Source organism: Triticum aestivum, chromosome 1B (assembly GCF_018294505.1).
Source record: "Triticum aestivum cultivar Chinese Spring chromosome 1B, IWGSC CS RefSeq v2.1, whole genome shotgun sequence".
NCBI lineage: Eukaryota > Viridiplantae > Streptophyta > Magnoliopsida > Poales > Poaceae > Triticum > Triticum aestivum.
The window spans coordinates 4031668-4092615 of record NC_057795.1 but is presented as its reverse complement, the minus strand read 5'-3'; the positions used below and the strand labels follow the sequence as shown (position 1 = coordinate 4092615).

The 60948-nt window shown below is 43.9% G+C and overlaps 1 protein-coding gene, 1 long non-coding RNA gene and 1 pseudogene across 14 annotated transcripts; 2 read left to right on the top strand and 1 right to left on the bottom strand.

Moving 5' to 3' along the window:
- Positions 1-15647: 15647 nt before the first annotated feature.
- Positions 15648-18573, bottom strand: LOC123083409 (flavin-containing monooxygenase FMO GS-OX-like 8). 2 transcript variants are annotated; one of them, XM_044505460.1, is made up of 3 exons: positions 17332-18573; positions 17049-17228; positions 15648-16216 (listed from the first exon to the last, which is right to left on the bottom strand). In XM_044505460.1, the coding sequence occupies exon 1, from the start codon at positions 18517-18519 to the stop codon at positions 17560-17562; it is 960 nt and encodes a 319-aa protein (XP_044361395.1). In that variant the 5' UTR covers positions 18520-18573; the 3' UTR covers positions 15648-16216; positions 17049-17228; positions 17332-17559. The 2 variants fall into 2 exon arrangements, with proteins under 2 accessions (XP_044361395.1, XP_044361404.1); XM_044505469.1 differs by having other exon boundaries at positions 15651-17228; positions 17332-17621; positions 17710-18573.
- A 10148-nt stretch (positions 18574-28721) lies between these two features.
- Positions 28722-33881, top strand: LOC123102212 (uncharacterized; annotated as a pseudogene).
- Positions 33882-35950: 2069 nt separating this feature from the next.
- On the top strand, positions 35951-42616 carry LOC123102636 (uncharacterized). Of its 12 annotated transcripts, XR_006449117.1 has the most exons (7): positions 35951-36654; positions 36764-37672; positions 37792-37882; positions 38117-38528; positions 39039-40716; positions 40843-40927; positions 41006-42616. It is a non-coding gene; the product is annotated as an uncharacterized lncRNA (long non-coding RNA). The 12 variants fall into 12 exon arrangements; XR_006449113.1 differs by having other exon boundaries at positions 36764-36850; positions 37558-37672; positions 39039-42616; XR_006449096.1 differs by having other exon boundaries at positions 36764-36894; positions 37558-37672; positions 39039-42616.
- The last annotated feature ends 18332 nt before the right edge of the window (positions 42617-60948 follow it).

The following is a 60948-nucleotide window of genomic DNA, read 5'->3' as shown; positions in this document are numbered from 1 at the left end:
GTACGATTGAATCGGGGGCGTCACACCCCAGTGTTCGAACCTTTCTTGGGTCCCCGGAGCCCCGATTCCGACAGGACCTTGAAGCCAAGGTTTGACAGCTTGAAGCCGAGAAGGTTGTCGGCCATGAACTTGTGATTCCCAGTGAACTACTCAAAACCCCTCCCCAACACGATCTTTTCCTGAAAGTCCTAGACCTACACCCATCAGTTGTAGCTCTATTTGGCCGAGAGGTTGACAATACGTGGAAGCTCGATGTACATCCAACTCTTCATCACCGGATGGAAAGCCATGGGGAAGGCGAGCATGGCTATATATTCGGCATCCGGATCATCACGTAGAAGTGGTGTGGCACTGATTCTATTGGCTCATGCCCAAGCCAGGGCTTGCAGCCAATCCTTGGCATGCATAGGGTTCGCAATCTCCTCCCTCCTCCCGGCACACTGAGACTTGCGAGCCACTTGTTCTCCGGGATGATGTCCCCAGCGTCCTTCACGCCTTCGACAACATTGACCGTGTGACTGGCTCAATCCCACTCTGTAAGTTTTGCTAAAAAAACGTCCCCAGGTAGGGGTATTCCTAAACGGTGTTACGATGATAAATTGCAGGGCATGCCAATGTACAATTGTATATGAATAAATAAAAGAGACAAACATTGCTATATTAATTCTTATTGAATTACAAAGTGCAACTTCCCACTGATTATAAATATTGCGCCTTCATAGATATCTACCTTGAATCAACGACTGTGTAGTTGCAGGTTCATGGAGCCTCGTAAGACAATGCAGTTAATTACATCTGCTGGATAATCCAAGGAACACATCCGATTAAATCACACTTGATGGTCTTCATCTTATAACCTGAAATATTATCCAAAATATATGTGGCCGATGTGGCCATATGGTGACATGCCAAAGCCTTGTCGGCCTTTGGGTTAAGATATCTGGTCATTGGCACGGGTTTGTGGCAAATTCTCAAGGTGAATGTTCGGCCTCATCGTTCGCAGACAAGAAGGTCCCACCTTGTCAGTCAGGACTTGTGAATAATTCCGGCCTCATCGGTCACGGACAGTGACGGTCTCCCAGCCTCGTCTGTCAAGGAGAAAATACCTGGCCTCCTTGGCCTAGACTAATGAGTGCTCCCGGCCTCGTCGGTCGCGGAAAAAAGATCGTGTCATCCCTCACAAAAAAAGAAGATCGTGTCATGAGACTTGATTATCTGAATTAATTGAAGGGTTCTTGTATGTGCGCAGGTGCATGGCTTGTTGATGAGCATCTAGCTAGGAGCAGCTCTCTCCCTATGCGATGCCGCCGGGTTCACCGTGCTCCAGCCGCAGTCTTACCGCCGTGCAGCACACGTCCATAACCCCTCCGCGTGCCGCGCTGCTGCCTGGGACGCCATCCTTCTGATTCTCATCGCTCGTCTCCTCAAGGCCAGATTTGATTTGGTACTGTTCTATCCATCTTCTCCTCCGAGATTTGATGTTGCCAAGGTGAGATTGACCTCTTTTTTCCCTCTGTGTGCGCAGCAGCTGTTCAATGGCAGGTACCTCCACAAGGTCACCCCCAAGCTCAGGTCCATGGAACCCTCATTGCTCCAGCGTCAAGCACACAAAGGTGCTCCTTTGTTTCTGGATCCCTTCCCTTCCTTCCATATCTACCAGCACATGATCTCTTCTTTTCTTTTTCGATTTCAGCGAAACAACCATCTGTTATGTCTCATTTTGTCGTCCTTCTTGTGCAGCAGCAGCAGCAGCAGCAATGATAGAGGCAACCGGGATCATCCAGGAGGTGCGCGTTGCAAGGCTCTTCCGTTGGACCGACCTGCTGCATGCTCGGCATCGGCTACATAACAACTCCCATGGTGAGCTCCCCGCCTCCGGTTGCTTGTTGTGACCTCGTGGCCATAGATCCACGACTAAGTGCGCCGCTCTTCTAGGTTTCATAGCGCTCGAAAAATGGCCTCTACTTTTTTTTGGCCTCTGCTGGAACTGGCCATCTCCTACAAGTGTTTCACCGGGGAGAGTTATGCTGCTGGTCCGTAGAATCTTCAAGGCTTTTGTTCCATTTATTTAAATGCAGCCCGCTGTTTGCTTTGTGCTCGATGTCTAGAATGAACATGACCTGGAGAGTTGTTTTGGTTTGCTACTGTGTGTGTACATAGGGGATGCTTGCTCGTTTTCACATTTGCACAAGCATACTTTTATGCTTCATTGCATTCCCCTGATTATATATATGATATGATGATTTTATAGCTCATTGCAACTTTGAACTATATATGGGTGATTCCAATTCATCATATTTGGTCCTGTGTGGATGATTGAAGCTCATGTGCTAGCTAAGCTTGTACTCCCTCTGTAAACTAATATAAGAGTGTTTAGATCACTACTTTAGTGTCCCAAACACTCTTATATCAGCTTACGAGGGAGTATTTACTACCGCTGCATGATGTGTTTGTCGTTCCTGATGGTCACTTGTTATCTAACGAGGTTGTTCTGCCATGGTATTCCAGATTCTAGTCGAGGACAAGGGGTTCATCCAGGAGGTGCGCGGCGCTAGCCTCTTCCCTTGGACGCACCTGCTGCCTGCTTGGCATCCGCTACACAACGCCCATGGTGAGCTCCCTGCCTCTGGTTGCTACCTCTGAGATTGTGGCCATCGGGTCGATGGCCATGACGGCGAGGTTGCTCTTCACGGGCTCTGCTGGAACCCGCCCCTCTCCTACAAGTGTTTGACCGTAGAAAGTTATGCTGCCGGTCCGTGGAATGTTAACCTGCTTTTGTTTCTTTTATTTATGCAGCCCGCTGTTTCGCCTGTGCCATACAGCTAGAATGAACATGATCTGGACAGTTACTTTGGTTTGATACTGCGTGTGTACATAGGAGATGCTCCCTCGCTTGTGCGTTTGCTCAAGCATACTTTTATACCTCATAGCATTCCCTGATTGTATATATGATGATTATATAGCTCATTGCATATTTCAACTACATATTATGGTTCCTGTCCTTTCATATTTGCTCCTGTGTGATGCTTGTGTGGTTGATTGATGCTCACGTACTAGTTAAGCTTGTATTGCTCCTGCTGCATCGTGGGTGTGTAGTTCCTGATGGTCACTTGTTATCTAAGGAGGTTGTGTTGCCACGTGATGAATGGATGCTATTTCAGCTACCTTGTACATCAGCTAGCTGCTCACTTTATTGTCACCTAAAATAAAGTTGCTTGCTCTAAGTTAATCACAATCATTATCATTTGGCTCCTCAAATTTGCATCTTCGGTATGAAATCTGTACCCTAATACGAGATGCCACCATGATTTCTTTGATTTGCATCAATATAGCATCATTTTCATATCAAGAAATTGAGTGACAGACACAACTTGCAATTCTACCGGACATAACAGCATGATCTTGTTCCGTTTGGTCCTCTCCTACTATCAGTTTCCTCTAATCTGATTCCTGCGTTTTTTTTTTGTAGTTTCCTTTACTCCCATCTTCTGGTCTGGTGAAGGAGGATGAAGCCATAGAAGGTGCTGCTTCTGCAACACCCTCGCCCCAACAAGCAATCTCAATCCTATCCTGTGGCGATGGCGACCGAGAAGGCAGGCAGCAGTTGCGAATCCCTCCTCCCCTTCTCTGGTTTTCTTCATCTCCCTCCGCATCTCATTTGTGCGCTTGTGTGCAGGTTCCTTCCATTCCTTGTGGTGGAGAGGGTCAAAGAGAACGACGATGACCTCGAGGGAGACCCCCATGATTCTACACACAAGGTCTCCCTATCCCTCTCTTCATTTTTCAAAAATCAATGTCATTGTTTCTCTGCTCTCATATTTGTTTCTTACTCTAGTTATTTAGTGGCGGTCTCCCTCCCTCATGCACCTTTGATTTCTCTGCACCATCAAACAATGATTTCCCTCGTGCTTCACCTAGTTTTCTTCTTATTAAGCCAAACCAATCACAACCAATCAATCACCTTCAGCCACAAACAGCTTAAGGATCATCTGATTCAACCATGCTCAGTAAAGCTCAAAGTTCAATCACTAAAGTTCAACGAGATACATGAAACTTGCGTGCAATGAAATTCTTGAAAAAAAAGCTCCATTCAGTATTTATATATTCCATCGTCCTACTAGAGCAGATGGAATTTGGAAACTTATTACATATGTTGGTAAAAGATAGCAGCGCGCATGCCCGCGTGCACACAAAAGCTAGTTTCTTGGTTCGGATCGAAGTAAGATACAATCATAAGAGTATAGGATGATGAAATAATTGCTCGAAAAGGCTTAGACAACAACTGCACGGCGCATGTAGTAGGTGAAGGAGGTCAAGCACCAGGGGGTGGCATGAAAGGACCAAGCAAATACATGAGAACAAAAACATGAGTGACGAACTCGCCACCCTTGGTTAGATGCTCGGCGTGGAAAGCAGCCCCGCAACGTGGCGCGGTGTAGTAAAGCTTCTCCGCCCACACCGCAGCAATGAGTTCCCAGCGCTTAGCTTCATCCTTGATGCTAATCAGCTCCTGGGCCACCTCACGTGCACGGGGCAGCACTGGAGAACAATATATAGCTTCAGCACTCTGACGGAGTTTCTTCATGTGATCCTCGGCAGCTGCATTGTTGTTGTCATCGTTCGCTGATTCTTCATGCTCTATCTGGACAATTTCATGTCGATCTTCCTCCTTGTTGGATTCTCCTTCATGCTCGACCTTGCTTGTTTCAACTTGTTCCTTTGATTCTTCGCGCTCTATCTTGATCTCTTCAGAAAGAAGAAGCTTCATGATGACAGCATCCTTATGATCACCTGGATTAACATCCTGTCGTAGAGAGCCTGATAATTTTTTTGCAATTTCATCTAGGGTTTTGTTATGTACAACATGGGAGTAGGTAGTAAGCATCACACCGCACTTGAAGACAAGGTACATGATGTAGTTTGAGAGCTCTCTGCTCATCTGCTTATAGCAATGTTTCTTCAACAATCCATCAGTAGAATAAGTGGTGGTGGCATCCTTGTCGCCGGAGTAATGAAAGCAGATGTCTGTTGCAATGTGCCATATGAGCACGCTTCTTGGGAAATCAACACCGGTCCTGACGCTCTCCTGAAGTGCTCTTAGTGTGGTTGTGGTCGCCTTGCGGTGATGAAGCGCTAGCTGGCCACGGGTGCTGGCAATGTTCCATTCTTTTCTTGTTCCCGAGGCTAGCAAAGTGTCGAGGATGAACTTCTTGACGGGCATACTGAGGTCTGCATCACCTTTTAAGACACACTTTTCCCATATATATCTTGTAAGCCAATTTCTGGATACCTTTGCACTATTGATCATGTTGTATTGGTTGAGCTTTTGACACCACAGTTTCTTCTTGGAGCAGCATTTGGCACTGAAGCGGGAGAAAATGAAGCTGACAAAAGATGACACATCTAGCACTACTGCTCCCACAAGCAGCAGGTAGGACACCATGATATCAACTCTACCTCTTCTACTATGGAGTAGTGGGTCCCCCTTTTCGGCGGCCGTGAAGAGCACCAGGGCTATCGCGATTGCGACATACGTGAAGAGGGTGGGTCCCTTGTAAAGGTTGTAAACACAGATAAATTGAACAACACTAAATATTTTAGATACCCATCCTGAACTAACTGATGAACCCCACACGCCCGTACGCCAACTATCAGCCAAAATCTCTCGAAGATAACCTTTGGTGTAGAGTCGTGAGTAGCACTGTACAAGAAGTGTTCCCACGTGCTCGTAGGCATTCTGGCGGTCATCACGAGACAGGAAATCGTTGAGCATGTCTGGTAGCTTCCCAGTCTCAGCTAAGGTGATGCTCCGCACCGTGTTGAGGGGAGCATCCCCTGCCATGATGTCAGTTGTGAGACTCAAGGCCTGCATGAACTCTGGACGCTCTGTACTGCCTTTGGACAACCTATCAAGAATTTTCCGCGTGTCTTCTATGGCTCTTTCCCTCTTGTGCTCATAGGAAGTTCTTCCTTGCCCGAACATCCACCATGATGTGGGGCTCTTCAGAAACTTTGGCCTCGCAAGGTAGAGGTACAAAGTACGGAACGCGTACTTGCAGAACCCAGAGACGAACACGAGAACCAACGCCGCCTTGAGCGGGGGGTCCGACCAAGAGGACTTGCCCACAACGTAGCCAACTACTGTTGCCTGGATGACCAGGTTCAGTAGGCGCCGCTTCCACAGCTCGTTGTCCTGCATGGAGAAGGCCGACATGGTCTCCTGGCCACCCAGGTGGACGAGCACGAACGGCGCCTAGAAGGACATGAGCCCCTGGTCGCTCGGCTCGACCGCGCGGACCGCGAGGTGGCCCAGCACGAAGGTGGCCACTGAGTCGGCTGATAAGTAGGCAAGCCACAGGACCAGGCGCACCGGGCCCCAGTTACTAACCATCCGTTTTCCCGCAAAGAGAAAGAGGAAGACTTGCAGGAACAGGCTGAGGAGGATCATGCTGTGGATCTCCCAAGTGTTCCACAGCTCTTGGACAGCAGGCGCCAAGCTGAATGGATGCAGTTCACTATTAGTAATACCTAACTAGTCCATACACCTCGTGCTCCCGCACGGGCTAATGTTTTTAAAGGATACTATATTAAAAAATTATTTAGATATTAGACTCCTAGCTAATAATTAATCAATATTGTTTACCTGTTGTTCTCTCATTTTTTAATACTTCAACATACACAATACTCATATAAAAGTGTACTTATTATCTGTGTCCAGTTGTGAATGATTTTCAATTATTAATTACTCTATACACTTTTTCATCCACATTCGCACTTTTTTCATTTTGTATCGCACATCCATACATTGTATTTTGCATAAAATCAATATTTTTCATCACTTCCTCACATACATATATAAATGGTCTACATGGTGACAACAATCATGCGTATATACCTTAACTTAGTTTACTTTTGGATATTTATGCAGATGAACATGAGGACAAATAAATTAAGATTTAAATGTTTACTTTTGGTTATTTTAATCACAACATATGGGTAACTCAGATAAAAAATTGGAATGACATTTCAAGTTATAATTTATAATGATATGCATGGGAAATTGGATGAAGATATTTTTTTATAATGGTAGAGCTCTATAATTCAGACATAGGTTTAGGGTTTTACCTTAAAATATTTTCATAATGATAGTGGTGGTAACTTTTTAGAAAATAAAATAGACAAATGACTATGGTTATTAGAGTTTACAGATTGATGTTTCATGTTTCTGATTTTTGTGAAAATTTCTAGGATTTTTTTTTTCGTGCGTGTCTCATGTGCGGAGTGTCCAATGGGACAAAAATAATAAGGCCACATTGCTACAAAACTATTAGCTTGAGTTAGCTCTCATTTGTTCAATATTCAAACACAATACTTATATAGATATACACTTATTATCTTCACCTAGTTTTTATAGGTTTCAGTTAGTTTACTCTATAATGCCTTCATACACATTAAAAATCTTTGATATTTCACTTTGCATCGCATGTATGCACTTGAATTTGTTTAATGTTCCTAATTTTGAGCTATAATTTTAACATAGAAATCTATATTCTCATCACTTCCTCTGTATCTTTATAAATGGTGACACACATCATGCCTAAGTATTATATCATACAACAACAGTGTAAGAAATAGACAACTTATAAATTTTAATAAAGGTGATTTTGATACAAATTTAGGGTCACCGTATGTTATTTTTAATAATAGCAAAATGGGGATAATATAGATGCAAATTTAAGGGGTTACTTTAAGTTATTTTGTAAGTACTAGTGGTGGGCAATCTAGTTGCAAATTTAGGGGGCTATTTTAAATTATTTTTTATAATGGCATAAGTGGGGTAATTTATATGATGATTAGAAGATTACTTTAGTTTATTTTATATAATGGCAGAGGTGGGTAATGTAGATATAAATTTAGGGGGGTTAGTTTGGGCTATTTTCATAATAGGTGAGTAAGTTTTTTTAAACATGATAGGTCCAATGGCTATCATGATTTGAGTTTGCGGATTGATGCCAGATGTTTTCCCTTTTTTTAGAATTTCTAATATTTCTCTCATTTTACAGAGTGTCCACCTAGAATTCTATCTTACTTCACCCATGGCCTCACAAGCAGCCTCCAAATAGTAATAGTAAGACAAGATGTAAGTAAGTTCATCGTGCAACTCACATGACAAAAAATTGTGAATAACTATATAGCAAAGAGTGGGATCTTCACATGCTTCAGTCAATGTATAAATCATTAATTGATAATAACGTGCTTCACCATGTTTGTTTCATGTGGAGGGTGACTACAAATCATTGATTGTTTGTTTCCATTCGTATTTGGTATTAACTAGATAGCGTGATTAAAATAAGTTGGCGAAGAAGCGAGAAATGTTATTTCTCTAATCTGGATGAGATAATTCAAATTATTTTAATTAATTAAATTTTGATTACAATTGTGCCAAGTATCTTTGGAAAATCATTAACATTAAATTTTGTTTATGCCCCTCAATAATATCTAGCACACGTTTGATTTTTGGCTACATGGAATGGACCAAAAATCCAAGGTTCAGAGCTTGGTGTCAGTCATCACTCTATGTTATATATGTAATTGGTATTCAAGGTCATGCATTGGAGAAAGAAAGGGATCTTGTGCATAAGTGTGCTACGCATTGGAGACCTTCTTTTTTCAAGAACAGCAACTCCGAAGAAACCTTGGTACATTGTTCTTCACATGCACCTTCAGGAAGTGTTGCTGGCGTTTTCTACACATCAGATATTGGACTTGAGCCTCATGAGCATGGATAGGATTGTTGAGGCTAGAAGAGATCTCAACTTGAAAATGTTCAAGAAAATCCTCTTGGTGGCCTTCTGGCCATTTGGAATCATAGCAATGAAGTCATTTTTGATGGTGTGCCTCTATCTCTAGGAAGGTGAAAATCAATTCCTAGAGAGGAGTTTAGTCTTATTCTGCATAGGGCCAAGCCCTCCCTGAAAATAGAGTTGGAAGTCTGGTTTTGTAATTCCTTTTCCTCTTTGGGCCTAAGGCCTTGTAAAACTGTATATAATTCTCCTTTTATAATAGAAAATGCCAGTACGGGCCTCCCCTATTGTTTTCCTCAAAAAAGAAAAGAGCATGCGGGGGGAGAGCTGTATATATCTTTGTATTAAGATGAAATCCAGGTCCCCCACGCGATCTGGTGACTATACTGCACAATTATCAACCAGAGGGGGGGGGGTACAATGCTTGTGCTCCTTGTCCTAGGCCTATTGTTGCTGCCATCGACCAACCTATAGTTGCCATGTATTATTTTGGCCCTACTTGAATCCAAAGTTGTCCTTTTTCTCAAGACGATGTCCATCATCTAGCTTCAAAAAATGAACTACTTCTCCATATGACCCCTACCCTCGGCCACACAACCATCAATTTCGCCCTCGCCTCTATGGACGGGACTACTAGTCTCCTTCGGTGGTGACAACCTTATTCCGACACCTAGATCCATGCACAGAGGCTAGACTCATCAGCATGAAGGCCCAATCATAGCGGTAATCTCCCTGGTATATGGGAAAAACAGGGACCAAGGAGAGGAGGAAAAGAAAGGAATGAAAGTGCACCAATGTCGACCTTCCTAGCAATGCATCAATCAAGCGGAGTGCAAGATATCTCTCTTCAGTGGTCCTTTGGTGACGACGCACGCATCGGGCTCTGCCTCATGGAGAGATTCCAAAATTCCACTCGTGAAGATGCTGATGAACTAGCGCTCCACCTCCTTTGGCGGCCGTGTTGTATTTCATGCGAAGAAGAAAGAGGGAGAAATGGGATCTCATAGCTAGAGAGAAGAGAGTAGGGAGAAAAGAGAAGGAGAAATACACCATTAGAGGACACACGTCATTAATGGGCTAATGCCCACACTAATGAAAGATAAAAGGAAGGAAGGTATCGACCTAATTGCTCTCTATAAGCCAGGCGGGAAATCACTTTGAAAAATGGAATTCAGGGGTTAAATGCCTACAAGCGTTTTTGAATAGTTGATTTCACCGCGATCAGGAAACCTCGCAATTGTAATTGTGAAAAGGTGCATAGTGGTGGCAGACCAAATTGTTCAAAAAATATTGCATTCACACACACATATGCACACATCACGTGGGGGCAGACGGCAAAAAGTGTACTTCCTCCGTCCACGAATATAAGCATTTTAGGACATTGACACGATGTGGCGCCGCCGGTTCCCACTCTCTCCGTCGGCCGCTCCGGCGGTGGGAGGGAGGGGGAATCTCGTGTCTGTCCGCTAGGTGGGTGTGTGGTAGGGTTAGGGTTGAGGGTGACGCTGTCGAGGCCGTTGCGGTGGTGTCGCGTCGGAATAAGTTTCTCCGGGCTCCGTTCACGGTCAGGCGAGGCTTTTGCCTTCGTCTAGGAGCCACCGGGGTGGGGGATCCCCGGATCTCTTCGAGGTCGCGGGCTATGGAGGCTGGAGGGCCATCGGCACTGGCCTTTTGGGTCCTCAGATGGGTGATGGATTCAGGGAGACGAAGACCCTTCTTCTTCCTTGGCGGTATGATTTGTTGCTACTATTCTTCTTCTTCCTCCGCGCTGATGCTGGAGGGAGATCCTGCTTTGCCTGGACGGATGGCCCGGCCGCGGTGCTCGACCGGTCGGATGACTCGAGTTCTCTTCCTTCCGGAAGGGACATTTTTCGCGGTACTCAAAGCCAAAGATGGTGACGGCTGTTGCAGGTGTGTTGGATTGATGTCCATGCCCTCTCAGCGCTGGTGCCAAGAAAGGAGGAAGCAGCGTGGCGGCAATTGTTCCGTGATCGAAGATGATGACCTGCTTGTGCCTGATTGCAGATCTTTCTGCTGGAGGGGTCTTCTCTCAAGATTCAGGGATGATGACACAGGGCTCCGGAGATCTTCTTGTGTTATGGTTGTCTTAGGGTACTCTAGGTGTTCATGGTTTTTTGTGTTTGCGTTTCAGTGTGCTTGTAAGGGTCAACTACTTTGTACTGTTTCGTGATTTGAATGCAAACAATTCTAAAAAAGGACATTGACACGGTATTTAGTGTACTACTTTAACCACTAATATCTACTCCCTCCGTTCCAAAATAGATAAAGTTGAGTCATCTATTTTAGAATGAAGAGAGTATAAAATAAATTATATTAAATAGAAATAATTATATATTATGATAGTTGGTTTCACGATGAATCTTTTTTTGTTTTGACCAAAGTTTGTAGAAGAAGCCCCTACCTTTTTTATTTATTTATTTTGGACCAGTTTAATTCGCTCCCATAGAGAGTCGAACTCGGACCTGCTGGGTGCTACTCAGGTGCTCCAAGCCTCCAACCACTAGGCTAGAGACCCTTTTGCATTTCATCATTAATCTAGTACTTCCTACGTCCCAAAATAAGTGTCTCAAGTTTGTACTAACTTTAGTACAAAACTATACCAAGATTAAGCCACATATTTTAGGACGGAGGGAGTAAATGCTAGTAATGTTTATGAATTTTGTGCTATAAATTCTTATATTTACGGAGAGGGAGCAGTTGGCAAGACAAAACTATTGGCACGCTCTATTATAAGAAAGAAGAATTGCACGTATGATTGTAAACATATACTAAAATGGAACATGACAACTATATTGACTTTGGATAATCTGAATATGATAAACAAAATGAAAGCTAGTTACCTTTGTCCATTCATCAGATCGACCCTGCCAGGTTCGGCACCCGTAGTTATAATGGGCCTCATTTTAATATTTGGTACACGCACGCACAGCACGCAGTGTTGCCTTGCTGCAGTAGTATACTATACTAGTATGTAGTGCGCGGCGGCACGCCGCGCCACATTGATTGGTAAGTTATTTATTTTATTTTTTGTAATTTTTGGTAAGCTGTCCCAAGAGTTGATTCGTTACAAATTAGTTTTTACAAGAAAAGGATATATCTAGTTGGTATATGCATAAGTGATCTACATTAGATGATGATAGTGGCTACTTGTTCTCTTTTTAGACCTGAGTTTGTATCTGTCATGTAGTGGTAGACAGATGAATCTAGTTCTTCTGTTCTTGTTCTTGGAGTTTTGTTCACTGTGTAGACCTGGCTTTCGACAAATTGGCAAAATATCTTGAAATTGGAGACGAACGGTGGCACGCTGCGCACAGGGAATACGTGTTGAAAATCTGTTACTACACGTTTTGTGCGTCTGTATCTTTGAAGCGTTGGGAAAGATGATCGTGCATTGGTTTAGAATGTGCTTCTATGCTTCCCTCAAAAAAAGAATGTGCTTCTATGCTTTCGGGAACTTCTCACTGTTAGAATTTTCATGCAAACTGAAGGCTTTATTAGGAGACCTAATCCACGTGTATTTATACATATTAAGGCTCTGTTTGGTTTATCGTTTCCATTTCAAATACCCCTGTAAAACTTACAGACCTCCGCCTGTCGTTTTGCTTTCTGGCCGGAGATAGCTGTTGGTCTGTAAGTTACACCTGTAAATAAATTACACATGTATTCAAATACATCCATACCAAGCGCGGCCTAAACAATAATTGGATCAGTGTACTGTCCGTTGCCTAAACTGCAGAGACGCAGCCACCCACGTCCTGATTCAATTTCAGGGCATAGTCCGCCCACGGTCATCCGTTTGTGTTATTGAAGCAATCATTGTTGCCACCGTGCACCGACCAAGCGATCTTCGCCACGGGAAGTTGCCAACTGGCTGACATTTGAATGACTTGTTCACAAATCCTTTGGCCAGAAGCACAAGATTAGAAACATGTGCGCCATGTCGAGGAGTTCATGCGTTCATTTTTATATTTTGTGTAAACTTCTACGCATCAGGCTCTTTTTTGGGTTCATTCTTATGTTTTTTTTAATGTGCACTAACACAGGAACACAGAACATCAAACAATAAGCTCCCTTTGTCATATTCACTGTATCATGGAACCTTTGCGAGAGGAACAATTAATGAACGCCATATATACTTATAATTAAATCTGCACATACAAAGTCAATGGCCATGAATTGAGCCAATGATCCTTTAGAAATGCAACACCATACTTATTTACAAATCTGTTACTCAGCTAGACAAGTATTAGCACGTACGATCTCAACGTTGGGCCTCAACTCAATAACTTCGAAACCAAGTATGTTCTATCTGCAGTTTTACTATTTAGAAAAAAAGATATCACCGACGCATTCTTTTCTTCATCTCATGATATCAACAAGTAATGGCATTGACGATACAATCGTACCTGCAGAACAGCTATGGTTTCGGCAAAGCATGGGAAGGAACAGAACATAAATATCCAGAAAAAGGAAGAAAAGCAAAACCTCACCCACTTGGCACTTGCTCAATGTTAATTCGGGCCAGGGCATTCCAAAATCCAACAAAATAATGTATCAGCCAAATGAGGGGCAAGTTAAAATACAACTTGTAGATCCAGTGTATCGGTTCCAAATCCATTGATGTTCAATCTATCCAAGTAAAGCCCAAGCCTTGATGCTCATGCAGGCGAGGTAGTGCACAATATATATTTCAGAAAGCAAGGATTTTATTGTGGACACTGATGAGTTAACTGAAAAATGAACTCTTGGTTATGACATCAACGACATGCAAAGTCCAACTGCAACTACAGAAACCAATGAAACTTAGTAGCAGGTCAAGCTTCAGAAACAAAAGAGATACAAAGGGGAACATATAAAAATCCGACCTTCAGATCTGAACCTTTTTTTTTACATCCCTTCAGATCTGAACTTTTTAGCAATGACAGTTCATTTCCTTGTAAAAGGAAACCCTGCTGGAACGACATATCACAACGAAGAACTCCAAAAAAACCTCCCACATATTTTTCCCTTGCATCAGTAAAAATAGAAGTCTAGAAAATACAAACCATCATCTAAGCTAGTAATATGTGTGTAGTTATATAAATTTAAACAGTGGGTTTGAAAAAAGAACAAAAGAGCAGCATACCTTAGTGTTATTACTGCTGTCAACGAAGTGACGACCAACTGCCAAGCTGCCGCCTGAGAATTGCTAGCTTGCTGCTTGCCGCTCGAGGGACAGGAGGAGTTGAGAGTTTGTGGGGAAAGGAGGGGCGCAACACTGCAGCAGCTTGCTGTTGGCTCGCCGCTGGAATACAGCAGGCCGTGGGCTCGTCCACCGCCGGCTCCAAGTTGGAAATTGGCGCTGCACGCTCGCCGAGGAGGTGGTACTACGGTAGCACACAGCAACGCCGGAAGAAAGAAGTGCAGGTCGGCAGGTCCGTCAGCATCATCCTCGCGCTCGCCCGTACTGGCAGACGACGCGTTGGTTCCCTTTTGCGCTGCCGTGGGGAGAAACATCAGGTGAAACGTCACTCGGGGCACGGGGGATGCATGGCGGTGACGCAACTTCCTGGGGTGGCGCTCGCCGGGATGTGCCGATGACGGCGCGGCACACTCTCAGTCATCGCTTCAGGGGCGCACGGCCACTCTTGCGTGGCGATGGATGCGACGGGAACCCATCCGTGAGGAACTGAGGATGCTGGCAAGCTTGACGCGGTCGCCTCCTCCCGGCGAACTCCCACCGCCTGGTGCCGCGCGTCGCCGCTCCTTTGCCCAGTCGCCGTTCCATGACCATGCCATCCGCGGCCTGACCACCACAAACGCCCTGCCATCGCCACCTCTTCGCCGAGCGGCGTCACCATCGCCCCTCTCCGCCATCCACCACCATGGGTTGGCTGTCCTGGTGGTCGCCCGCCTCGTCTTCCTTTGCAGGTGCCCAGTCACCTCCCTTGTGCAGCCGGCTAGATGAAGAGGGGGGCTTTGTGCAGCCGAAGCGGAAGGAGGCGCGACGGCTGCGAGCGCCACCACCTCGGCCCCGGGAGGGAAGACGGGAAGGCCAGCGCTCGGAGAGGATTTGGGCGTCGGCGGTAGGGTCAGGCAGAGAGGACGAGAAGGACTGAAGGATGGTCGTGGAGCCGCGGAGATGCAGAGGCATTTTATAGTCCTCTACAGCGGCGAAGCAGTTTTGACAGGATGTCTCTGGAGAGGTCTGGGAAGACAGATTTAGACATCTCGGTCCACCCGTCTAAATCGACGACCGCCACGTAAAATCAAGCGTGCAAAACGCGTAGACAAGTGAAAAAAAAAAGAACTCTCGAGTGAAATCTCCTGCACACGCGTCGAGTCGATACAGAATGCCATGTAGGTAGGCAACCAAACGTCAAATCAAACGTCCTAACCATCTAATGAAGATTTCTTTTTACTACGCCCTGAAACTCTCACGTACATGCATCGCAGCAACAACACCGGTAAAAAAAAGTCCAAAAAAACCAGAAAAATGAAACCCTTATGGGCCTAGTCTTCTTAGTATTTATAATGGTTGTAATGATTGGTGATCGACAAGTTTGATAGTACACTTTATGCGCCAACCTGATCTTGCTTCTGTAGAGAGCAAAGTTGATATATCAGTAAGATGCTTGCGTGAATAGAGAGCCGAATGCATGCTGTTTTTTGGAAAGAGCTGGCGTCGGCGGTAAGTTTCCTGAGCACGTTCTTGAGCACCTCCGTCGGTCGCTTGTCGACGCCTCGGCTGCACAAACCCAGGCGTGCTTCTGGAACTTTCTATTTCTGTTTTTCAATGAACAACACACGGGCACATCAGCTAAGTACGTACGTTCCGCTCATTACAAAGTCAATTGTTTAACAATCCCGGAACATGTTCTTTTGATTACATAGGATGTGTTTACAACTTAGTAATTTACTACAAAATCACACATTGCACTTATAAGGCGTCTGTGACACCGTTCATGAAAACGAAATAGATATATCGATGATGATCGTGGAAGCCTTTTTTTTTTAAAAAAAGGAGGCAAAACCCCCAGCCTCTGCATCAATCATGCATGCATCCATCTTATTAAAATAAAATAACGAAGTCTTAGGGTCCATAGGATCCCATAAACAAAGTGCGAAACAAAATAAAACCAAAGGATTGCGGAAGCCTGGAACACAGACATTTTTATGGAATGGAAGGCGCTGCATATGGTGCGTGATGGATCACTGTGCTTGTTCAAGAAGACCAAGGGATTGCTTTTTCGTAGTAGAAGCAGCTTGGGCCTGCGGTGCAGACAAGTGCCACTCCTCCACGCCCTTGCGGATGGAGTCGCTGTCCTGGTAGTCATCGCGGAAGGTCTCGAGGTTGTCTACCATGTTGGCGAGCGTCGACATCAACAGCTCTTGACGCCATTTCTCCACACCTGGGAAGTCGCAGTACTTACCACCGAACTCATTCATGTATGCAGACCAAAGGAAGAAACTATATATTAGGAGTAAAAATACCTACCAAGACTTTCTACATATCCTACGAAAATCCCTCCTCCCCTAATATTTGGGTGGACCTGTGTAGACCCCCTCAGCCCTCCATAATCGTCCGTTGGTATGTGTAGAAACACCAAGGTAATCTCTTAATTAATTAGATAGGTACTCCCCGTCCGTACCTAAATATAAGACGTTCTTGTAGGCTAGTACATGGAAACATCTGAGATGCTCGAACACATTCTATATAGTGGTTACTATGGGGCTGCCTATTACCAAGTCACATGAGAAAACCTTCTGCGTCAAATCATTTTCCACGAGGACCACTAGATCTTCATCCAAAAACCGGAAACATGTCATGTATTATTTATCTTCTTCCTCCCCTCCTTCCTCCTCCACGTGCCGCCAACCGGCCTAGCCCCATCGGCATGCCTCTACACCCCCTGGCTGTCTCCCACCGGTGGGCACTGCTGTGCGCCACCTCCCCACCGCCGATGCTTGTTGTCGCCGCGACCACTTATATAAGCACTGGCAATGTGCAGAAACTTCGACGACCCTTACAACCCCAAGAACCGCACCCGTCAACCTGCTATCTTGTCTCCGCCTAAGATGTTGTAGCTTGCTGCCAGTCGCAGCATCGTCCCCGTCTCCGTGAGGTCCAGCCTCGGCATGAGCGTAGTTGACGCTCGTCATGTTGCTATTCACTTCACCCCCCGCATTCATCCTCGGGCAAAGCAAAAATTGACTAACGCCGTTACTATTTGTGAGTAATACCGTGATGTCAAACAAGCTGACGTCGTGGGTGAACTTCTTGGGCACGCCAGCTATATCCCTGGCGTGGTAAAACTCCTCCACGGATCGCATCATCTCCTCCTCCGGCGGCAGCGTCCTCTTGCCAGACAGGACATGCGCCACCCATTTCGCTTGAGCCTCGAAGAACCAAGGAGCAAATACCTGCAAACCATATAAATGCAGTTATGGTTTTGGTACGTGCCGGAAAGAAAAGGCGTACTAATGCAACATCCCTAACTTGCTCTCTCCTACAGGTTCATCGTACCTTTTTGGGTATACCGATGAAGGAGAGTGATGGCGCCAGCGTCGGCGGGAAAACGTGCTCGAATAGCGGGCCCACGCGGTTGTCGTCGACGGTGACTGCTCCCTCGGTATCCAGGAATGGGAAAGTGTAATTGTACCCTGTGCAGTAGATGACCGTGTCGGCGAGGACACTAGAGCCGTCGCCGAACACCACCCGCCCGTCCTGGCACAGGCGCTCCACCTAACGTTGCTAGATGTACGGATCAATCATTTCGTGCATGCATGCATGTGGAGTGGAGATCGACATGACCACTGGAGCAATAAGTGTACGGAATGAACATACTTTAAGTGTCAACAACGCTCTTGTATTATGGGACGAAGGGAGTAGTAGAGTACGTACGTGAAGTTGTAGGTGAAGGCTAACGCTATGCTTGGCGAGCACCTTGGCGAGCCCTTGGGTTACCTCCTCCATGGATTTGGCGACGAGATGCACCTCCTTGGCCACCCCGCGGACCTCCATGGCGATCTCCATGCCGCTGAGGCCGCACCCCACCACCACCACCACCTCGTCGCGGAACTGTTCCGGCACCCTGTACGAGTGGCTGTGCATCTGCCTTCCCCTCCACACTTGCATGCCTTTGATTGTTGGTAATATTGGCTGCGAGTAGTGGCCATTGGCGACGACCACGGCGTCGAACACCTCCTCCTCCTCCTCGGTACCATTGCACTTGCCGAGATCGACGGAGCTCACCGTCCACTGCCGCGTCGGAGTCGGACCCGGCGCCAAGGCAACACGCGCAGCACTGGTGTTGAGCCTGACGAGCTCCATGAGCCCGAAGGCATCGCAGAAGTCCTTGAGGTAGAGGTACACCTCGCGGTGGCCCGGGAAGCGCCGGCTGTCGCGGCCGTCCTTGGGCTTGGGAGCGAAGGGGAAGTCGGTGAAGCCCATGGTCTCCCGGGCGCTGATGAGGCAGAGGGACGCGTACAAGCTGCTATGCACCTTCACCGGCTCCGCGGTGCCGAGCGGGTCGGTGCCGTCGACCCTCGGGTCGTATAGCCACTGCCCGCCCACGTCGCCGCGCTGCTCCAGCACCGTCACGTCGTCGCCCTCCCGTCGCAGCTCGCGGGCTGACACGAGCCCGGCCATCCCGGCCCCGATCACGCATACCTTCTTCCGCTGCGATGGCGCCATGATGCCATTGCCGACCATGTCGATTTTCAAGACGCCGCGCTGTGGAGAGGGTGATTGAATTATTTGATCTTGTCAATGGTACCGTTTGCCTCCTCAATATATGCGCACTCCACCCACTGCGCTGTAGAATGTTTGGGTGGTACAGCGCGTGCATGAGCACATGTCCCCCAGTTTATGCGCATTCTCAGCCGATCAGATCAGCCACTCTACCCACTGCATGAGCAGTACAATGTTTGGGTGGTATAGTGCATGCACGAGTGTAGGTTCCCCGGTTATTTAAGAGAAAAATGCTACTCTCTCCGTTCCATAATATAAGAGCGTTCACGCTCTTATATTATAGGACGGAGGAAGTATATTATTAGCTTGTATGACCGACAAACCAAAAGATTTGATGTAGTAAGAGCGGTTTTGACACGCTCATATATTATGGAACAGAGGAAATATATTATTAGCTGGCATGATCGACAGACCAAAAGATTTGATGTAGAAAGAGAGTTTTTGACACGCTCTTATATTATGGGACAAAGAAAGTATATTATTAGCTGGTATGACCAACAAACCAAAAGATTTGATGTAGCCAAGTGTTATATTTCGGATAGCCGCGTTTTATACACAAATAAGCTGAGTATCGCAAATAAAGCACATGGCATAAAGTAGATTCTCATCATATATCACGGGCCTTAGCACTGTGGCTGCCACGTGGCCATCCTCCCTGCTCCTTATGTCTTGGTGTCGGTGGTCTATGTAAGTCGAGTACCCACAAAGGGCGCACGCGGCTTATAGTTTCACCTTCCAATATGCAAAGTGTACGAAAATAAGCACTCTACACACTATGCTGGGCTGGTGCAGTGCATGCATGAGTGGATGTCCCCCGGTTATTTAAGAGAAAATATTTTTGGCTCAAGTGGGCCTGGTTGAGTGGATAGGTGGTAAAAACTCTGTTGTGCAACTTTTTTGGTCTGGTGCATTGCATCGCGGAGCAAGCTATGTGCCTAGTGTTTGGACTCATGCGTGTGTGCTTTGGGGGTGATCAGATGCATGCAGAACACATTGTTTGGTTGCGCCCAAAGTGTTGTTGTGCTCACCCCTTAGAAATGTGATGATGAACTATTACCATCACTAGCAAGAAAAGAGAACATGACATGAACACACAGCTTGAAGACGAGAAGGTTGTCGGTCATGTGCTTGTGGTTCCGAGCGAAGGACGCCCTGTTAAAGTATATTTCCCATCTATGTACATTAGTTTGAACTTTTGGATGAGTTGGCTGAAGTATGAATTCAATATGGTATTAGAGTCAGGAGTTCTTGAGTTCAAGACCCAGCCAACACAGTATTAAAATAAAGATTTTGCGGCCTATATAAATCCGATGTCTAAGAGATAAATAAGTCTAGACGTGAGGGAGGGTGTTGCAATATATTGTCCATCTCTCTCCGTCAGTTCGGACTTTGAGTGACCTGACTGGAGTATAAATTGTATACTCCCAGCCCCTCCCCAACACCATCACCGGCTGAAAAGTCTTGGGAACGCGAGCATGGCTATATATTCAGCATCCCGGATCATCAGGTAGAACTTGTGTGGCAATGGTTCTACTGGCTCATGCCCAAGCCCGGGATTTCGGCCAATCATGTGAGTAAGCTTCGCATTCTCCTCCCTCCTCCCGGCACGTTGAGACTTGCGAGCCACTTGTTCCCCAGCGTCCTTCGCACCTTTGCTAATCTCATATCATCAGTACATGATCTAATCACTATTGAACCAAAAATAGGCCCTTGTATGGAGTTAACTGAACCAAATTTTAGTATGAAAAAGAGACCCTTGTATGGAGTTAACTGAACCAAATTTCAAGCTGAGACTTGTTCACTGAAACCTGGGCACACCATTTAAAATGATTTTTCAATTAAACAATTTCAAAAAGAAACTACAGTAGATCAGGACTGAAGCTGAGACTGGTTCACTGATTTACTCATGATTGAAAATGTCAAAGTGCTTTGGTTTACAACTAATTAGGAGGCCCACACTACTATCTTGGAAGATGCAGCCATTACTCATTCACAGTAGGTTGACAATATGCAAATGATTTCCTAGGGGTTTCAGACCTGCTATGTGTGTCCGAATACATGTGTGTCTGAATCATGTGTCCAAGTCAGACACAAGCACAAGCAGATCATGTGTATTAAGTGTGCACTGAATCATGTGTTTACTGAATTTTAAACTTGCTAGCAATAAGCTTGCAGTACACTTTATAGCCAGATTAGGAGCCAAGCTCTAAAACTGGACTTTTAACTGTTTTTTAAACTGAATTTCTACTCAAAAATAAGAGTACAATGCCTGCTTAACTGAATTTTTAACATAATCTCTCACTTGGCCTAGGAGTATTCAATTTCAATCTCTCTCTTTGCTAGGAGTACTGAATTTTTACAGTAGATTTACACTGATTTTCCAACTCGAGCAGTATCCATTCACTTATTTTTATTTTCCAACTCAAAATAAGAGTACCATGCCTGCATAACTGAAGTTTTAACATAATCTCTCTCTTGGCCTAGGAGTACTGAATTTTTGAATCAATTTTTACACAACAATACTGAATTGGGGGAAAGAATGAGAGGAGCCCAACATAAGAAGTGATGGACACCGTCGCAATCAAAACCATTTGCTCAGTAAATTGAAAAAAAAATGTCGTAAGAAGAAGCGAGGCCACCAACACCCAGAACATGGTAAACAACGATGGCCTCCACTTCAAAAATAGGTTTGTTTTTGAAGCCAGTAACTTGCTCGGCATGCAAGGAGGATCATTGTGGAGTAACTTTTACTCACATTCACTCAAATTCACAAGTTGACATCACACTTTACAAAAGCACACATCAGTTTATAGGAGTACACCTAACATTCACTAAAATTCAGTAGACAGAAAATAAGTGGTTCAGAGAATACACACATTCAGTAAATTTAGTAAAGATGAAGTAGAGAAGAGAGGTTCATACGTAGGCTATTGGCATTGCTGATAGAGATGACCCAGGCTGCTGCCAAGTGAGCAGGCACGACCCACTAGACAGCCGCCGCCGCTGCCGCAGTGTCGCAGAGGCGGGTCTTCCACCAGAGAAACAACGAAGAAGAAGCCGCCGCGGTTGTATTCCTAGTGGAGTTGTCTCATTGCTGCCGCCGCCGTCTTCCACGCTCGCAAATCCACGAGCTTTAGCTTGTTGTCGTCGTCGGGCTCATCAGCATTTAGCTTGTTGCATTTCCTGTCGTCGTCGGGCTCGTCGGCCTCATCGACCTTTAGATTGTTGGTGGTGGTCAGAATCCAGCGCCTTCGGGCTCACTGGCGCCGGTTCCTATGCAGTCTGAGCAGAGCGCGGCGGTAGTTGGGGAAATCGAAGATTTTTATGAGGAAGGGGGGAGCTTGGGGAGGCAGGCGAGCGGCAGCTGCGGTGGCGGAGCAGGAGGCAGCTGCGGCGAGGGAGCGAGGGAGCAGGGGAGCCGCGGTGGCGGGGAGCAGGGCAGCTGCGGTGGGGGAGCGGGGAAGTGACGGCCGGGGAGCTGCGCAGCTGGGTTTTCTGTCGGAGGAGGACGACGAGGAGTGCGGGTTTGGTCTGGAGAAACTGGGTGGGTTTTTTTTTTTGAAAAATTACCCTCGCGACATGAATTACGGGACGGAGGGAGTCTTTGATTATCGTTCTTTCCTTTCATCAAATTGTTTTATGTATTTAACTGATTTGGCTGGCTTTTTTATCATGATGATAAACTATGTATGTATCCTTATAGATAAAATTAAAAAGCCTGTGACAACGGACGAGCATTCTACTGCAAATAATAGAAAGTAGAAAAAACCAAAAAAGAAACAACACGTGAAAAACCTGGTTAAGGGAATTCTAGAAGGTTCCCAAAACCAGTTAGCCAGACTATGTAAATCTGGAAGTGGGCCGGCCCATATTGGTCGCATCGCTGCTTTGTGCGATTGCTTGACAATTCACCCCAGTGAGCGCCTAATAGGGTTTTCCTCCGACACCAGCAGTAGGAAACCGAGGGCAGCAAGCCCAATGAATATGCCTTTCACGCAGGTGACAAGAGGTCCAGAGCACACTTCTCGACCGATGCGTCCAGCTCCAGCATTGTCATCGCCATGAAGGTGAGGTCAAGGATGCCAACAGCCGCCTTAACTTAAAAAAAAACTCAGGGTTTCTCTGCCTCCCGCTGGCACCGTTGTTGGTTTGTCTCGTCTCTGATAGCCTTAGGCCATGTGGCGTGGTGGATCCCGACCCTTGCCGGCGTGAGGACTTCGTTAAAAAAAGTTTGTTAGGGTTTATGTCCTGCTCAGGAAGACAAGGGGCGACGCCTCTTTGAAGATGGAATAAGGTTCTCGCTATGTAGCCTCCGTCCCGGTGATGCGTCTAGCATTATCGATGAACATGTGTTAGGAAAAAAAAACATGACGCGTGTGTGTCCTCGGTCGCCAGCGTGCGTGCGTTGCGTGATGTCAGTTGGATAGGTTCGTTGTTGCTAATGCGAGTCATTAGGAATCCGGCGAGGAGCTGCATGCATAGCCAGTCCGTGGTCATCCTGCTGGACCGCCACTTGCGGATCATAAGCGTGCGTGCGCGTGTATCTTGTAGTGCATGAGTGTGGCGCGTGCACACACATTCAGCACCACGAGCATGAGGCTGGCGATGAGTGTATCCTTCATGCAATCGAACATTTAACGAGACAGTACCCTAGAGCACACCACATAGATGAAGTGCATTTGCATGGACTCTTGTAGTAGTCGGTATCGTAAAAAATTTCAAATGTTGTTTATTAGTTTGTCATATACCAATGCGATTGTTTGTTCGCCTTTGGTCCATACTTCTATTACTTCATCCAAGAAAAACTTTCAAGCAGTCTTCTGCCATGGAATCATTCTAGCTATTTTTACAAGCCTGACCCTTCTAACTATTTCAACAAGGCTCGTGCGCGGCACAAACCAACATCCAATATGACAGTTCCATTGAGCAGCAATGTAGATGATGTAGCCAGCAAGGCCAAGAACTGTGGCTTTCATGCCGGCGACTTGGGAAGGCTCCTCAAATATATAGTGTGCACCACATCACATTAACGGCACAAGGGAGAGGCCAACAATGATGTAATTTGTAGGCGGGGTGGAAGTACCATGTTGGCTGCTAAAGGTGTAATTTGTAGGCGGTGCGAGCGGTTATGATGAGCACCAGATATATGACATTGCCACCATGCACACCATATACCCCTATATGGATGATGTTGCCAGGAAGTGTCGCATTCATGTCAGACACACTGGAAGTCATGGTAGAGATGAACCGAGAAATAAAACCAGGCTTGTCGACTGGTGTGACACCGTGGACATCATTCACCACCAAGGTGATGTCGACGATGAAATTACGTACCAAGTTTTTGTGCTTTGACGTGCTCGGCAATAGAAATGCTAGAACGGGGACCATAATTGATTATTGAAGTATGTGTGATATCTAGACTCTGGAGCTGTCTCAAGTCACCTAATGAACTGGTAAATTAGTACCACATGTCATCCTGTTCCACAGTGGTGGCTAGTGCCACACGTCGTCCGGTGCCGTTGCACCACCCTGACCGGGTATGAAATCCTGTGATATGCAACCTGCCGCCTCGGGCTACGGCGGTAGGCCCTTTCATCACCAGCTATGGCGGCAAGAACCACTGGACAGCTTGGCCCACATGGACAGTTGTAGAACAAAACAATAAAAGAAATTACGGAGAACAGATTCTTTGAAGCAAATATCTCTATAAAACCAGAATATTGTTCCCGTTCACGAGGATATATTTCCACAGGTACCTAAAGATGCTACCATGACACAGAGATAGTAAACAATTAACTGATTCTGGGTAGCAGTTTTCAGTTCAGAAACAATTAACGGTAGGCTCGAAGTGTTTCCAACCCCTCTGATTCATGCACATTCAATGGCTCAATCAGATGCTTTCAAACAATAGCTATCGTATGGTAGGCAAGCACTCCGATGCAACGCTAGGTAACGGACTACTGATCCCTACCGGTGCCCTTATAATGAACCCTGGTTTCTTTGGGGTTGGTAGATTATCCTCACCGTTTAGCATCTCGAGAACATCCGTCATGGTGGGTCGATCTTCCGGAACATCCTGGGCGCAAATCAGTCCGATCTCTGTGAATCTTTCCAACTCCTTTAGCAATGTCGAAGGCTCGAATAACTCCTTCATCCTCTGAGATTCTCGTACCTCCCAAGCCTGACAAAAATAGCATCACTTATTACACCTATATTTCAGTTCTAGTAACCAGCACGATTTTTAGGTTCAATTGCTAAACTTTGTTGTGCCTTGTTGTTCATTTTTTGTAATCTGATATGGAAAAGCAGGCGTTCCTTTTCACAACCCAAACTATAATCATATTAATTTATGAAGAGAACAAACCTAGTTAATAATAACACTCACCGGAAAGCTGGGCGGGTTACTTAATTAACTCATCTTCTGGGAAATTTTATTCATATATTAAGTTTGCAAAGTATGTTCTCAAATTTATTCATATCCCACTCCTGTTGTTGACATCTCAACTATGTTAATTATAGTTGTTTTCCCCGATATGATTCCAGGTAGCCTTTTAGCACATTATAATTTGAAATGGTCATCCAAAGAATAATATGCCAAATCCGGCTGGGAAAGGGGATTATGGTATCCCACCAGAATGCCAAACACAAGGAAAAAACATAAAAATTTATAAGCGCACAGACACACACCACATGCAAGGACTCGCATAACGTGTACTGCAACCGGAGATGAGAGGCTTGGAAATAATATGTTTTCTAGAATAAAGTACGTGACACCTTAAAATTTACGGAGTAAAAAATTTCTATTTGGCTGTGAATGCATGAAAAACTGATTTATTAATTAGTAAGGTGGAAATATTGCTATTGGGTTCTTGCAAATAACATTTTCATAATACATTATGTGATTTTGTAGCATTTACTTACAAAGAGTTAACATCCCATGTTTGCAGCAAATTATTTCAATATCTACGATATAATACATTTCCAAATAGATCTACTTACCCATACAATTGGATGTTTGTCAAGCTCTGCCATTTTAATTTTTCGGTTAATAGTGTATAGGAGGAGGACACCGAAACTAAACACATCGCTCTTCAGTGAGATAATACCGTCTGCAATATATTCCGGAGGAATGTAGCCCCTGATGGCATGTGATTCGAAAGGTCAGTAGTGGTAACAGTGTAGAGAAATTTATATAAGAGCTTCATGGATGTCTAGGTAATAAAAATACTATTGTCTCCGTTCCAAAATACAAGAATTATTGTTTTAAAAAATGTACTTCTGTATATTTGGCTAAGCTTATAGAGGAAAATGTTAAAATTGGCAATACCAAATCAGTATCATTAGATTCATCATTAAATATATTCTCATATTTTATTTATTTGGTATTGTAGCTATTGATATTTTTCCTACAAACCTGGTCAACCATAGAAAGATTTGCCTTTTCGGAAAAAAATATACACCTCATTATTGTAAACAGAGGGAGTAGTTTATATTGGATGCAGTCTTACATTGTGCCTACTAATTCTGACGTCTGTTGTTGAGTGACTTCTTGATTTAGTATTTTAGCCTTCTCAAGATCGCAAATCTTGGGGTTCATATCTGGACCGAAGACAATGTTGGCTGGCGTCAAATCCATATGGATAACACGGTTGGAGTGCAGATAAGCTACACCCTTTGCTACCTGCCGAATTGTCCTGAGCACTGAAGACCAATCCAACTGTTCTGACGATCCTGCAAAGTTTAAATCAACTTTTCATACATACAAACACATCCTCTTTTCCTTTTTTTTAGTCATACAGACACAAATTTGAAGTTTGCTTTAGAACGTGCGAATTTACTTTTGGAGGGGACGAAAGAGACATAATTTATTGAGAGTAACTACAATAATATAGAGAAATCATACCATTGATAATCTCAGACAAGGTTCCGTTTGGCATGTACTCTTCCACCACCATATCCTGGCTAGCTTCATGGCAGTATCCCACGCAATGAACCACATTCTCGTGCTGAAGCCACACTGGCAAAACACGAGCTTGGGTCTCAGGATCTTCAAATCTTTTGATGGCAATCTCGAGTCCGTCAGACAATACACCCTGAAAATTGTGCGCGACATGTTAAGCTAGGAGTTAATTTTATGAACATAATATCCTAGGAGTACTAGAAAACAATGTGGCGTACTGCTGGGAATTGGTGTAATGTCAAAACAATGAGTAGTCACTTTTGTGCTTGCCCATGTGTATTTTTGAGTAAAACTATATTATAGGTGTAAAAAACATATGCATTATTAATAATAAATGGTTGTATGCATCGTCCTGATGCAGAGGCGGGTGTAATCCTAGTTTTCAAAAAAAAAGAGGTGAAAAAACATATAGTCCATTTAGAAGATAAAGTAAAACAAAATAAAATTGAAATACAACAAGACTACAAGAGCGTCATATATACAAGGCTTTTAGACGAATTTTACTTCAGCTATAACCTGGGAAAATGAAACATATAACATACCTTGTAGACAGCAACATGGCTAGTTTTTCGGATAATATTATTTCCTGAGAAGTTATTTGTAGCACCTTCTATCACAGATATACTGAAAATTGTGAAGCCTGGTGGAAAAGCAGCACACAGACACAAGCATACATAAATGAGATTACAAAAAACAGTGAACTAGAGAAGCAATGTACTGAATGAGTTTTCCAATATGTAATAGCAGAATAGCCTGGGAATCAATCAAGACGCAGAGGGTGCGAGTTATTTGATCTTACCTGGTGATACTGCCGCGGCCTCCATATTTATTCCCAGACAACAGTTTATGGAAGAAGATTCATCCACTGGAGCACCCTGAGATGGAAAAGGTATCATATTCAACCTGTCGACCTTACATGGCAGAGTAATATTTTCATACATGATAGCATTGCATGCCAAATTCATTGTTGTGAACATGAACTGCACCCCTTCCAATTAATCACTTCAAATTTTGGTGTGCAAAACCTTATAATGAACAAAATAATGAAAGAGAGAAAACCTCTCCTGACATCTAGACAGGCCCAGTAGGACCAGAGATGCACATAATTCTCAATTTGTACAACATACCCATCACATGTCCATTTAAAAGTTAAAGCCCAGTTTTCAATTTCAGAATATATGACTAGTCCTGATAAGATGTATAGATGGAGGAGCACGTGTGTTAATTAAAATACCTGTAGGGGCGTCGAGCAGACAAGCCGAATGGTGGCAAGCTGAGCACAGCCCACGGCAAAGATGGCGTCCACTGTCCGATCCGAGATGCGTCTGTTCACCAGATTCAGGTCTTCGCGGAGCTCATAGACTTTGAGGACATTCGCAAGGGTGGTCCTCTCCTGGCATGCCTTGACAAGATCGAGGGCCTCAGCCAATATGTCTTTGAGGGCGATAAGCACACGGCATATCGCTGGGTGGTGGTGTATCACCCCCATATCCTTCAGCATTAACAAGATGTCACCGAGTCTGCTCGCGCGATCTGCAATCTCACGGCAAACCTTCTTGTTCTTCTTGACAGACTCCACCACGCCCTTGATCTGGAGCGCAATCTCCACAATAGTGGCCACGCTGCCAAGTACATCGGCCATCACTCTCCAATACCTGTTCTTCTCTTCCTGCAAGAACAAATGAATCTGCTTCGGTGAGCCAAACATGCATGTAATTTGTCTTTGTAAAATCGTAATGAAAGGATGAAACCATACCAAACTAGACGTGACGAAAAATGAGATTATTGAGGCCTCATCCAGAAATCATACAAGACAATGAAAACCATAAGCTGAGTGAGCTCACAGCTATGTGCAGAGAGGGCAACACAAACAATAATATAATATGCCGGCTGGCTTCTTGGCTAGTTTCCATGTTCGTTTGGAAGCTCTTGTACCAATTGATTGACGGGGTTAGCAACACAACTCGATTGTACGTCCCCTATGGACCAAAACAAGTGTGACTATTCTGCTCGTCTCACATTGCCGGCATCTATTTATTTTATTTTATTTTATTTTACATATTGCAGGATTTGGTTTGATCCATGAAATTTTTTTGCCAGACAAGCGAGACTGGAGTTGTCTCAATCAGACAGCAAATCGCCACAAAGGCAAGCCTTCTTGTTCTTCTTGACAGACTCCACCACGTCCTTGATCTGGAGGGCAATGTCCACAATACCTGTTCTTCTCTTCCTACAAGCACAAATGAACATGCTCTGGTCAGCCAAATATGCTTGAAATTTGTCTTTGTAAGAGCGCAATGAAAGGATGGAATCATACCGAACTAATTAAAGGCGACAAAAAAAGTATGAGATTATTCAGGCCTCATCCAGCAATAATACAAGACAATGAAAACCATAAGCTGAATGAGTGTCGCGCCTGCATATGCAGAACCAGCATATGCAGCGGACTGAACAAGTGCAGGTTCAGAATTGCACCTGTACTGAACCTGCAGCACCCTGCATGGCGAGCCGGCCGTGGGCCTTGTAGCGTGCGTGCGTTGCGAGTGACTGGCCGGGTGCCAGCTACATAATGTACTGAGACCGATTGATTGGGCAGGAAGGAATAGAATCTAAATCGAACATTCTCTCTCTCACCTCGCTCCTCCCCCTGCTCCTTCTCTCCTTCTCCCCCCAATTTCCAAATCGAAGATCCAGGGCATTACAATCTGGTATTCAGAGCCAAATTTTTTTCCCGATCTACGCCGCGCCGCCGCTCTCCTATCCTCTTGATCGTTCGGTAACATCCACTGAGCCAGGTGCGAGCCGCTTCGGCGGACTAGCCCAAAATCCTGCTCGGGGTTCCGATCGATTCAGAGCGAGACGACGGTGCCGCCATCCAAACCCTCGGCGCAGACCCGCCGTGTCCTGGACGCGATGACGGAGACCACCGACAAGCTTCAGGGCCTACTCGAGTCGGTGATTCGCCGGCTGGATGCGGGCCAGAAGACCGCGGACGAACGCCACCAGGCCCACCTCTCCTACAACGACCAAGTCTCCGCCGAACTCAAGCTCCTGTCCAAGCAGATCGACCTCACGCAAGCCGATGTGGACGAGGCCCGCAAGGTTGCGCCGACCGTGGATCCTACGGCGACCATCTCCGGCGCTGTGGCTCCATCTGGCGTCACGGTCACCGGGGACTCCTCCGCGCATCGACCACCACCACCACCACCACCACCACCCCCACCGCCACCACCGAGTCGCCCTCCGCCGCTGCCCCTCTACACCGACGGCGCAGCACAGCTTCCGTTCGCCCGCCTCGTCAATCACGGGCCGCCGCTGCTCACCGCGCGGTCACCGTCGTCCTCGGAACTCGACCGCCACGGCGACCACTACATCAAGCCGCCCAAGCACGATTTTCCCCGGTTCGACGGTGAAGCTCCGCGCATCTGGCTGGACCGATGCACCACCTACTTCGAGCTGTACCGCGTTCCCCAACACCACTGGGTCACCACCGCGGCGCTGTACATGGACGGCCTGGCCGCAATGTGGCTCCAGGCTTATCGACAGACGCACCCTGGGGTCAATTGGCAACAATTCAGAGCTGCCGTGCAAGAGGAATTTGGCCCAGAGGAGTTCGAGGTTCAGATGCACAACTTCGTTCAGTTAAGGCAGACAGGAAGTGTTCAGGATTATCGCCATCAGTTCGAGACAGCCATGTACCATTTGCAATCAAAATTTTCATCTCTCAGTTTCTGATCGGCCTCAAGGACGAGTTGCGTCTCGGCGTGAGATTACAAGCACCTACCAGCATCACTCGGGCCGCAGTATTCGCGCGCATTCAGGAAGAAGAGTTGGAGAAGCAGCGCATATCGCGTCCGCGCATCACACCTGTAGGACGACCACCACTAGCTGCACCACCACCAGCTGCTCCTCCAGCCCGCGCCGCACCTGCACCACGGCAAGGGGGCAATGACTATGCACGGGAGCGCCAACTGCGTGAGTTCAGAAGAGCAAACGGCCTCTGTTTTCGTTGCGGGGACAAGTACTCCAGAGAGCATCAGTACAAACGCAACGGTCAGATCCTGATGATCGAAGTGGGCGACTATGGCGAAATTCTGTCAGACGATACAATTCACGCATTGCAACTGCTCGATCCACCAGCAGCTCAAGAACCAGAGTGCTGTTCACTATCTCACCACGCCCTCCCAGGGGAGGAAGCACCATCAACCATGCGCCTCCGTGCTCAAGTTGGGGATCAAGTGATGTTATTGTTGGTCGATTCAGGCAGCACCCACAGTTTCGTAAGTGAGTCTTTCATCTCAAGGTTGTCTGTCCAATCTGAACCCCTACCACCTGTCTCTGTCCGGGTGGCGAATGGCCAACGCCTGCAGTGTGACAAGATCATCATATCCTTGCCATGGGAGGTGTCCGGGCACACCTTCCGCACCGATCTGCGAGTACTTCAACTTAGTGCATATGACGGGGGTTCTTGGTATGGATTGGCTGTCGCAGCACACTCCCATCACTAGTGCAGAACCGGGCAATAGCACCGGTTCGTAAAGACCTTTAGTGCCGGTTACATAACCGGCACTAAATTGTGGTCACTAAAGGCCCCCCCCCCTTTAGTACCGGTTCAACACGAACCGGTGCTAAAGGGCAACCATGTGGCACGAGCCAGCTCCGGGGGCCTGGAGCCCTTTAGTACCGGTTGGTAAGACCAACCGGTACTATAAGGTTTGGGGGGTTTTAGTTTTATGATTTCTTTTTCATTTAATTTTGTGTTTCCATTTTAATTCTTTTTCGTTTGCTAGTATTTTACGCATGATTGGTTCTACTAGAAATTCTATTTATATATATATCCTACTACCGGGTGTAGCTACACCCGTTTCTCATATATATATATATATATATATATATATATATATATATATATATATGATCAATGTCTCACAAACCACCATATTAATTAATTCACACATACACACATGTATAGCTATATACAATTTCTCCTACATATGAATGTTGCCTTCGGAGCCAGTGGCATTAGCCTAGCTAGTTGGTGCCATCGGAGCATGATTACAATTGGAAGTGGTTTTCATGGGGGCGGTAGTGGGTAATAGAATTCTCCATTCGGATTTATGACCTGGTCGAGCAAAAATCCCGCTATTTCCTCTTGAAGTGGTACGAACCGGTGCTAAAGGTTAGCCACGAACCGGTACTAATGAAAGCGGCCCGGCTAGCCGTTGGAACCGACACTAATGTATACATTAGTGCCGGCTCTAATACAAACCGGCACTAATGTGCTGCATGTTTGACCCTTTTTCTACTAGTGCATGAACTGCCACTGGCAGTTGAAGACGATCTCCTTTCAAGTGGGCGCTAAAACTGTGCACCTCCAAGGCATCAAAAACACAGACCTTCCTCCCATCACTGAATCAGATGCGTATGAGCTCCAGCGTATGGAAATCGCCAATGATATATGGACAGCGGCATTGGTGACAGTCGAACGCACTGACAAACCTGATCGAGCGCCCATATCTCCAAATATTCAGAAGCTGCTATCTGAATACAAGGACGTATTTGCCGAGCCCTGTACAGTACCACCCCGTCGACAGTACGATCATAGCATCAATCTGGAGCCTGGCAGTGCACCAATAAACACTAAACCCTATCGCTACTCACCGGCGCAGAAAGACGAAATAGAAAAGCAAGTACATGACATGCTGCAGTCTGGAGTGATCGCCCATAGCTCGAGTCCCTATGCTGCTCCTATGTTGTTGGTAAAGAAAAAGGATGGAAGTTGGCGGTTTTGTGTTGATTTTCGACTGAATTCAGTTACAGTCAAGAACAAGTTTCCCTTGCCCATTGTGGATGAGCTCCTGGATGAACTGGCTGGTGCTGCATACTTCTCCAAGATCGATCTCCGTGCTGGCTACCATCAGATACGCATGCGGGAAGAGGATGAGGAAAAGACTGCCTTCAAGACGCACCATGGGCACTATCATTTTCGTGTGATGCCCTTTGGCCTGTGCAATGCACCGGCCACGTTCCAGTGTCTGATGAACACCATCTTCGGGTGCCACGTACGTAAGTTCATCATTATTTTTCTGGATGACATACTGGTTTTCAGTGAGGAGCTGCAGGAGCACGAGGAACATCTACGCGTGACTTTGGACCTTCTCCGAGAGCATCAACTCTTCGCCAAGGCCTCCAAGTGCTCGTTTGCATAGACTAGCATCGAGTACTTGGGCCATATCATCTCCAAGGACGGCGTGGCAACGGACCCCAGCAAGACCAGTGCGATGAAAGCATGGCCCGTTCCCACAAACCAAACTGAGCTGCGCGGTTTCCTCGGCTTAACTGGCTACTACCGCAAGTTCATCCCCCACTACGGCATCATCGCCAAGCTCCTGACACCAAGAAAGGGTTTGAGTGGAACGAGAAGGCCCAGGACGCATTCGTCATGCTCAAGAAGGCAATGGTGAGCACACCCGTGCTCGCACTGCCGGACTGTGCGCGCCCGTTCACTATCGAGACCGATGCCTGTGACACTGGCGTGGGCGCAGTGCTCATGCAAGATGGTCACCCCATGGCCTACCTCAGCAAGGCCTTGGGCGTGCGCAATCAGAAGCTTTCAACTTACGAAAAAGAATTCTTGGCAGTGATGATGGCAATAGACAAGTGGAGACCGTATCTTCAGCGGGCGCCATTCGAGATCGTCACCGACCACAAGAGCCTATGCGCCCTCGACGACCAGCAATTGGCAACAGAACTGCAGCGCAAGGCCATGGCGAAGATGGTCGGCCTCCAATTCACCTTCCGCTACAAGCGCGGCACTGACAACGGTGCAGCGGATGCGCTGTCGCGTGTCGGCCACCTGATGACTCTCGACGCGCTCTCCCTGTGCCAACCGCAGTGGCTCCAGGAGGTCGCAAACTCTTATGCGACGGACCCGGACGCCCAGGAGTTGCTTGCCAAGCTCGCCGTCATCGACACCGACGACCAGGGGCGCGCCCTGCAGCAAGGCGTCATCAGACAGTGCGGGCGCCTCTGGATTGGAGCTAATTCAGCCCTGCAGACGAAGCTCATCTCGGCGCTGCACCACAGCGCTGTGGGAGGCCACTTTGGAGCCACAGCGACCTACCACCGCGTCCGCAAGCTGTTCGCCTGGACCGGCATGAAGCGCGCAGTCGAAGATTTCGTGAAGCAGTGCGCCGTGTGCCAGCATGCCAAGCACGAGCACATGCACCCGGCGGGCAAGCTCCAACCGCTACTGATTCCGCAAGAACCATGGCAGGAGCTGACCATGGATTTCGTCGAAGGACTGCCGAAATCGGAGGGCTACGATGCTATTATGGTTGTCGTCGATCGCCTCACCAAGTAAGCACATTTCGTGCCGCTTCGCCACCCCTTCACGGCAGCACAGGTCGCCCACGCATTCTGGGAACATGTCATCAAGCTTCACGGTGTGCCTCATTCCATCGTGTCCGATCGTGACAAGATATTCACCAGCGCAATGTGGCATGAGCTGCTCGCCACTCCCGGGACCAAGCTTCTATATTCCATGGCGTACCACCCGCAGACCGACGGCCAAACCGAGCGCGTCAATCAGTGTCTGGAGATGTATCTCCGGTGCGTCATGCACGAGACGCCCAAGCAATGGCGGAAATGGCTTCCGACGGCAGAATTCTGGTATAACTCGACTCATCACTCATCTCTGAACTGCTCCCCGTTCAAAGCCTTATATGGGAGAGAACCAAATCTGGGTGGACTACCGCAACTGAGCTCCGAGCTGCCAGCAGACGCCCAGGGCGAGGATCTGGACTGGGCCACGCACACTGAGCTGCTGCGACGTCAACTAGCTCGCGCTCAGGATCGCTTCAAGAGGCAAGCCGATTGTCACCGTGCCGAGCGCGCATTCGATGTGGGAGAACAAGTTCTGCTCAAGCTGCAACCTTATGCACAAACTTCCGTCGCCAATCGCCCGTGTCGCGAGCTGGCTTATAAGATCTTCGGACCATTCATCGTCACCGAGCGCGTGGGCACGCTTGCTTACCGGCTGCAACTTCCTCCAGACAGCCGCATCCACCCAGTGTTTCATGTGTCCAAGTTGAAGCCTTTCGTTCCTGACTATACACCAGTCTTTGCTGAGCTCCCCAAGGTACCCGATCTTGCAGCTCACGAGACACAACCACTGGCAATTTTGGACCGTCGTATGATGAAGAAAGCAGACGCGCCGGTCGTCCAGCTATAGATTCAGTGGGAGAACATGCCAGCCTCAGTAGCAACCTGGGAACATTACTTGGTGCTTCGCCAACGCTTTCCAGACGCCAGCATTTGGGCAGATGCAACCTCTCAAGGGGGGGACAATGTCACGCCTCCATATGCAGAACCAGCATATGCAGCGGACTGAACAAGTGCAGGTTCAGAATTGCACCTGTACTGAACCTGCAGCGCCCTGCGTGGCGAGCCGGGCCGTGGGCCTTGTAGCGTGCGTGCGTTGCGAGTGACTGGCCGGGTGCCAGCTACATAATGTACTGAGACCGATGGATTGGGCAGGAAGGAATAGAATCTAAATCGAACATTCTCTCTCTCACCTCGCTCCCCCCCCCCCCCCCCCCTGCTCCTTCTCTCCTTCTCCCCCCAATTTCCAGATCGAAGATCCAGGGCATTACAATGAGCTCACAGCTATATAGAGCGAGAGCGACACAAACGATAATATAATATGCCGGCCGGCTTCTTGGCTAGTTTCCTTGTTCGTTTGTAAGCTCTTGTACCAATGGATTGGCGGGGTTAGGAACATAACTTGATTGTACGTTCCCTATGGACTCAAACCAGTGCAATTATTCTTTCCGCCTGACATTGCCGACATCTACTTCTTATTTTTATTTTTACACACTGTAGGATTTCATTTGATCGCACTTGTTTATTGCAGAGATATAGGGAGCAAAAAAAGACTTGCATATACACTGTTCATTGATTTGGAGAAGGTCTATGATAAGATATCATGAAATTTAATGTCGTGAGCCTTGAAGAAACACAAAGCCTAACAAAATACATTAATGTCGTCAAGGACATGTACGTTAATATTGTGACAAGTGTTCGAATAAGTGATGACGCCACTATGTACTCCCGATTAAAAAAATCTACACCAAGGATCAGCTTTGAGCCCTTATCTTTTTGTTTTGGTTATGGATGTGGTCACAAATCCCATGGTGTATGTTCTTTGCGGATGATGTGTGCTAGTCGATGATAGTCAGACGAGAGTTAATAGAAAGTTATCTAACTTATAAAGGATGAAAGGGTTCGTATTCACAACGAAGCCAGCCACGTCGCCTTTAAATCGCTGTTGCCACCGCCTGTAATTTTCGTTCCCCGCCGAGGGCATTTTCGTCATTTCGCATCCGGGCGTATAAAAGGCAGCCGCTCCAGTGGAGGTAACCTAGCCTTCCGCCCATCCCGCACTGGCGCCGCGCCCCTCTCCTCTCTCTCCCCGCCTGCCTCCCTGCCCCGCCGCTGTCGTCTCCTCCACCCGGCCAGCCGCCGCCACTCGCGCCCGTCTCCTCCGGCGAAGCGCCGCATCCCTCCCCCCGCATCTCTCCTCCTCCCATGCGCTCCCCTATGGCCCTATCCCATCCATGCCCAAGCGGGACGGCAGCGGCGGCGGCTTGCGGCGATGGGAGCAGGGGCCGGGTCAAGGCAGGACGGCCTGGATGCGCAGCGCGAGGGAAAATATCTCCTCTCCCGTGCTCTCCCCTCCTTCCCTCCCATCGCGCCGCCGCACTCCCCTGCCCCAAACCCCTCCTTCCCTCCTGTCGCATCGCCGGCTCCACGCGGCAGCTGACTCGGCCTTCTCTCCCCGGCGCTCGAGGTGCAGCAGCGGGTGCGGCAGTTCTCGGTCCAGCCGGGTCGGGCGCAGGTCACCGGCATCACGCGCCGCGCGCCATGATTCTGGATCGGGCGCAGATCTTTGCGCTGCCACCTCTCCTCCTCCTCCTCGTCCTCTGCTCTATCTCTCTCTCCCATGCCGCCATCGTTGCAAGGAGGGGAGATAGGTGCCAAGGACAAGAAGCAACAGGTTGGTCGCGGTGGGCTTGAGCTGCTAGGGAGATGGAGGAGTTCGTCGTGGAGGCGGCGCCGCCAGCAAGCTGGTTGAGGTACGTGTCAGATCCGTTGGTTGAGGTACGTGTCAATGTTTGGTTCTGCTGTTGAGCCAAAGAGAAGTGATGATGTTCTGTGCTGCTGGTTCTAATATATAACCCGTAGGTACATTACTGAAGAGAAGGCTATGAGCCAAAGAGAAGTGATGATGAATATGACATACGTTTAGTTGCTACATAATCTCTGTATGGTGTAAGTACCTGTGTTCATTGCATTGGAGGGAAAGGACACAAAGAGTAAGAGAGACACACCAATACATGACTAGCTGAGCTTCATTTTTGGCTTTTCATTTATTAAGTGATGAAGGTTATTTCATATATATATATATATATATATATGATTAATCGAAAGTTGACAGTTACCTTTAATTTATTAACTCAAATGATTGTACTTAGAATTACCTTCAGACTTTGGTATTTTCCATCACCAATTGGATTAATGGTTTGCAGCCCAAGAACAATGTTTTATGGTGTTCTTATTCCTGATTTAGTTGTATCTATTATTGCAAGAGTTGATGATATATGGTGAGCTGCCTCACACCATCATTCAGTCTTTGTAGCATTTGAGTCAGCAAAGTTGCTGTAATCACATAATCTACCTAATTCTTGACAAGTCATCTGTATATGTACTGGTAACTAATGGATTTGACAATACTTTTTATCAGCACTCCGTTCTCATGTTTTGAGGGCAGCTCAGCTTTGAGAATGCACTAAATATTTATTTGGGGAATAGTTTTTGATCCATTTTTGTAATCATTTTGAATTGATGGTCTGATGGATATCATGCCTGTGCCTGTTTCGATTCTTCAGGCCTTCAGTTACATTTTCCAAATGCCTATTCTGTTAGCCCAGAGTATTTTCAGATGCTCCAGTACTGAGATATTCTCATTCTCTTTTTAGGTTTGTGACCTTAATTTTCTGTAGAGATAGTAGAATCAGATATATAGTGCGAGAAGACGATGGTATTTCCATGAGCTCTCGTAATGTGAGTCTATTGCCTGAGGAAAGGGAGAAGGTTCGTCTGCTAAACAAATTAACAAACTGTTTTCGCACGCTTGTATTCTGACTTTTGAAGCTTGGCCTTTTTAGTTGGTGATGTGATCAAATCAACTTCTTTCCTTTCTCTTTCCACAGCCGTACGTGCCCTCCACTCCCAGCTGCACCTCTGCTTTTCCCCTGCTTCCTCGCTTGGCAATTGGCATTAAGAGGTGACACATCAGGTCAAGTAAGAGCACACCAACTCTTGCCTCCTGTAGAATTTTTATGGCATAGTTGTTCATCTATATGGCTCTAGGGAAATCATTTGATAGATACTCCAATTATAAGAATTTTTTTGTTCCTCTAACTGAATCTCATGGAACAGTCCTGCATGAGAAGGTACAATAGCTTTAGACATTATCTGAAGCTGCATATCTTAGTATCTGTGAAATGTTTAATATCTTATATCTTGCTTGTGCAGTCGAGGGTGATTTGGAGGGCACCAGAAGGGAGATCATATCATATTTTCTATCATTGTTCTCTGGATCTTCTCCTTTTCAGATAAGCAACCACACATTTCTATCAAGGAATTCATATATCTTACGTTTCATTGCATATGCTGTTATAGGCATGTGCTGTTGCAGAAAATTTGTTTCTGAGACACACCGGTTACTATAATTACGTGGTGTGGCGGGATGTGGAGTATAGAGATGCCGTGGGTTAGAGGATGGCCGCGGGATAAGCCGGAAAGGCTGAGCCGAGGAGAAGGAGCACTCAGCTATGGTGTCTGGTGTAGGGATGGGAGTAGGATCTGCGTGAGGAGGAGGGGGCGCACATCATGGCTTCGAAGGTCACGCCTAGACGGCGTCTACCCCTGTCATCCACCCGCACTGGTATGCCATGCTCCTTTCCCTACACCGCCACGTACGTTATCCCACTACAATTGTCTCGCCAAGTTGCGCAGATTTGGGTTGAGGATGATTTGTGCCAACAAAGCTATGCTAGATATACTCCCTCCGTTCCTAAATATAAACCTTTGTAGAGATTTCATTATGGACCACATACAGCGTGTGACAATTGACTGACCTTGGTATGTTTGAGAATTAGGCAATTGATTGTGCCATTTCTCCGCGTATTGGTACTTATTTTTAGAACTGGTAGATTTTAAGATATATTTCTGATGCGTTACAGAATGCCACCAAAACAGAATAACTCTCCTGCCTATTTCCATTTATTCTTAACATTGCTTGTTTTTCCTTAAGATGCTACACTAGACTGCAGTTTTTGTTGTCACTACAACGATGTATTTTTCGATTCCATTTGCTGTCGACGCAATGCAAAGAGGGTTCAACGACTGAATATTGTTATGCTAACACATGTTTTGTTGGTGTGTGCTTTGTCAGATAAAGTGCATGTTTCTCAGGAGACACAAACTGTAGTTAATTCCGAAGGAGAATAGCAACTTTTGCTTTTGCTAGGTACGTACTTAAATTTATTGATATTCAACTATTTTTGGTGTTTTGATTTAGTTCCATCCAAGGCCACCAGTTAATTATAAGTACTTCCAAATAGTGATCACACAATCTTCTGTAGCATGTATATATTGATGGTAGTTTCTTCTACTAAATATGTGAACCTGGAAAAGACTCTGCCCGCATGCATTTGAATGTTACCTTGGCGACGATCCTTAAGCTTGTCAAAAGTTGTGGATCGATAGGCATTGACAAAAAAAGATCTAAGCTCTATGTTCTGAAATACAGGTAGAGAAGCAGCTATAGCACCCCTAGAGAGATTGCGTTGATTGATTCTCATCATATATATAACTCAACTGTTTAAAGTATTCTATATACACTGAAATCGTGCTCATAATTTTTTAAAGTATTCTATATGCACTAAAATCGAGCTCATAATTTTTTTATCCTGTACCTTTTCTGCTAAAGATCATTACACTTCTCTTCAGTACATCAATGTTACTTCCAAAGCAGAGTCCCTCCTAGAGGATAGTTTCTTTTATCAGAAGGGTGAGTGTGTTGTATATTTTACTGTCCACTAAATCAACTACTTCTGGTTACATATTGTGACAAAATTAAGTAGGCATAGGCTTCTTCATTGATTCTTATACCGAAACTGAATTTGTATTGTGTTAATACATTATAGTCATCCTTGAAGGACTTGTGTTTTATTGCCATGCATGCTTAATAATTGCTTGCTGAAGCATTGGTCCTAATTTACCACGGGTTTCGCTCGGGTTGCGCTTTCTTTTTGTGTATGGTTGCTGGAGTGGCTATTGAATAGTGATTCTATCCATTAGTAGTATCTTGTCATTATGAAAGTTTCTATATTTTTTGTACATATGAAGGTTTGTGTATTTTGTTCTCAGCGGCGTTGCTGCATATAAATTTGAGGCAAATGATGATACGGTTCAGACTCACACTTTTCTGATTTTTATCTTGTCATTATGAAGGTTTGTGTATTTGTTTTTGTGCTGCACATAAATTTGAGGAGAATGATTTTATGGTTCAAAGAGACAATTTTATCATATTTGAGCTGCCAGCTTGCTTCAGCCATGTGATACCGGAGCCCGAGGTTGACAGTGGCCAAATGACTGAACTTGTTCGCAACATTAATAGTAGTACTCTTGATAAACATAGCATTCCTGACCTTTTTGTACCGTTCGCCTGTTTGCATGTTTATAACAGGGGAATTAGTCCAAGTTTTACTGGTTCACTTGCTACAGGTGCAATATATCTTTGGTGTTATTGAATCTTTAACCAAGATATGGCTGGAGGCTGGAGCAGACTAATCCTAATCGAATTGGTCATCTCACTTTATAGGTGGAGTAATTGGTGAGATTTTTCCTGTCTCTTGTAGTTGTATTTTACTTTCCAGAAAATCTGCATGATGGTACTCAAAATTTATGAATGGTTTTATTGGCATGTCACGTTGTGGACCGAGATGATGTTCAGTAGACTCCCTCATCACCTTGCCAGTGCTATGGATCGCTCACAGCTTGAATCTGAATGTGCTTCTTCCGGTCTATGCTCCCTCTCTTTGGTTCATTGGCCTCCCAAAACTACTTTGGTATGAAAGTAAAGCCTTCACTTACTGCCAGTGTAAATTGGCTATTTATTTTTTTCATTTCATTAAACTTATACTTTCTGGAGTGATCTTCATAACATACACAGTCAAATTTGTTTTTCTCACAAGCTGGATCATCGCATAACTTATTGGTGGTTGCACTAGCTGAACTTTGTTATAAGTTCTGGCGTGCATTGTATATCACAGATAAAGTGTATGTAATCTTATTGGTGAGTAGGTTTTAAAATGCTATAAATTTTAAATAATTGAAGCTAGCATTATAATGCTTCAGGTTTTTTCTTTCAATCAATCAACTTTTAACTGCTCACTAATTGGTGCCCATGCATGTTCTGTTACAATTAAAGGTAATGTACAAGAAAAGGTAGCTGTTGTTTTAGTTTTAAGAAATATATCAAAATAAAATCTGTGGTCAGTCTAGGTTGTACTGATATATATGTTTTTAAGAGACTGCTCTGTATTTATTTCCTAGCAGGAATTCCATACCATTTCATGGCCTTTAAAACTTGCCTATTAACCATGAGAAACCACTTTAGCTCTCTGTGTACGTTGATCATTGTAGTGCAGTGTTTGATATGTTACCAATAGCCTTTCCCTTGGCTCTTCCTCTCTATTTAGTTATTCCTTGAATCAAGTGCATAGTTATTTTGCCTATTGTAGGTTTTGTTATCGTTATAATTGTGCACTCACTTTGTTCTAGGATATAAAGGCATATTAGTTATTCCTTTATCATGCCTATAATGTTCTAAACTTTGAAATCATATGGGATAAAGATCATGTCTCTTTTTATTTTGACATGGCCACCTTTATCGTTATACAGTATTTTTTATGAGAAACATTGCAGATATTATTTACAGATGCAAATTTGCAAGTTAAATTTATCAGGACTTGAAAATTTGTAGTCACTGCATGTTCTCTTATATACTCTGTCATGGTGTACTTCATTTTAAGCTTCAGAACTAGGAGATTGGTTTAGAGGTTATGTGCCTTTGTTTTGTAGTAAATTGTGGATGTCAATGTCAGTTCTTCTGCTGCAAAGTTGGGGAAAGAATTGCAGCGACAATCAAGTTTTGTCCGAGCACACAACATCAGCGACGTGATGATGAAGCAATGGCATTGTCTGGCTATTCATACAATTCTATAGAAGATGCAATGGACGTTCCAGCTGCTCGAGTAATGAAATATATGGAGACCGTGCGTGCCAAGGTATTGAAAGACTATAGTTACAACAAGCTGCAACAAAGGAAAGAGAACTGTATCTGATTGGTTTGTTAGGACAAAGAAAAAGAAATCAAAGAACAGGCTCTGAAGATTAGAGAACTTAGCAAGGACTTTGCAGACTACTTATATCAGGTTAAAAGCACTTCTGAGATTCACCGCCCAGCTAAAGGAAGTGTATGCTCAGCCAATTCCATAAGTGGTCGCGAGCTCAAGAAAGCGGCTATAGATATTCACAATGCAATTGCTCATCTTGGCCAGTTGAGTGAAAACAAAAAATGCAGGTAATCCAAAACACATCGGTATATCCATTTAGGAGAGGATCTATTTCCACGGCCTATGTGCCTTCAGAAGATGCCGATACTACCAGCTACAGTAGCCTTCTCTGAATATCAACTGATTACCTTTGTCTTGAGAAGATCACTGCCATAGTTCATCTGCCAGTCTTTCCAGAGCTTCTTCTATCACGTTGATGGACTTTGAACTTAAGCTATCCCCGGCTATGTATGTTAGTAGCTATGGCAATTGCATGTATAGATTAAACCATCAGCTACGTTCTATGTTGCGTGGCAATGCCAGTAGTCCCTCAATGTAATATGCAGCCGCTTATTATGTATTTCCTGCGAACATATGTTCATTATTAATAAACCTACCATGCATTGTAATATATAACGCTATGTATGAACATCATATCTAAGTATCATTTTCCTTACGCTTCAAAAATTTATGATTGGTCTGTTAATATTCTTATTTGCTTGGTTCGAATGCTTGGTTTCCTGTCGCCCTACAATCCACATTGCATTATATTTCCAGTTACATCTTCTACTTACTCACTACTAACATTCTTTTTAATTCGCTTCTTGTATTACCCTCAGTGCTAAAACTCGAAGTTACTAACAAATGCAAACATTTCTGTTACAAAAGGTTTAAATCATTACCCTTGATGCTTGAATTTGGACCTTGCACCTTACTTGGGTAACATAGAGCCAAATGGCACATTGTCCAAATACACGTTCAAAACACTTTGGGTTTGACATGTTCTCTATCCTTGATCAAACATAAAATTACTAAAAAATGGCAAATACTTCTCAACACGAACATGGTTTCACAAATGGGTCTCTGCGCCATTTGGCGCACCGGGTCATCTAGTAGTTATAAAGACAAACCTTGGAATCAAAAGGTTTTAGATTTATATGAACTAAAACCGAGTGCATAAGGTGCAGTTCTAGTACAAACAGACACGAGGACGAGGAAAAGGTTAGCCTTGATGAGCAGGTGGTACCTACCTTTCTATATTTGCGATCATTGCTGCGGAAGGATGGTGATATCGATGAATATGTGAGCTATCGAATCAAAGACGGATGGATGAAGTGTCATCAAGTTTCTGGCGTCCTCTGTGATAAAAGGGTTCCACAAAAGCTAAAAAGTAGGTTCTGCAGAACGGCGATTCGACCTGTAATATTGTATGGCACTAAGTGTCGGTCCACTAAAAGGCGACATGTTCAGCAATTATGTGTAGCGAAGATACGCATGTTGAGATGGATGTGCGGCCATACAAGAAAACATCGGATCTGGAATGATGATATACCGGATGGAGTTAGACCTTGTACAGTGCTAGGTTCTTAGAAAGATGCTTAGAAAAATAAACTTTTTTGTGAAACACCGGTGCCTATTTCTATAGAAGAGACGCCTAATTAAGTGTCTACTCTCTACAAATAAACACTGGCGCTTCAACAAACAATGGTTCATTTTATTCAACACCTCCCTTAAGCACCTTGTATTGTACAAGGCCTTAGGGTGGCACCGATTGAAGACAAGTTTGTCCAACATCGTTTGAGGTGGTTTGGACATACTCAGTGCGGGCCTCCAGAATCTCTAGTGCATGACATGTGGCTAAAGCATGCTGAAAACGTCAAGAGAGAACGTTGAATTATAGAGATTCTAATAGTTTTTAAAGACTCATTCATATCATGCTTGGGTGGCACACATCTCAACTTCAAAGAATCAATCTCAAGAGAAATCTTATCAATGTTTCTAGCCAAATCATCAATCTTAAGCAATTTTTCTTCTACCATAGCATTAAAAATCTTTTAAGAATTTATAAATGTTTAATAGTAGTCTCAAGATCAATAGGTATTTTATTACGATTTCCATAATAATTGTTGTAGGAATTACCATAATTATTAGAGGAATTAATAGGAAACAACCTAGGATTAAAATTGCCTCTATACCCATTATTACCAAAAATTGTTCCTGCCAATAAAATTCACATCATACATTCATTATTATTCCTAATCAAATAAGACAAAGGCATATCATTAGGATCAATAGGAGCACTCTTGCAGGCAATCAATTTCATAAGTTCATCCGGATCCATCTTTCGACTCAAAATATTAATTTCTTCAATTGCATGCACTTTTTACAAGTGGAAAATCTTTCAGTGTATGTCATCGAGAGTAATTTGCCATAATATTACGTAGGAGTTTAGTAGCTTCTCCTAGTGTAATTTCCATACAAGTACCACCCGCGGTGGAATCCAAAAGATTTCTTGATGCAAAATTCAATCCTGCATAAAAAAATTGTACGATCATCACAAACTTAAACCATGAGTAGTGAAATTTCTTATCATTAATTTCATGCTCTCCGAAGATTGTGCGACATGTTCATGATCAAGTTGCTTAAAATTCATTATATTGCTCCTAAGGGAGATGATCTTAGCGAGAGGAAAATACCTAGAAATAAAAACATCTTTAAACTTGTTCCATGAATCAATACTATTTTTAGGCAAAGATGAAAACCAAGTTTTAGCATGATCTCGTAGTAAGAACGAAAATAACTTCAGTTTAACAATATCATTGTCCTCTTTTTTCTTATGCATATCACACAACTCAATGAATGTATTTAGATGGGATGCATCATCTTCCTTAAGACTACCAGAAAATTATTCTTTCATAATTCAACAGAGCGGCAATAATTTCATAAGATTCCGCACTAGTGGCGGGAGCAATCGGAGTACTAATAAAATCATTATTATTAGTATTGGCAAAGTTACACAACTTGTTATTTCCTTGAAATATTCTGACAAAGCAAGCAATCTAGCTAGCACACAAGCAAACAAAAGGCAAAGACGAACGGAAAGAAGGCGAATAGAAAGGCAAATAATTTTGTATTTCTGAAAATGTTCTAGAAGTGGAGGAGAGAAAAACTAGTGGCAAATGGCAAATAATGTAATGCAAGGGATGAGTGTTTATGATAGGTAGTTGTTAGGCTTGATGTATCCTCCACGACAACGGCGCCAAAAATTCTTCTTCTACTTCTTGCGCTTTCGTTGGTTTTTCCCCTGAAGACGAAAGGATGATGCAGCAAAGTAGAGATAAGTATTTCTATCAGTTAAGAACTAATGTATCAATCCAGTAGGAGGTACATGCAAGTCCCCAATAGATGCACCTGCAAAAACTAACAAACACTTGCACCCAACGTGAAAAGGGGTTTTCAATACCTTCACGAGTGAGATCTGATAGAGATATATATAAAAGATAACTAAAAGGTAAACTAATAAGAAAGTAAATAAAATGCAGGAAGGTATTTTTGGGTTCTGGTTTTATAGATCTAAAAATAAATTATGATAAATAGACCTGGGGGCCATAGGGTTCGCTAGAGGCTTCTCTCTTGAAAGAAAACATACAATGGGTGAACAAATTACTATTGAGCATTTGATAGAAAAGGGCATAGTTATGATGATATCTAAGGCAATGATCATGAATATAGGCATCACGTCTTTGACAATTAGACCGAAACGATTCTGCATTTACTACTATTACTCCACACACCGACCGACCCCTGCCTGCATCTAGAGTATTAAGTTGAAGAGAACAGAGAATCGCATTAAGCTAGGAGTTAATTTTATGAACATAATACCCTGATAACAGGTATGGCATGATGTGGCATATGGGCATTGCCGGTTAATCGAGCGCATCTTATCGGGTTGTCAACACTCCACACCAGTTACCACTGATGGAATGACCTAGGTCCATGCATCAACGTTGAGCTGACTCTTTAACCTGTTTTGTAGCAATTAAACCTCTCAGTGCTTGAACTTTTGCAGAGCAAATCTATCCTTTTTATCCCTATTGATAGCATTTGCCTGAGAGAGAACCACCTGCTCGATATCAATGGGCTTTATGGCAATTCACGGCAGTAAGCTGCTTGCCCATATGTATTTTTGAGTAAAACTATATTATAGGTGTAAACAACATATAGTCCATTTAGAAGATAAAGTAAAACAAAATAAGATTGAAATACAACAAAAGTGTTGTATATACAACTCATTTGGACGAATTTTACATCAGCTATAACTTGGGAAAATCAAACATAGAGTGTACCTTGTAGACATCAACATGGCTAGTTTTTGAATAATATTATTTCCTTAGAAGTTATTTGTAGCACTTCTATCACATATATACTGAAAATTGTGAAGCCTGGTGGAAAAGCAGCACACAGACACAAGCATACATAAATGAGATTACGAAAAACAGTGAACTAGAGAAGCAAAGTACTGAATGAGTTGTCCAATATGTAATAGCAGAATAGCATGGGAATTAATCAAGACGCAGCCACTGGTGCGAGTTATTTGATCTTACCTGGTGATACTGCCGGGACCTCCACATTTATTGCGAGACAACAATTTATTGAAGAAGATTCAACCACTGTAGCACCCTGAGATGGAAAAGGTATCATATTCAACCTGTCGACCTTACATGGCAGAGTAATATTTTCATATGTGATAGCATTGCATGTCTAATTCATTGTTGTAAATATGAATTGCACCCCCTTCAATTAATCACTTCAAATATTGGTGTGCAAAACCTTATACTAAACAAGATAATGAAAGAGGGAAACCTCTCCTAGTATCTACACTAGTAGAAAACAAGGCTTTGTTCCATGCCGGGTTAGCCCATTAATCCTGGTTCAGTCACGAACCGGGACCCATGGGGGCATAGGTCCCGGTTCGTGAGGCCAGGGGGCCGGCCACTAGTAGAAAAGAGGGCTTTGGTCCAGGCCGGGTTAGCCCATTAGTCCCGGTTCAATCCAGTTTATGCCGTAACCCTCTCAACATTTTAGCACATGCTACGTGGGTGAAATGATAATACCATGCCAACTTTCAACCTTTTCAGAGTTTATTTGTAGTGGTTTTCAATTTCAAGGTTATTTAGCTCAAAGAATGAACTAATTGCAAAAAGAACGAACTAATAGCAAAAAGAATGAACTAAAATAATCAATTAAAATACTCTGTTATGATCAACTAAAATAAAAGTATAATATTCTTCAGTAGCAAAAAGAATCAACTAAAAGGCTTTTATAGAACTCCAATAGCAAAAGGAATCAACTAAAAAGCTTTTATAAACCTCTAGTATTAATGAAACTAAAACTATAAAAATTTATGCAACAAACTATCAAAGTATTTTCTGTCCAAAACATTAAAAGTAAAAAGAATTTTCATAAAGAATGTTTTCTTAGAAATGTTAATGGCAAAAAGAATTATTATAAATAAGTTTTTTGCTAGAAACTAAAATAACAAATTCTTTTTTTGAATATAATGATAAAACACAGTATTGTTAAATAGCAGGAAAAAGAATCACTCCAAAATCTATTTTTATATTAAAGTTAATCACAAACTAGTGATTCATAGAAATTCCAAATTTAACAGGGGGAACCCCGTTAAACATTTTCAAAATCCTGAAAAACCTAACAGAAAAAATGTTACGGGGCTTTTAAGATCTAGAGTGGAAAAAATCAAAAAAATTTCAAACTGTGGTCAAACAAGGTCAAACTAATTATTCTAGAAGATTAGTGTTACTAAATAATTATTTCAGTTCTTTTGAATTTTGGTCAAATCTGGTCAAACTATGGTCAAATTTTGGTCAAACAATGGTCAAACAATGGTCAAACTAATTATTCTAGAATATTAGTGTTACTAAATAATTATTGTTTTTTTAAAACAATAGTTTCAAACTCAAAGTGAAATGTGTCACTTCATGCTCAAGCAAAATTCCTGAGGGTTAATAGGATTGACATCTTACTATTGTCAGGAAAACAACAAGTGCAGACTTGAAAACGAGGGAGAATAGAACCCGGAAGTAAAGCGTGCTCAGGCTGGGGGAGTGGGAGGATGGGTGACCGTTCGGGAAGTTAGATGATTTGGAATGATGAGGGGTGATTAGAGATTAGAGGATAAACTGAGCAGTGATGAGGGGTGGTGATTAGAGATTAGAGGTTAAAATAATTAAGAAATTTGAAAATAAAAAAATCAAAAAAAAATCATCAAATTTCCTTTAGTCCCGGTTGGTGTTACCAACCGGGACTAAAGGTGGAGCTCCACGTGGCCGCGGCCTTTAGTCTCGGTTCGTGTAAGAACCGGGACTAAAGGGGAGAGGCATTAGTAACGACCCTTTAGTCCCGGTTCAAAAACCGGGACTAAAGGGCCTTACCAACCGGGACAAAACCCCCTTTTTCTACTAGTGGGCCGTGCCTCGTGGGGCATTGGTCCTGATTCGTCTGGCCCCTCTGGTCCCGGTTCCAAACATGAACCGGGACCAATAGGCCTCGCTCCTGGCCCACAACCTTTAGTCCCGGTTAACGGCTGGAACCGGGACCAATTGTGGTCCTTTAGTCCCGGTTCCAGCCATGGACCGGGACCAATGAGATGCCTATACATACCCCCTTGCCCGTGAGCAGAGCACTGGAGTGCTCAGTTTTTTTGGCCGGCCATGGGAGAGCTTTGTGGTGCTCTAGCTCACCTCCCATGCACATGAGGTGTTCGATGAAATGCCCGAGCCACACTTAAACTTTCTTCTCTCGAAGCTCCTTGTCCAAAGTCCATTTTCCTCTAGATTTGTATAGGTTTGGCGGTCCGTACTGTCCCATCCCCGTCCTCATCGTGGTCGATAGCCCGCGCCGATCTCGTCGCCGGCACCACCATGGTTAGCCTCTTGATCTTATCTTCTTTCTATAAGAAAAAGTTCTTACTTGTATGATTTAGATAGATACTTGTGTAATTTTCTTACTTTTATTATTAATTGTTATTATATAGTGCGATGGTCTTGGTATCCGCCTCCATCGGCCCTCGTCCTGTCTATGATTCAGATGTGGTATATATTATATTTTATAACTCTTTGGTTCATTTAGTGTTTATGACAATTATGCCGACCAACGTGACATAGATTTTTTTATCTAGGAGGTATGTGAACCGGAACTTCCAATCGACCCTATTGTCGAGAGGTTAAATTTAGTTGAAGAAGAAAACAATTACTTGAAGGAAAAATCAAAAAAAATTGAGGAGGAGAAGATGACATTGGAGTTGCATGTTGCGGATGTAGTCGATGATCACAAGATCAAGATGGATGCAATGCGCTTGAAGATTAGAAAGATTTAAAAATATGCCATTCATACCGAGGCTTGGTATCATTATGCTATTGGATCAATTGTTACCTTAGTTGCGATTATGATCGCTTTTGTTGTTGCATTGAAATGTTACATAGTTTCAATGTATGGTTTAATTAGATGCTCTGGAGAGCTATATGTTGTTCAATGAGAACTATGTATGTACTTTGGTTTTAATGTGATGATGAACTTCTATTAATTTTGTCACTTATCTATTCATGATGTACGTAGATGAACCGGTAATGGATGTACAGTAACAGACGCACCTCTGAGTACATTAGGGGCAAGCATAATTTTCTCGCAGTAGCTGAGGCAAACAAGAAGAATGGTTTTATGCGTTGTCCATGCCCTATATGTGTGAATACGAGGTCTTACTCTGACTCGAAAATCCTTCACACCCACCTGATTTATAAGGGTTTCATGCCACACTATAATGTTTGGACCAAGCACGGAGAAAGAGGGGTTATGATAGAAGACAATGAAGAAGAAGAGGATGATGACAACTATGTGCCTCCTGAATACGGTGATGCTGCAACGAGGGAAGCTGAAGATCAAGAGGAACCAGCCAATGTGCCCGATGATGATCTTCGCATTGTTGATGCAAAGAGATAGTGTGAAAGTGTAAAGGAGAAGCTGAAGTTCGATCACATGTTAGAGGATCACAAAAAAGGGTTGTACCCCAATTGCAAAGATGGCAACACAAAGCTCGGTACCACACTGGAATTGCTGCAGTGGAAGGAAGAGAATGGTGTACCTGACAAAAGATTTGAGAAGCTACTGAAAATATTGAAGAAGAAGCTTCCAAAGGATAACGAATTTCCCGACAACAGTAAAGAAGGTTGTATGCCCTCTAGGATTGGAGGTGCAGAAGATACATGCATGCCCTAATGACTGCATCCTCTACCACAGTGGGTACAAGGATTTGAACGCATGCCCAGTATGTGGTGCATTGCGGTATAATATCAGGCGGGATGACCCTAGTGATGTTGACGGCGAGCGCCCAAGGAAGAGGGTTCCTGCCAAGGTGATGTGGTATGCGCCTATAATACCACGGTTGAAATGTCTGTTCAAAAACAAAGAGCATGCCAAGTTGATGCGATGGCACAACGAGGACCGTAAGAAAGACGGGAAGTTGAGAGCACCCGCTGACGGGTCGGAGTGGAGAAAAATCGAGAAAAAGTACTTGGAGGACTTTGCAAGTGACGTAAGGAATGCGGTTTAAGCGTGGATGACATTAATGCTTTTGGGGAGCAGAGCAGCAATCACAACACCTGGCCTATCACTGTATGTATCTATAACCTTCCTCGTTGGCTATGCATGAAGCGGAAGTTCATTATGATGCTAGTTCTTATCCAAGGCCCTAAGCAACCAGGCAACGACATTGATGGGTACCTAAGGCCATTAGTTGAAGAACTTTTACAGTTGTGGAATGGAAACGGTGTACGTGTGTGGGATGAGCACAAACAACAGGAATTTGACCTACATGCGTTGCTGTTGTAACCATCAATGATTCGCCTGCTCTTAGTAATCTTTCAGGATAGACAAACAAGGGATACCACGCATGCACGCACTATTTAGATGGCACCGAAAGTATATAGCTGGACAAATGCAGGAAAAATGTGTACCTGGTGCAATATAGATTTCTTCCAACCAACAATCAATGTCGAAAGAAAGGCAAGCATTTCAAAGGTGAGGCAGATCACCGGAAGAAGCCCACCGTCCATACCGGTGATCACATACTTGCTATGGTCAATGATTTACAAGTAATCTTTGGAAAGGGTCCCGGCGGACTATGTATTCCGAATGACGCTGAGGGACGCGCACCCATGTGGAAGAAGGAATATATATTTTGGGACCCACCCTACTGGAAAGACCTAGAGGTCCGCTCTTCAATCGACGTCATGCACGTGACGAAGAATCTTTGTGTGAACCTGCTAGGCTTCTTGGGCGTGTGTGGGAAGACAAAAGATACACCAGAGGCATGGGAGGACCATCAACGTGTGCACGAAAAAGACGTCATGCTTCCAAACAAGTATGAAGGTCATGCCGGCTATGCTCTTACCAAAGAAGAGAAGGAAATCTTCTTTGAATGCCTGCTTAGTATGAAGGTCCCGTCTGGCTTCTCGTTGAATATAAAGGGAATAATAAATATGCAGAGAAAAAGTTCTAGAATCTAAAGTCTCATGACTTACATGTGCTTATAACGCAACTGCTTCCCGTTGCATTGAGGGGGCTTCTACCGAAAAACGTTCGATTAGCGATTGTCAAGCTATATTCATTCCTAAATGCAATATCTCAGAAGGTGATCGATCAAGAAATCCTACCAAGGTTAAGGAGTGATGTGGCGCAATGTCTTGTTAGTTTCGAGCTGGTGTTCCCACCATCCTTCTTCAATATCATGACGCACGTCCTAGTTCATCTATTCGACAAGATTGTCATTCTGGGCCCTGTATTTCTACACAATATGTTCCCCTTTGAGAGGTTCATGGGAGTCCTAAAGAAATATGTCGGTAGCCGCGCTAGGCCAGAAGGAAGCATCTCCATCAGCCATCAAACACTACAAGAAATATGTCAACTTATGACCACCACTATTGGTCACTGAATGGTCACAAATTTCCATTTATGACCTTTTTGTGACCAAAAACATAAGGTCAAAAGCTGGCCGTCGTAAACTGACCATAGCGACCTTTCTTATGGAATGGTCGTAAACGTTTATGACCAAAAAAAGGTCGTAGATTTAACGACCAACTGTTTTGGGCACTAGCAATCCGACCACACCACGTCAGATCCACCGTGGCAAGCTGACGTGGTAGACTTACGACCAAATGAAAAGGTCGTAAAATAGAATCAGCCCGGTCCATTTCAGCCGTCTTGATGGGCCAAGCCCAATAATTCAGCCCATTTAATTTTTTTTCTCTTTATTTTGCTTATCTGCATGGGCCTGGCCCAATAATTTGGCCTTTTATTTTCTGGGAATGGAGGCTTTTTCCGATGATTTTTTTATATTCCACTATTGTTTTGGGCCACAACCTTTTTAGTCTAGTTCGAATTTGGGCCTTGGCCTTTTTATTTTCTGTTATACCAATACAGAAAACTGACACAATACTTCAAGTAACAGCAAGAAGCAATCTGCTATATCATATAACATACGTACAATGTGATCATCATCAAGTTTACAATTGGATAACAGCTCTACAAGTGTACAGTTTACCACATGATTATCACATGAGCCCTACAAGTGTGGGGTCTACCACATGAGTCTACCACATGAGTCTACAAGTGTAGAGTCTACATCATATAACAGACATACAAATAGGATCAGCCTAAAGGGCTTCATTACTCCCAGAACTAGCTCCAATGAGCTAGAACTATGCTTCTTCTAACTTTGTCCTGATGCTCGTGAAGAAACATGAAAGGCCAGCATCTGCACGTTATAGAACAAAATGATTAGGAACAAAATAAAAGTAAATCTGACAGCATATTTACTTTGCAAGGAACCACAACATATTTCTGCAGGAAAAGAACATGTATGCAAACCAAGCACCAAACAAATAACGAGCTGGTTCATCTTATACTAGAATAAAAAGAACACCGACAAGGAATAGAAGCATTCCTTGGTTTTCAAGCACACCAATTCATAGACATGATTTGGGTATGGAAAAGACAAACATAGCAACAAGAGATAATCATAGAAAGTCGGCCATCCTACTATTCAATAAATGGTTCAGATTTCACCGTAACAAAACACTTAACAAGCTCAACACTTGTATTTTTGCTTGCTGCAACCTAAACAACAACACCACAAGTTCTATGATGCATCCAAACTAGTGAACTTTGTGCATAGATCAGATCGAATCGAAGAGAGAAGGGGAAGGGAAGGGCTACCTTGAGGATCGGATCGAATCAGCCTGCTTCTTCCTGCCATCTTCTTGTGAACAGCCTTCTTCTTCCTGCCATCAGCAGAAAGCTTTTTATGAAGTACAACAGGAGAAATGTTTCATACAGCGGAAAGGGGGACTTGATCAACATCCACTAACTTCACAAAAGAAAGCACCTATCCAGGCAATAATTTCCCCCTGATTTAATAAGACAGCATGCATGTTAAAAAAACTAGGCTCATTTACTTCTTCATGGGATTCAGATAAAAAAGGGTTCAAAAAGGGACCTATCCAAGAACCACATGTTAAGATCTGGAGAATGGACGTAAATTATTTGACCATCGACATTCGCTGATCAAGGTAAACTGTAGCTAACTAGCTGATTGACCAATCAGAAAATGTATAAAGTAACCACCAATGCAACAGATTATGTTCTACTTCTAGCGCATTCATTCATAAGCGAAACATGGTGAACTGGAATCTAGAACTCATCGACATAGGGAGACTTGATCCACATCCAACAAATAGACACGAGCTAGATTTGAGGAAGTCAGTCAAACAAATCTGTAAAAGTAAGCATTCATGCCTGCTGGATTTGTAAGCAATTAGTTGATCCACCAAACGAGAAAGAGCATTGACAGCATTAAATTGCAGAAGCAAAACTAACAGCAACCCAAAATCACCCAAATCACTAGTTGATTAGCAACAAACAAGACGCGCGTGCGTGGTAATTCGAAGAAGAAACGGCCCTGCCGACAACAGCGCCGCCCATGACAAGGAGCTACCCTGTACAATCCACCAATTAGTATACATTACATGACAGGTTATTTACTACTCCATAAGTACATAAGTAGTATTTGTATCAGTACAGCTACACTGGCACGTAGTACAAACATGATATCTCAGCATTCACTTGTAGGTGGCATCTGTATATACCTAGAGGTTAGCTCATCTTTTTATGTCAAGAATAGAAATCATATAGATTTCCTTGAATAACATAGGAGAAGAAAATTGTTCAGCAAATATGTATCACAAATTTAATGATGAGACAAGGCTAGATGAAGACATTTTCTAATTGACAAGCACCCAAATATATACAGGCACTAGTTCAGGAATTTCATGACTTGGACAGTGTATTAATAACAGATATGACGAACTAATGTACTTGTACTTGATCTAGTTGAATACATGCAGAATAAGTTCATGGTATAATTTGAATAGGATCAACAAGATGAACATGAGTGTTTAAATTTGCCAACTAGGACTAACAAAAGTGCCAAACAGAGCTTTTCAGGGTACATCAGTAACATATTAAACTATCATGGATCTACCTAACTCTCAAAGCACTAATCCATCCCCAATTAGTTCAGATAAAAAAGTCCCACATGGCTAAATGGGCATGCACCTCTCTGTAATTCTGCAGATAAACCTTGAGGGGCTCAATGTACTCCTGAAAGCCTAGCGTGGCCATCACCCAGAGCAGGTCGTCGATGTTGATGGTCTTGCACTTGTCCCTCTGGCACTTGCCGCTCGCCCTACAATACAGACAAGAAAAAACGGTGACAGGTCAACACCAGACCACACTTGATTCGGGCAAGCAAAACAGAGCAGGCAAAATAGTAGATCAAAAGTGTGCTAATAAGCTAGTTCCTGGATTCAAACCACACAGAGATATGATCTACATATGCATCGATACTCATCGAACGGAGCACAAAATAAACATTGCATTTCACAAACTTCTGTCATGCGTAGAAATCCATATACAAACATGTAAACAGCTGCATATTGATGAATCTTGAAAGAAATAGTCCATCTAATTCTAGTGTATACAGGCATAGACATCCATATACAAGCATGCATGTAACAGCAGAATATCTGCATATATCAATGTATCATGAAAGAAATAGTCCATCAACAGCGTAAATAATCTAGAACCAGTAGGAGGTTCCTCACAAGCAACAGGACGCACTAATCCTACAGAATGCAGAAACATTTAACCATTTAACCATTAATCCAATCCCATCCAGGCCAGGGGAAGATTCTTGCAACTAACTTGTGGATCAGCAGGTGCAAAGCAAGCAAACAGCTAAGATTCCCAACATGCACAACTAGACAGAAAAAAAACTAGCATCACCCTGGCATCAGCCTGGCTAGCACAAAGAAGCAAGCTATAAGAGGCCTTGCATTTGATTAGCAACACACCTAATAAAACACACCACAAGTCTGCATGATGATACAGTATGGTAAAATAAAAAGACTGATAAGGAGAGCACAACTTCAATCAGCCATGGCACCTGCCCTGTACCGTGGTCACTCGGAGTTGCCGAACAGCCAAAGCACTTCGTGCTCCCGCTCGTCCCAGAAACTGCAAGATGACTGAAAACAGTCAAATATTAAGATTCTTAATCATTCTGATATATATAACAAATATGTGATGCAAATTTGATAAAAAGGTAAGAAATGCTACGTGAACACCGCTAGCGTGGGCTACTCCTACTCCTACTCCACTATTGACCCAAAAACTGGGGGGATACTTTGGAAACGCTGTACTGTTCCTGCTGATATGTTGAGTCGAGTTTCTGAAACTGAATCATGTTTGGTTCATTTGATAAGGAACAAAGTCAAGCCATGTATGATGCCAATGCCTATCAATTCGCATGAAAAAGTTAGCTTCCTGTAAAAATAAATAAGTGAATAGCTTCCTATCTAGTATAACAGGAGTAATACAAGAGAAGTAAACCAAGTCACCGATCGAACAACCAATGACCAAACGCTGTACTGGTACCAAATTAATACATGACTATTACCAGTTCTAACAGCAAGCTGGTTGAGCAGTGAGGCATTCCAGATACCATTGCATAAAACTTATAACATTACAATCAAACTTCTACATAAAATAAGATAAACAAGCCGTTGGATAAGTTGCACCAAGATAGGTGTACTTAATAGTTAGAACATCTATGTTCTGACTATGAATCCGTTGCAAGCATGTGGGCATGCCTACCAAAAGTCAAGACATTATTATGAATCTGATTGCCATTTATTTCAAAAGGCCGTGGCAACGCACTGGCATGTGTTCTACTAGTATCAATAGTGGATATCATTGCAGGAAGAAAACACAACACTTGCATGTTCAAACTTCATACCATAAGCAAAAACTCCTTGTGCCATTAGTTTAAGCCTGCAGCCACAGGGGAACAAAGTGGAGACAAACTAAAAACAACAGAGGTGCCAGATGCCTCAACTCCAAACACAAGGTTTTTATTCTCAGCAGAGAACAAAAGCAACACACATACATGCACGTGAGAGGCATCATTCCCAGTTTTTGAAGTACAGATTAACATTTACTATTACGCACTTCATCCAGACATCTGCGGCTCATCATGGATAATCCTGGGTGGTTCATCAACTAATCATCATGACAAAGATTAACTGACATAGTGGCATTGACTAAACTCGGCCTTAGTACAAGTGAAACTATGACTACAAGAATAGCACCACCATGACCAGTGGGCTGCTCTGCTTCTGCTAGCAACTACAAGAATGGTAGCACGTCAAGCATCAGCGACTATACGTGTTTCAGAGAAGGGAAATCCCCAAACCCAGCGCCTCCGGAGCGAACCATATCGGATACGAAGTGCTGGGTCAGAAGATGGGCGGTGGCACAGATGAAAAGGGAAGCGAGGGGGGAAGGGGAAGGGGACATGGAAGGGCTCCATGGAGTCGGAGCAGCCGAGCCGCCGCCGGCTCCCTCCTCACGCGGAGCGGAAGAGCGGCGTCAAATCCCACCCACCGCACGGCTGTGTCGTCGCCCGAGAAGAAACGCACGGGGGCACCGACACACTATGGTTCGACTTCGACCTGCAGATCAACCCCCACATCTCCATCAACGCGCCGCCCAATCTCACCATGAAATGAATCGCCAGATCCCGCGAGAGCATGGCCAAGAACGGGGCTGCTCACCTCTTGAAGCCGAGGATGGTGCCCCGGACATAGAGCCTGACGCGCTGCCCCGTGCGTCCCTTCACTATGGCGGCTACCGCCGCTTAGGGTTTCGACGGGATGGGGACATGGGAGGGGAGGGGAGGGGAGTGGGGAGAAGGTCGGGCAGGGGGGGTTGCGGGAGGCGATGGGCGGTGCGGCGGCCAGGGGAGGCGAGGCGACGAGGGGAGAGGGAGAGGGGAGGCGAGGCGGCTAGGGGAGAGGGAGAGGGGTGGCGGGTCTGGATCTGGAGAGGGAGACGACGCTAGGGTTCGCGTGCGGGAGGGAGTTTCCTTTTTTTTCAGACAAAGAGGGTGGTGAGGGAGAAAGGGCTGCCGTCGGATCTGGATCTGGAGAGGAGCATCCGACGGCGCTGAAGCCACGATCCGCGTGACATGCTCATGGACCAATCAGAGCCCAGTACATGTTATGACCATTTAAATTGGTCTTAATCAATTAAAAATAAGATGTTGAATCATATAAATAGTTTTATGATATGAGAATTCAAAAAGATAAAAACATTATCATTGTGTCAGCAAATGTGACCTAGTTTTTTAGGAAAACTAACAAACTTGGAATTGGAATAAGACAAATATCTTTAAAAAGTGTTATGAGAAATGAGTTTTTTGGGGAAAAAATCATTTTCTATTTTCGGAGTGACAAAATTCTTTTTTTGTGAAGAATCTACCAAATATTTCTTTCAAAATGGCACCACACCATTTTCCAAAACTATAAGACAACACTTTATGTACAATTGACCAAATCTTAAAATGTAAAATGCTTTTGATTCACCTCTCATCAAAAAGACAATTTATGTTTCAAAAAAGAATCCTTGAGCATTCTTTCTTTCTACTTTTTCACATGAAAAATTCAAAAAATGATCTCCTATTGTGCACAAGGGTGCATATTGGAATGGCAAACAATGTTGCCTAAGGAAGTTTTCATTTTCTTTGGACGAAAAAACCATTTTCCATTTTTCGAGTGCCCAAAAGGAGGTTTTTTTTGTTAAGGAACTCCCAAATAATTGTTGCAAATTTGGACCAAATCAATTTTATAAAATACTAGGACATATTTAATGCACAATTTACAAAATGGTTGGGTGTCAAAAGTTTTCATCCACCTCTGGTGAAAAAGACAAACTTCCGCCGATTCAGCTGGAAGCGGGTCAAATTTGAACTGTATCTGCCTTGTAGCTTGCTATTTATTTTTTACAAAAATCATTTCTAGGTACATAAGTATCTATTTAATCAGAGAAACACCAAAAAAATTCCAAGATTGAACCACTAGCTATGAACGGTCATTCCTGCCGTTTTGACCGCATTTTGGAACGGGCATAAAAAATTCAAAAAAAATCAAAAAATTAGGAAACCTTCGCATGGTGTCATAATATGTGGCCAAGTTCGTAGGAAAAATAACAAACTTGTAATACGGCAATTATTTTAAAAAAGTGTTCTCAGAAACGAGCTATCATGTGTGGAGATCAATGGCTTTCAAGCCAAATGATCAATCTTATGGCCACATCCATGGCATAGTTTGTTCAAATGATCTCATATTGTGCACAAGGGTGCATCTTGGAATTCCAAACAATGTTGCCAAAGGGAGTTTTCATTTTCTTTGCACGGAAAATTCATTTTCCATTTTTTGAGTGCCCGAAATGAGGTTTTTTTGTGAAGGACCCACCATATATTTGTTGCAAAATTGCACCAAATCATTTTTATAAAATACTAGACCATATTTAATGCACAATTGACAAAATGGTTGGGTGCCAAAAGTTTTGATCCACCTCTGGTGAAAAAGACAAATTCCCGCCGATTCAGCTAGAAGCGGGTCAAATTTGAACTACAGCTGCCTCATAGTTTGCTATTTATTTTTTCCAAAAATCATTTATAGGTACATAAGTATCTATTTAATCAGAGAAACATCAAAAGTTTTCCAATATTCGACCACTAGCTAGGAACAGTCATTCCCGCCGTTTTGACCATATTTTGAAACGGGCATAAAAAATTCAAAAAAAATCAAAAAATTGGAAAACCTTCGCATTGTGTCATTATATGTGGCCAAGTTCCTAGGGAAAATAACAAACTTGTAATACGGTAATTATTATAAAAAAGTGTTCTCAGAAACGAGCTATCACGTGCGGAGATCAATGGCTTTCAAGCCAAATGATCAATCTTATGGCCACATTCATGGCATAGTTTGTTCAAATGATCTCATATTGTGCACAAGGGTGCATCTTGGAATTCCAAACAATGTTGCCAAAGGGAGTTTTCATTTTCTTTGCACGGAAAATTCATTTTCCATTTTTCGAGTGCCCGAAATGAGGTTTTTTTGTGAAGGACCCACCATATATTTGTTGCAAAATTGCACCAAATCATTTTTATAAAATACTAGACCATATTTAATGCACAATTGACAAAATGTTTGGGTTCCAAAAGTTTTGATCCACCTCTGGTGAAAAAGACAAATTCCCGCCGATTCAGTTGGAAGCGGGTCAAATTTGAACTACAGCTGCCTCATAGTTTGCTATTTATTTTTTCCAAAAATCATTTCTAGGTACATAAGTATCTATTTAATCAGAGAAACATCAAAAGTTTTCCAAGATTCAACCACTAGCTAGGAACGGTCAAGCCCGCCGTTTTGACCGCATTTTGAAACGGGCATAAAAAATTCAAAAAAAATCAAAAAATTGGAAAACCTTCGCATTGTGTCATTATATGTGACCAAGTTTACAGGAAAAATAATAAACTTGTAATACTGTAATTATTTTAAAAAAGTGTTCTCAGAAACGAGCTATCAAGTGTGAAGATTCATGGCTTTCAAGCCAAATGATCAATCTTATGGCCACATTCATGGCATAGTTTGTTCAAATGATCTCATATTATGCACAAGGGTGCATATTGGAATGGCAAACAATGTTGCCTAAGGAAGTTTTCATTTTCTTTGGACGAAAAAACCATTTTCCATTTTCTGAGTGCCCCAAAGGAGGTTTTTTTGTGAAGGAACTACCAAATATATGTTGCAAAAATGGACCAAATCATTTTTATAAAATACTAGGCCATATTTAATGCACAATTGACAAAATTGTTGGGTGTAAAATGTTTCGATCCACCTCTCACGAAAAAGACAAATTTCCGCCGATTCAGTTGTAAGCGGGTCAAATTTGAACTGCAGCTGCCTCATAGTTTGCTATTTATTTTTTCCAAAAATAATTTCTAGTTACATAAGTACCTATTTAATCATAAATACATGGTTTGGTGGCGATACGTCGAGGTTTGGACGGTGGCCGAGGGCCCCAACTCTAGAGCGCGTAAACTCGCATGCCCGTCGCGTGGTCACCGCGTGACCGTAATGTTGCCATGTGTTCTGGGAGGCCTAGGCATGTCTAGTGGGTTGGGCACTCCCCAGGTTGGTGCTAGGAAGAAAATTACAACATAAGATTCTCACGAGGAGACCGATCGATGCTCAAACATGAATTAGCAGCCAAGTGTTTGATTAGCGGTACGGGAAATGCACATGGCCACTGGGCGTGAGTTTTGGCCGAGGATGATCATCTACTAAGGATAATGTCATCACAAATTTTTAGCCCAAAAGGAGGATCCTAGGTGGTACTTGCTTTGCAAAGTACCACGCTGAACAAAAATATGAATGTTGAAACTGGTCTCAAAATAATGAATGGATTGAGCTGAAATTTTGTGGAGGA

Coding starts and splice junctions, on each gene's coding strand:
- LOC123083409 (XM_044505460.1), bottom strand. CDS start 18,519: ATGGTCGGCAATGGCATCATGGCGCCATCGCAGCGGAAGAAGGTATGC.